We start from the raw sequence: 70515 nt of genomic DNA on the forward strand, positions 1-70515 counted from the left end.
AGAGGACACTGAACAAAATGTTCCTATTTTGGTGTTCAGGGGTGCTAGCTGGCAACTAGCTGAACATGAACCAGCACAGTGCTGAGGTGCCAAGAAGGCCAATGGCATCCTGGCTTGTATCAGAAACGGTGTAGTCAGCAGGACTAGGGAGGTGATAATTCCCCTGTACGTAGTACTGGTGAGGCCACACTTCCAGTGCTGTGTTCAGTTTTGAGCCCCTCACTACACTGAAGCCCTGGAGCATGTCCAGAGAAGAGTAATGAAGCTGTGAAGGGTCTGGAGCATAAGTCCTTTGAGGTGCAGCTGAAGGAACTGGGATTGTTCATCCTGAAGAAGAAGAGGCTCAGGGTGATACCCTGGAGATACATGGCACTTGCATTGCATGAAGTGGATGAGTGTTCAGAGCAGGATGCAGAAAACACGACACTGATAGCCTACTGTCCACTCCTATGCTTTTTTTTAGGTCCATCACCTAAAGAGCAGCTTTGGCATGTAAAAGGTGCATTTCATAGTGGTGTCCTCAGTTGGCCACAGGCTGCTTCTGGAGCCCTCTGCAACAGTGGCAGGGACAAGGGCCTGGGCCTCATCCTACTGCTGCTGAGGCACTGTGCATATAACCAGCACCATCTCTCTCTGAAGAAAGGGACAAGGAGCAAGGAGGACCTGGGGAACTACAGGCTGGTGAGTCTCACCTCTGTGCCTGGGAAGATCATGGAACAGATCATCCTGGACGACATGCTTGATCACATGAGGAATGAGGGTGTGATCCAAGACAGCCAGCATGGCTTCACTGGGGAAGGTCATGCTTGAGCAATCTGGTGGCCTTCTATGATAGAGTGATGGCATTGGTGGACAAGGGAAAGGTGACCGATGTCATTTACCTGGACTTGAGCAAGGCCTCTGACATGGTCCCCCACCACATCCTTATCTCCAAATTGGAGGGATGTGGATTTGATGGGTGGACCACTTGATAGATAAGAAACTGGTTGAAAGGCCACAATCAGAGGGTGGTCATCAATGGTTCTGTGTCCAGGTAGAGGCCGGTAACGAGGGGTCTGTTTTGGGACCTGTGCACTCTTACATCTTTATCAATGACATCGATGACAGAATCGAGTGCACCCTCAGCAAGTTTGCTGACGCCACCAAACTGAGTGGTGCGGTTAACATGGTAGAAGGAAGGGATGCCATTCAGAGGGACCTCGAGAGGCTAGAAAGGTGGGCCCGGGTGAACCTGATGAGGTTCAACATGGCAAAGTGCAGAGTTTTGCAGTTGGGCTGGAGGAATCCCAGGCATCCATACAGGCTGGAAGGAGCGGTCCTTGAGAGCAGCCCTGCAGAGAAGGACCTGGGGGTCCTGATGGATGAAAAACTGAACATGAGCCAGCAGTGTGCCTTCGCAGCTCAAAAAGCAAATGGTATCCTGGGCTCCATCAAAAGAGGGGTGGCCAGCAGGGACAGGGAGGTGATTGTCCCCCTCTATTCTGCTCTTGTGAGGCCCCATCTGGAGTACTGCGTCCAGGTCTGGAGCCCCCAGTACAAAAAAGACAGGGAGCTGTTGGAGAGGGTCAAGAGGAGAGCCAGGAAGATGATCAGAGGACTGGAGCACCTCCCCTATGAGGACAGGCTGAGGGAGCTGGGCTTGTTCAGCCTGGAGAAAAGAAGGCTGCGGGGTGACCTCATTGCAGCCTTTCAGTACCTAAAGGGAGCCTATAAACAAACAGGAGGGAAATCAACTCTTTGAAAGGGTTTGACAACTGCAGGACAAGGGGAAATGGTTTGAAGTTGAGGGAGGGAAGATTTAGGTTGGATGTCAGGGGGAAGTTCTTCAGAGAGTGGTGAGGTGCTGGAACAGGCTGCCCAGAGACGTTATGGATGCCCCATCCGTGAGGTGTTCAAGGCCAGTTTGGATGGTGCCCTGGGCAGCCTGGCCTAGTATTAAACGGGGAGGTTGGTGGCCCTGCGTGTGGCACGGGAATTGCAGATTCATGATCCTTGAGGTCCCTTCCAACCCTGTCCATTCTGTGATTCTTTGATTCCGAAGGGCTCCCTGACACCTTTAACACACTGAGTGCAGGTACCAGCCCAGGTAAATTGTGAGTGTCCAACACAGCCTGTGAATGAGCATAATTGTGTCTAATGCCTGCTGCCCTCCATCGTTTACCCCAGCCAACAGTGGGGCAATTCTGGGGTAATTCTCTCTATAAAAATAGATGTGGGATTCACACACTTTTTTATGTAAAAGCGGAATGGTCTTTATTAATTAAAGAAGTACGAGCAGGATCGTTTCGTAGCCACAAAGACGGCGCGCTGCCACTGAGCACACACTGAGCCGCCAAGCCCCCACCCTCAGCCCCGCCGCCATGTCCGGGGTGGGAGGAGGAGAGGAAAAAATGGGGGAAGGAGGAGGAGGCGGGCCGCTGCTGCCCGGAAGTAGAAGGTAAGCGCCAAGAGTGCGCTTCCGGCGGCGGTTGCCAGGGCAACGAAGGAGGTTAGTGCTGTGGCGCCGTGCCGCGCCTCCTGTCCCAGGATGTTCATCTACCTGTGCAAGAAGGTGCTGCCGGCGGACCGAGGGGCGGCGGGCGGCTCGTTGGAGGGGGATGGGGAGGGGTGGGCGGGCGGAATTGCAGAGAGCGGCGGCTCGGGGGGCCTTGACGGATCGTCGGGGGGTTCGTTCGGCTGTTCTCTCAGCGGCTGTGCCCAGCGCTGAGCAGCCGTGCGGGATTAGATATTAGGCAGAAATTCTGTACTGTGAGGGTGGTGAGACACTGGAATGGGCTGTCCAGTGAGGCTGTGGATGTCCTCTTCCTGCAAGCATTCAAAGCCAGGCTGGATGGGGCTGTGAGCAGCCTGGGCTAGAGGGAGATGTCCCTGCTTATGGCAGGGGTTGGAACTGCGTGATCTCAATGGTCCCTTCCGACCCAAACCGTTCCGTGATTATGCATTAGATGCGCTGTGTTCCCCTTTTTTAAAGTTTTGAGTTGCCGTGTTTTACTTCTGTATATAATTCTGTTTAAATTCTGCGCTACGAGCATTTTGAAGCATTCTTAGAATATTCTGACATTAAAAAAAAAAAAAAAAGGTTGTTTGGTACTATGTACGGATAAAAAAATGTTTTGTTTTCAGATTGCAATTCCTGGCAACGTCCGATTAAGATGTATTTCCTGGAACAAGGAAGAAGGCTTCATAGCCTGTGGTGGAGAGGATGGATTATTGAAAGTTTTAAGATTAGAATCGCAGACAGGTAATTCACACTTAAAAAAGAAAAATCTTTCTTTAAAGAACAGGAAAAGTTCTGAAAGCACAACTCTCTCCAGAAGTTACTTGACAATACTGCGTATGTTTTAAATCTGTTACAGATGGTTATATATTTGCATAAGCATCAGAAGCACTGCCGTTTTCCACTGTTTTCCTTTGGCTTGCCTTACCTGGCATACTTGTTATTTATTGAGCTTTACATTCACTGAACTTCCAGTGCATCTTCTTTCTGGGCATAACGTTCATTTTTGTTATTTTTATATAGACGTTTTTATATAGACATGGCTCTGGGCAGCCTGGTCTGCTGGTTGGCAACCCTGCACATAGCAGGGGTTGATATAGTAGATGATCATTGTGGTCCTTTTCAACCCAGGCCATTCTATGATTCTGTGATTTGTTTGTTTTGAAATGAATTTCATTATTTCTTGTTTATTTTTAAATATTGTTATTCTAGCAAGAAAGTTGCATATTTCCTTGAAGTAAGTTAAACATGTTCAGAGAGAAGTGAAATCTGATGTATTCTCCAGTTCTTTTAAACCTGTTTCTGGTGTGATAGCCATAGATTTTACTTTGTTTTGTTTTGTTTTCCTAGTAGTTGTTCAAGTGTAATGATCAATCTGGATTTGGATGACAAACATGTTGAACTGAGGGGTGGAAAATCCATCCTACAGATATGCCTTTATAATTTAATTTATATAAATGGTCATTAGTGTTGAAGTACTGTTACATACAGTAATAACCTTACTTTGTTAGGTTTATTTTATAGTTATTTTTGTTATTTTTAGATGAAGCAAAAATAAAGGGCCTTGCAGCTCCTAGCAATCTTTCTATGAATCAAACTCTTGAAGGCCATAGCGGTAAGTCTTGGGCATTTCATGTTTTTTTTTTAAATTATAATTAAAAATACAGGATTTGGGGAAATGTATGGAGTATTTTTTGTCAAAGCTTTAATTAAAAGTATAAAATAAAGATATCAGTATTATAATCAGGCATGTGACAGCTTGGCTGCCTACTTCCTGTTGAGGTACCTGATGAAATAAATACCTAAAGTTAATCCTTCATGATCTGTGAATGAATTACTGGGTTGAGAACCAACCTGATCTATCAGCCCTGTTCTTCTGGCTGGTGTGCTGTGCATGATATAGAATGCATGCTGCACAAACCAAGCCTAACTCTAATACTTAAAGTTTGCTTATGAGTTTTTCATGCTTAGGTCTGCGTACTTTGACCTTACAGCCTAATTTTTTATTGCTTCAGTTTTGACTTGTTCTAAATTCCTCAGTCTCTGTTCGTTATTCAGGAAAAGGTGTTTAGATTTATTTTGAAGTGGAGGATGCTGCTTGTTATGGCAGCTTAATGTTTTCTGAAGAAGTCACAGTTAGTTTAGAAAATTCATCTTTCTCTTAAATATCTATCTTCCTTTCACGTTTGTTGACAAATCATAGAGTGTTTGTTGGCTGATAGACAGAGTTCAGAGAGGTTAGAAAACACGTTGCAGGAGGATAGAGTGCTTGAAAGTAAAAACTGAATGCAGGGAAATCAGGGAGGAATTGGAATCTCACATGATAAACAGCCATTATCCATGGACAGTGTGATAAGATGGGGGTGCTGAAATCCTTAGATGAAGAAATGACCTTTTTATGAAGATTTGCATTTGCAGCTTGATAGCAGGTTACATTAGGGGCCTAATTATGATAAAAAGGTTAATTTTGAAGAATTGATTTAGTGGTATTTTAAATGGATATCTTTGATTCTGAAATAGGTTACATTTACCCCATTCAGTATATCTTCGATTGTTGGTAAAGCTTATGACTGAAGTAAAGAGAAATGGAAAGGATAAAGAGGAACTGGATAACCACTGATGAAGTACTGAATTATTGTGATGCTTGAAGTGATCAAATTCATATCCAGTATTAGACTGATATGAACTAATAGTAGAAATTGTTTGAAGGTGTTTCAAATCAAATTAAATGTTTGCAAGAAGGATCCTCTTGAGACTTGAAGGCTTGAAGTAGTGAGGAGAATGTGCTTTTTGGTAAGCAGGAGAGATGTTTGGTTTTAAACCTACAGCACTACTGAGGATCAAACTGTTTCTATGAAGAAGAAAAAGAAAAGAGCACCAAGAAACTTTCTTAGGACAATAAAGTTTTGTCAAATATGTCTGAGACAGTCAGAAACCACCAGAAACTACGATTTGTTGTTGCATACTGAAACAATATTTTGGGTAGAATTTGGAGAAGGAGTTACTGAGGTGGTTGAATTAAAGGTGAGTGAATAAAGGAGCAAAGGGAGGCATTTAGCAGAGTTTTGAAAGAGGAAAGGAATGGTACAGAAAGAATGTCTAAAATGAAATCCAAGTCAGCAGTACAAATTTCTGTTAGCTCCAGGGCAATCAGTTTGTATGTCATGCTTTCCCTTAACTTCTTTAAATGGCATAAACACAAAAGTGTATGATTTTCTAGGTTCGGTGCAGGTGGTGACGTGGAATGAACAGTACCACAAATTAACAACCAGTGATCAAAACGGGCTCATCATTGTGTGGATCATATATAAAGGTACTCTGCAGACAGCTTTGAGACTGGATAATAATCCATACGGTGGGAGATCTTTGCTGGTGATTTTAATAAATCTTTTTCAGGCTTCTGAAAAAGTCAAAATAGGCTTAAAACATTTTTCAAGTTTTTATTGTAATTGTCTGAATTTTTGTAGCACCGCTTATGAAAAGGTGTTTGTCCTGCAGAGTTGTCTAAGGAAAAGATAACAAGTTTTAGCCTTGTGCTTGGTAAACCACTACAAATGTCTTATTTTAAATGTCTTTTTCTTTATTTCCTTGGACAAAAATAGCATACTGAACAATAAAGAAGCACATGAGTGATCTCCTTTAGCTTAACGGCTGTTTACAAGGGTGGATAGCGATAGGACAAGGGGGAATGGTCTTAAACTGAGACAGGGGAGGTTTAGGTTAGATCTTAGGAGGAAGTTTTTCCCCCAGAGGGTGGTGACACACTGGAACAGGTTGCCCAAGTAGGCTGTGGATGCCCCATCCCTGGAGGCATTCAAGGCCAGGCTGGATGTGACTCTGGGCAGCCTGGTCTGCTGGTTGGTGACTCTGAACAGAGCAGGGGGTTGGAACCAGATGATCATTGTGGTCCTTTTCAACCCAGGCCATTCTGTGATTCTATGGTTCTAGTCTGGGAGAAGAATCTGTAAATTACTTAGTACTTATTTTTATCAGTGACAGTTTTTTCTTCTGTTTATTTCCCTGCGTGTTTTGGTCTCTTTTGAAATTATGTAAGCATGGATTTCTTCCTATTGGGCCCCTCCCAAACTTTGGCTTCCCTTTCTTATTTCTTACTTGTTCCTATCTTTTTGGGAATAAGAAAAGCACACCAAAGCACTGGGTTTCACACAGTGGTATAGTCTTTCTGAAGTTCCACAAAAACTTTGGAACAATGTTCTCTTTAATTTCTTTCCAAAACAGGCTATTTCTGCAGCTCTTTATTGCATTTCAGAGTCATTAACTTGTATCCCATCTTTGTTTAAAGCAGACACTTCAAAAGCTTTTCCATTTCATTGAATTTCTACTTTGATTTGTTGGTAATTTTTATAAACTCTCATGTTTCTGTATTATGTTGTATTTGTTTTTAGCAGCTTCTTGAAATTATATTGCTAAGAAATGTGATTAGCATCTCATTGGTATCCTATTTGTATATCTTTTAATCGAGGGTTGTTTTATTCTTTAAATTTGGTGATTAGTCTTGAATCAGCAAGAGGATTATCAAATCAGAAGTAGAACTCAATTTTTTATTCACTGCTAATAGGTGCTTGGTATGAAGAGATGATAAACAACAGAAATAAATCTGTGGTTCGAAGCATGAGCTGGAATGCTGATGGACAGAAGATTTGTATTGTGTATGAAGACGGAGCTGTGATTGTTGGATCTGTAGATGGTAAAAGCTTTGCTAATTTTGTCTTGTTAGATAGCTTTCATTTTCCAGAAGTTGGTTCATAGCAACTCTTTCTCTATTTACATACAATTAATAGTTACTTTAGAAGTTGTTGCTTAAATTCTTTCGCAGCTTTAGTTTTTGTATGGGATTGCATCCTTCCTTTAGTTTGTGGTATGCTTACTAAGGACAGTCAATGCTCTGTTACAGGCAATCGCATTTGGGGTAAAGATTTGAAAGGTACACACCTGTGCCATGTAGCCTGGTCCTCTGATAGCAAAGTCTTGCTCTTTGGAATGGCAAATGGAGAAATCCACATTTATGACAGTAATGGAAACTTCATTGTAAGTCCATGCTTGTTATCATAAATTATTAACTGTAATATGCATAAAAGTGTATTTCCTTTGTAGGTTATTTCATACTTATTTAGTTGGAAGAGGTCAGTTAGGGCAAGGTTTTTTGTGTAACATTTTTATGCAGGATTTATTCAGTTGCAATTTTATAATGAAAGTAACAACCAAAAGTTTTATTTTTTGCAAAGTTCTGTTGTGGTAGTGAGTGCCTTTTGTGCGTATCTGTTTATTTTCTGGGATACTTTTGAAAGAATAAAAATGCCAGAACTGAAATACTTCTTTGTAATTAGAAGATGTGTTCTCATGTCTGATCCAGCATTGAATGAAGAGTTCAATTTAAGAGTTTCAAACTCTTAAATTTTTTTATGCCAGCTTTTTCCTTGGCTCAGGAGAACAGTTTTGCATGTGTATATCTGGTCTCTTGCAAGCTCTTTGTGTAGATATAAATTGTTCCTCTACACAGAGTGTTATACCTGACTTTCAGTACTTAACCATTCTTGTCTAGGTGAAAATGAAGCTGAGCTGTTTGGTGAACTTAACAGGAACTTTCCGCATTGCTGGAATACATTGGTACCATGGTGCAGAAGGCTACGTTGAACCAGATTGTCCTTGTCTTGCTGTCTGTTATGAGAATGGAAGATGCCAGATAATGAGAGATGAGAATGATCACAGTAAGCACAGAATGTGGGATGCTAATTACTGAGCTTTTATTGACCTAAAACTCCTACTAATCTTTAAATTTTCAATATGTATTTCTCCAAACCCAGATCCTGTTCTGATTGATACTGGTATGAATGTAGTGTGTATTCAATGGAACCATTGTGGAAGTGTATTGGCACTGGCAGGCTCCCTAAAAGGAACATCTCCAGATAAAGATGTGAATGTTGTGCAGTTCTACACTCCATTTGGTGAGGTAAAAATATTGAACACACTAATGAAACCTTCATTTTCTTTATTTTAGCATGTTTTTTCTTTTTCCTGTGAGGGTTTCCCAAGGCTCCACCCAACCTGGCCTTGAACGCCTCCAGGGATGGGACATCCCCAGCTTCTCTGTGCAGCTGTGCCAGGGCCTCACCGCTCTCTGAGTAAAGAATTTCTCATCAATTTTGAGAATGCTTAGGCAGCAGTGAAGATGCAAACTTAATGTGCACGTGTGGAATCTGGACTTACTTGTCTTTCTCCACTGTGTCAGACCTAGGGATCTCCAGAACTCTAGAAACGGGTGTTTGAGACTGTATAGCTAGAGTTTAAAGCCAACAGTCAGTCTGGGTTTTAGATTGCTTTTGTGCTGGCTGTGATAGTCAAGTTGTGGGTTAACGTTTTGGAAGATGGTGTCTTCTGTGAATAGGGTGTAACCAGGATTGGATTTACAGTTTGCTGTAGTGTCTGGTCAGACACATGAAGTAGGTACTAAATTATGTAGGCTTATTGGCAGCAGTTCCTTTAGGCATGAAGTCTTACCTTCAGAAGAAGGGCTAGATCTAAGCATGAGTATCAGTGCTCTGCTCCCTAAAGAGGTGTATTTTATTTAAGCTAAGGATTACACTAAGGAGTAGAGGTGTCCTTTATTACATCCATCCATATACTTTGCAACCAAGAAGTTTCCCTCAAACAAATGGTCTGTGGGACAATGGTTATCTTTTTCAGAAACATTGGTTTTTATTTAATTCATTGTTCAACTTAAGGTGCTATAGAAAAGATATTTAAACAAAGGGAAGTTTGTTAGCTCTTAGATTAGAGATTCGTGTCTAAATACTTAGGCTTTTTGGAAGGGGAGGGAGATACAGAGACAAAGAAAATGTCCATTGCCTCACTGCAAATTGTGTACCAGTCAGCTGATTCAGTATATGCCCTTGACATAGCTTAAATGAATAAAAATATCTCCCTAACCTATCAGATGTAGTTAAAGGTCAGCTGACTAATATAATTCATACACTTACTGTCAGTGAAACTTGAGTCATGTCAGTTATCAGCGCCGTTTGGATATGAGGAAAAACTTCTTTACAGAAAGGGTTGTTAAGCACTGGAATGGGCTGCCCAGGGAGGTGGTTGAGTCACCATTCCTGGATGTGTTTAAAAACCATCTGGATGTGGTGCTCAAGGACGTGGTTTGGAGTTAGGGTGGTATGCTTAGGCTGTGGCTGGACTTGACGATCTTTGATGATCATCCAACCTGAGCAATCCTGTCAATAGTAACTGAAATAGTAAAGGTGATTCAGATTACCATACGAAAGAAAAAACAGTTATGCTGTCATTCCCTATTGTTTATTTTTTTCCAATTGTTAAAAATGTGGTATCTAAATGAAATATTTCCCTTTCTGAAGAGGCCAAAAGAAAATTAAAAAAATTGAGGTGTGGTTTATTGTAATACTTATCAAATTGTCAAACCTCATTAGCATGTGCGTGCTAATTTGGGAATTTTTATGGGCTACTCTAGAGAAGATGTACAAGCCTGTATTTCATCAACCAGCAGCACCGTTGTTATGTATTTTAGGGCAGTCTTCTTATGATATTCAGTGTTTTTTTTCTTTTCCTGTTTTGAAACAAGCACTTACGCACGCTGAAAGTTCCTGGCAAGCAGATATCAGCTTTATCTTGGGAGGGAGGTGGACTGAAAATTGCACTAGCTGTTGATTCTTACATATATTTTGCAAACATTCGGCCAGATTACAAGGTAAGTGGTTATGTGGCACTTAATTTGACTAGCACATTTAGTTGAAAGAAGAAGATGCTTAAATAGCGGATAAAAGGATAGTTAGGTGATAAATGGATTTTGAAGCTAATTGGAGAGGAGAATTTATTCATGGAAAGTGGAAAATATGGTAGTTTTTTTTTTATACTGACAATTTTTCTTTTCGTTGGGCAAGGAATAGTTTTTTACATCCTGTAAAAACCGTGAGAGAGAGACCCAAATTATGGTATTATGGACTCTTTTTTATGTACTTACTTGTTTTTGTAACTTTGAGATTAGTTTCTATGGGCTTCACAAACAGAAGCGTTAGTAGAGCACAGGAGCATCCTATTGCAGTCACCAGTTGTGATCTCATTGCTGAGCTCTCTCTTGAATTGCTTAGCAGCTTTCCACAGACAAAGCTTGGATACAGACCTAGGTAATGATGAGAGCATTCTATGAGCAGTACATTTTATTTCCACTGCTAAGCAGTCCAACACTAAAACTGTGAGAGACCAAGGTTTGAAGAGCAGAAGTCTCGTGGTTGTGTCATGGGTTCACTTTCACTCTTTCCTTTTGGAGTTGTTCCTGGCTTGGTTGGGTCAGTGTTTATTGAAGCATACTAAAAATACTTCCTTTGTACCAGCTCAGTGCCATAGTCAGCTATAGAGTCAGTCTTTATTTTCAGTTGTTTGTACAAAACAGAATACCTTCAAATGAAAGATCTGAAAAATGTCAAACTTTGAGGAAAACAACCAAGCAAACCAAACTTGTAATTGTTTGGAATTTGGATTAAGACTCCACCAAAAATTAATGTGGGGTAGTATTGCTCATGCTCTTTTTGCTGTCTGTGATCAGTAACTCGTTCTAGATTTTGGATTTATTCAAATTGATATTTTAAGTGAAATTCCAATACAGAGCTTTCTGACCCAGTCATATCTTGGATGCTTATTTTTTTAAAGCCCAATAAATAAACCGGTGCTTCATTTATGATTTCTGTTTCATCGGTGCTATGACTTGAAGTTTTAGTGACAGGAATGTCTTTGTTGGTGATAGAATGACTTAGCAGTTGTTTTTTTTTAAATAATGAATTTGTGGTTTTATGTCATATCAAGGAAATGTATACTTGTTAATATTAACAGAAGTAGGCACATTCTGAATTTGGCAGTGATTGAGGCTGTCACTTAAGTAAGGCTCCAAGAAGGGCTTCACAGTTTTCATTGTTGTTTGATTGAAGTGGATGAGCAGAGTGTTGAAGTTGAAGTGTTGAAGCAGAGTGAAATTGGGAATTGTTTGAGCCTTTTTCTGTTACTTTGTTGTGGTGATTTAATAGAACCAGGCGAGTTAAATGCTGGAAATGGTGCAACCTGATAGATGCAATTCCTATTCATATTTTCATTTCCCAGTTGCCAGTGCGCTGCGTTTGTAAGCTATTTCTTTTTTTCCTCTCCCTATTAAAGTGAAAAAAGATGTGCTCAAATTATTTCTGTGGCAAATAACCTCTGTCTTGTTAGTCTACTCAGTTTATACTTGTTAGTATACTCAATTTCAACATGAAATATTTTTGTGATGGATGATGTGTGTCATCCTCCAGTGAGCAGCACCTTATCGTCACTATACTTTTATCTGGTTGTATTGATAACTTTATTTTAATAACTGGGTAATCTGAAAGGTAACAGCTGTTAAATGACAGCGATTCAAAGCTGTCATGTATTCCAGCTGGATTGGAATGGACCTGGAGATGAAATGTTAGTATCCTATTACCTGTTTATGCATAATCCAAGTGTTTAGGTGTTGCCATAAGAAGAGAAAGTAGATTCTCAATTGATATAACAGTAGTTTCATTACATGTAAAATGTAAGAACCCTTCTGGGCAGCTCTCTAGCAGGTTTTCTTCATCCCTCTAGAAGTGCTGGTTACTTAGAGTTCTGCTGACTTCTGCACAATGCCATCATCATCCATAAGTGATTCTCTGTGTCTTGTTTGCCTGTCAGCTTCACCTCCCTTTCAGATGTGTTTTCAGTTTCTGGTGTGTTGCAAAGGCTTTTTATTCACTTCTGTAATTTTGTTGAATTTTTGTAATGTTTGAATGTTCTATTTCTCATTTTTCTTTTTTTCCTCCTTATATGAATGTTTCTTCTGGGGGAACAGGAAGGCTTTTCTCATGTTACTAATACAGGAGAAAGGATAGAAGTTACTTCAATGCTCTAACATAATTGCTTATTTAGACTGCTTCAGGAAGTGCACTGTTTGAGGTGTTTATTATCTTCCATTGGGAAGTGAATGTTGTGTTGCCAAATTACTTGTCAAAGCAAGCATTTTCATGGTAAAAGCCGTCATCGCAGCGAGTATTTCTGTGCTCTCTGAACAAGAACAAACGTGGAGTAAAGTTTTTTTTTTTTCTCATTTTGAGAACAGTTCTCCAATTCTGATCAGGTCAGTTTCTGGTGATGGGAAGGCTTCTTTTTCCATGCTACTGGTATGCAAATAACGTATTGCCAGGGCTTTCTTCCCATTCTTTTTATAAACAAGTTCATTGCACGACGGGTAAAGAACATTAAATAGTGATTGTATTATGTACTGATATGAAGTGAACACATTCATGAAAGAACATATGTTGAATTAGTCCCATTTCTTGTAGAATTGCTCAAAGTAATTTCTCTTGGCAGTGGGGTTACTGCTCCAACACGGTGGTTTATGCATACACCCGACCTGACCGTCCTGAGTACTGTGTTGTGTTCTGGGACACAAAGAACAACGAGAAGTATGTGAAATATGTCAAGAGCCTGATTTCCATCACAACCTATGGAGATTTCTGTGTGTTAGCAACCAAGGCAGATGAAGATCAACCTCAGGTAAGGACTTCTTTGTAAATGTCCTTTGAAATACTGTCGTGTATGTGTCAGTGCTTTACAAATGAAATAAGATTAAACATCCTGAATCTTTTTCAGTGTGTGACAGGGTGAGGGGAAATGGCCTTATGTTGCACCAGGGTAAGTTTAGTTTGGGTATCAGGAAAAACTTCTTTACAGAAAGGGTTGTTAAGCACTGGAATAGGCTGCCCAGGGAGGTGGTTGAGTCACCATTCCAGGATGTGTTTAAAAACCATCTGGATGCGGTGCTCAGGGACGTGATTTAGCAGAGGGTTGTTGGAGTTCAGGTAGTATGGTTGGGTTGTGGTTGGACTCGATGATCTTTAAGGTCTTTTCCAGCCTGAGCGATTCTATGATTCTGTGATTAACTGTCATTTGACAGAAGGGCATTGAACATGTTCCGTGTTTACATAAAATGAACCCCATGAAGCTACCAAGTCAAGAACCAAAGTGCTAGCTAAAATGTTCAGAACCTACTAACTGCCTTTACTTACAGCCACTAATAACTTCACAAAAGCCACAGACTTCAGGATTACTATTGCTTTGGACATATTTTTCCACAGCAGAACAAAAAGTAGGAGAAGACCAGAACATTAAGAGTTACTTAATCAGCTGGAAATGGAAAAATGGAATGTAAGAAAGGGACAGTTTTTGGATGGTACAAATGCCTGTTATTACAAAATTCTCTTTTTTTTTAATTTAAGTGATAGTTTATATGATAGACAAATCCTTTGGTTAATATACATTCAGTTAACATTAATATTACTGTCACACAGCTTTTCTTACTGGATTCAGTTCTGAATTGTTTTCTGTATCACTTATGCATCGCTTACAAAGGAGGAGCATGAGATGGAGTCAATTAGTGCAACGGTAAAGATGTCTTAGTGCTGCTTCGTTGGAGTGTGCAATAGATGGTGTGCTATGATATGATCTGAAAATGTGATACGTGTGAACAAAGGCATTTGGTGAAGTTGAGTATGAAGTAATGTGATTTTTGGGTTGCATTTTTAAAATGTGAAGTAAAGAGAGGTGGGATCTAATGTAACTTCCTGGAGTATAAGTAAGAGATTGCATTTATCACCTGAAAATTGCAGAATAGTAAGTTTCTTTCAATTCTTTCTGAATGGCTTCAGTCTAATTATTAATGCTACGTGGGAGGCAGCTTTTAGGAACTGAAGTAAACAAGTTTATCCTTTTGGTAGCAGTTCATTCATTGCTTTCTGAAAAACACACCTATTCTGCAATAGATTTCAGGGGATGGAATTGTGATTTCAAGAGTACAAAATGGATAGCAGTAGCTGATGGGGCAAACAAGATGGATTTTGGCAGGAACTGTTGTACTGTGAGAGGAAGGCGTATTAGTTATGAAGAACTCAGTTTTGATAACCACAGTGAACTTTCTGCTCAATGAAATGGGACAGTTTAATTGTCCTTGGTCCTAACCCCACCACCTGTGTTGCTCGTGCAGTCTGTCTTGGATACTGTCACTCCAGCACTCCTTGGTAGTCTCTGATAGACGGAGAGTCTCAGAAACAAGTAAAAAGGGCGTAAAGGAGAAATCAAATAGAGTGAGTGCTGAAGAAGAATTAATGTAGATATAACAGAAACAAACAGTATGCAGGTAGAAAGGTTAAAAAAGGCTCCTGCAGGGGCCACATAAAGGGGAAAACTGGAAATGCTGGTGGAAAGTTTAACTTAACAAATAAATAAAAGTCATGCTTTTGAGGTGTTTTCTTTGATGACAGCATAAGAAAAAATATAACTCAGTGGGAAGAAATCCTTGTTCATATTGTTGTCTTTGAATGAACATAGTTCAGACAGTAGATGAAGCTCTAAATTCTATGCATTCTGCCATTCTCTTATTATTAAAAGCTATCAATCCATCAGTTCAAAGGAGCAAGCTGTACAGCTGCAGTGGTCTGCTATCTCAATTACATGAATTGGTTGGGAAGTGAAAGAATTAATGAGCAACTAACAGTCTTCCATTTCCTGGGGAATCAGGATGCCAGCTCTTGAGTGATTCAAGTCTAGCAAAACTGTTCTTTGAATCTAAAGAGCCTGCAGTGGAAATCACTAGTTAATTTTCACATTTCTTATTCAAAACATTCTCATTTCCCTGTGTAATCATGATAAAGCTATTTAACCCTTGGTTTACATCTAGAAAACTGCATTGGCACTTGAAGGCAATCAATTAGATGTTGATATCTTTTTTTTGTTGTTTGTTTTAATCTTCCTGATTTATCTGTGCTGATTAAAGCTTTCCGAAGTAGAATTGCAAGAAGGGCAAAACTAACAAAACCAGTCTGTTTTGTGGCATGTTAGAATAGTGTGGAGGAATGGCCTCACTCCCAGTTCTCCCCTGAAGGTAGCCCTCAGGAGGTTCGTGATCAAGTAAGCTTTCCTAAGAGTAGAACAGGAGCCCATACATCTGGGAGTTAGGGGCCTGCTGCAGTTTATCACATTATCCTATGCATGAATAACTAGAGAAGAGTTGAGTTGCTGAGAAAATACTGGTGTGTCTGTCGTGCTGGTAAACAGTCAGAGTGCAGTCAGTGCTCTCCAAAGCTGAGATGAGACTGGCCGTCTCACCAGCATCTTATCTGTGGACCCCACTGGTGGTACATCCTACATCCTGTGTTCTGTCTGATAGATTTGATTATCTGCTTAAAACAGCTGATCACCTTCCTGTTTTGTGCTTGGCTTCATTTACAGTGTTAATTGGCAAATCCCCCATTACAATCATGCTTAAACGTCTTTATATTTTCTGCAGCCATGGTGTTCCTGTTTGCTGTTGCTGTTCAGCGTTAGATTGTGTGAAATGTGGGCTGTGAGATATGCCTTCACTGAAAGCCTTGTGCAGCTTACTAACGTACAGAAAAACGTGATATTAATAACACTTTTGTTTCCCTACAGTATGTGCTGGTTCTCTGCAATTCTATTGGCACTCCTTTGGACCCAAAATACATTGATATTGGTAAGCACCTTGTGGTTGTTTTGTTGTTCAGCCTTTTGATCGTAGTAGGAAATCAGCTGAGTCAAATAACATACTGCAATATTCATGTCCTATATTGCAGATTGTCATTAAAGTGTAGACTGTCCTGCTCTGATAAGTGACTTATTTGTCCTGTGGAATATGAAATATTGTGATACTTTTTAGCCTCATAATTTTTGTTCATCAGTTTGATGCTCTCTTGTCACATGTTGGAATCTTCAGGAATAAAAATGCCCGGGGAATTCAATACACAAATTTTGCAGTGGTTGTAGGGGGAAAAAAAGATAAATGGCTGAGCACTGAAGTCAGATTATGTGGTTTTGTGTAGGGGTTGTTGTCCCTCCCTGCCTCTCCCATCCACCATCAGCTGTCTGCATTACTTACTGTTTACCAGTATCCAGGACTTCACTTAATAGGTGGGACTGGGGTGGAAGGAGAAGGAGTCGGGGACTTATAGGCCACATTTCATCTCATTTCTACAGCCGGCATCTAAAATAAGTTCAGTGAATGATTCCTAGATGGGGCCTATTTGCTCTGCGTTGGCTGCAAAGAAGCCCAGGGCAACCAGCTCAAACGTGCTTGTCTCTGTCAGAGATGTCTGCAATTGGATGAGATGGATCCCGCTCAGACTGTCATAATTAGCTTTGTGTGTACATCTCTAACTCTTCCTTTTAAAGTTTTTCCTTTTCATTTTCTAGTGTTCTGCTCGTAAGCTTTCTAAATCTGTCCATGATTGTTTATAATGTAATTAAAATCAAGGTAGCAGTTCTTGTTTTCCCCCGGTACTGTCTCCCAGAACTGCCTCTACAAAAGAAAAGAATCTTCTCCAGTGACTAAAAGCAGTTAAAGAGAAATGCTGTTTAATTGAAGAGATGATGTTGTTATTGCAGCTGCATTTGAGTTATCCTAAAGAGGTGAAACAATATGTAAGAAACTTCTCTTTTTCCTTCAGTTTAAGTAAGTTTCCCATGATCTGCTTCGTCTCAGTGTTGGCTGATCGATGTGGTGCATAGGCTCACAATCTTCTTTGCAAGTGTGAATTCATGTGTGAAAATCTTAGATTTTTGAGCCTTCATCTTCAAGGAGGCCAAATATTTGAGGTTGGGGTTATTTGCATTCTTGAGTCCTGAAGAATTTTTGTAGTCTCAGTACTTCAAATGTAACAAACCAGTCTTTCATTAGTGTGTGAACACAGCCAAAGATACAACTTCTTTTTTTTAGATGTGACTCCTTTAAGACTCCTTTAAAGTTAGCTGACTTTAAAGATTGCAGGTGAGAGTGAGAACCCAGCCTCTGTAAATGAAACATTTTTGGATTACATTGTGCAGGTTTTATCATATTTGCTTTCCTTTGTTGTAACCTTTGAAGATACAGCTTTATAGAATAACTTGAAATATTTCCTTGCACAAATTGATCTTATACTATATAGATATTCGTATATAGTCAGGGTTTTTATATACAGCATATCATGCTGTTTATCACAGTTGGTGCTTATGGCAGGATGAGGTACAGTTGTTTCAGTTTTACAGGTGCTGAACTTGCCTTGTTGAGGTCAGTAGAGAGGGGAGACCTTGTCAATCTTTAGAGGCTGTAATTTACATCTCTCTAAGTTCTTCTAGGATTCCAGTTGTTCATAATTTCTAATGAAGTAATTATTTTGTTCTGCTTATAAATTAATTAGAATTTATTAATAGTTTAATCATTAATAGTTTAAGAAATAAACACTGTGTGAATAAAATTAACATCTCTTACCCAAGATAATTAGAAGGCTGTTTCTGGGTTGTGAAAAATATATCATCTCTCTATGGAATTCTTGTTTCTTTTCTTTCTAGAACAATTTTTCAGGCTGTTCTTTTTTTAATCAAGCTGTAAAATTGCTTTGTTGAGTTCAAAACAAATAGAATATTTTCTGAAGCTTTATGTCAAACTTTTAATCAGTCCTTCATACAAGGCAGTCACCTTATTTGATATTTCACAAATGCTCATGAAAAATGCCTTCTGATATAATAGGAAGTTCTGCAACAGACCAGCTGCTGTTACTGTGCTCCTGCCTCCTCTTGAGTGCTTTTGACTACCACGAGTCTGAGCTGCATTTTTCCGCGTGACCTTGTCAGTTATTACAGACAGAACAGACAGTAACTCTGCTTTTGCCGGAGTGCCTCTTGCTGGAGTAGCAAACACCTGGAGCCCTACAGAGCATAAACGTTTGTTTCGTGAGTCTTTGGTATCCTGCAGGACTCCTGGGCTGCAGCCTGGCAGGAAATTGGTACTGAAGAAGAAAGATTTCTAATAAGGATGTTAAGTGGTTGACAGAGTGTTTCAATAATGCATCTGAGAATGTGTGTTAAAACACTATTTTTGTGCATTGTTAATTTTTATAACGGTTTATAAGATTGGTTTTACAAAGCAATGCTAATCTTCTAATGACAAAGTAGCTGTGAAATCATGCAACGTTCCTTTCTTCCTCAAGAACTACAAATCTTACGTTGTTTGGCTCTAAACCAGTAGCTTAAGATGAGTTCACAAAAAATACTGATGGTTCCCTTTATTCTGTTGGTTTTCAAATTATGTCATTAATGTCATTAAAGCTAATGTCAAACATTAGCTTTCTAATGTTTGCCTGCAGGCTCTGATGGATGGTTACACCTTAAAGCTCTACCTAATTTTCCTCTTTTATTTTGTCTAATGCATCTTTTTCCTTTGTTTGCTGTGTTTATAGGGTCTTTCAGAGCAGCTAATGTTTGCTAGCCTTTAAATTGATTTTCTCTTTGTTGACTGGCATTATATCCCATCCTACCAAAAAATTAACCAACGTAGGCTTGCAGGCTTTCTGTCAAAGTCCTTTTGTGAGTAGCTAAATATAAATTACAGGTGGTTAAATACCTTCTTTTATAATATCTTTTTAATGGAAACACAACAGATGGTATCTGCTAAGGAAATATCACTCAGACTGGGTTATATCATCTTACATGTGCATAGGAGCACTGACACTGTTACGTTACCACCTTTCACACGTACTAATGCCCAGTGTAATGCACAGAACGGCCTGATCAGCACACAGTGGAGAAGAGGCAGAGAGCTGACAGTCAGGACCGTGTTGTGACAAAGAAGTTCAGTCGGAAGGGACCTTCAGAGATCATCTGGTTCCACTGCCTGACCACCTCAGGGCTGGCCAAAAGTTAAAGTATGTTGTTGAGAGCGTTGTCCAGCTGCCTCACTGCTGGGTGTGGGACATCAGCCATCTGTCTTGCCTCCCTCCTAACTTACCTTAATGGTGGCTGAAACAGCACTTGAGTTGCTTCTAGTTACAGCTGATTGTTTAAAACTGAATTCCTTACTTTGCTGGACTGTAAGCTGTTCCATGTGCAGTTCAGCTGTCCCTGCTGTTGCCTGATGATTTTCTTCTCTTCATGTTTGCTCTTCATGGAGCAAGCACCTCCAGAGACATTTTAATCAAACTCTTAAGTTAGGTAGATGTTATTCTTTGGACTGAATTAGTTATGGTTTCTCTGGATTTTGCAGATGTGAACAGGCTTATGTGAAAACAATTTACTCTTCCGTGTCAGATCGCTTCCTTTTCATCAGATTTAAGTGGGATTATTTGTCTCTTGTGATTCTGTATCCTATTTTAGACACTAAGAAGTGTCTCAGCTTTTTCATGTGGCAAAGTAATACAGTCATGGATCAAGTACCTTTTCTACCTACTATTCTTTCAGAAGATTAGACATGAAAGCAGGTGTTTTCTGTTTCTAAAATACAAAGCTTCTTTCCTTCAGGGAGGAGGTATTATGATGAAACAGTGAAGAGAAGTGAGTGAGGAAGAGAAAGAAGGGCCAGAGCAAACTTAGAGTATCATCCTTTTATATGTTGCTGTTGTTTTAATGGCATAGCATGTTAAATCCTTTTAAGTGTATGATTACTGAAAAGTAAGGCACCTTTCAGAAAGCTTTTCCTACATTTTCAAATTCCAAAAAATCAGGACCTTAATACTGAAATTAGCTGTCTTCAAAGTCAATGGAAAGGGCTACAGAATTGAAGAAGTCTGCCCTTGGAGTGGAAAGCTGCTGTGTGGTAGAAATGCTGAGCAGAGGAGTATCCAATTATCTTGCCTGCTTCTGACTTAAGGTGCTTGCTTTTCTCTCATCTTACAACTAAGAGTGCAAATTCTTTAGAGGGGTCTGATGCCTAAGTTCCAAAGGGTAAGTGCTGTTAAAATGTAATAGGAATAATAGTTCAGAAACTAAGTAGTTAGACTAACTGCCTAGAAAGGGATTCTAGATCTTCCTCAGCATGAGAGAACTGAAATAAGCATCTTTCCCTTCCCATGAAGGACATCCCCTTTTCTTTAGAAGCTGTGCTGTTTTGCAGCCAACATAGAAGTCATGTTAGGAGCAGTGTAGCCCAGTGGTTCAGCCCTGAAGTGGGAAGAGGGAGATCAGTGTTTTTCTTCCTTACTCATAGACGGTTCTGCACGACTTGTTTGTTTGTTGTAGTCTTTGTTCAGTGACTGTCCAGTATAAAATGCTTAATCAATTCTAGAAAACTCCATCCATCCCACTTCTGTCCAGTTTTAGTTATATAGCAATTGTGCAAAAAGGTCAGTTCCTATGTACAGATGCGTGTCTCCCAGATGTTTGTTTGAATCCATCTGATCCTCTTGACTCTCTGTGCTGTGTATAATGTTATCCCTCTCCATGTGTTTTCACATTTGACTTAAACCCAGCTCTAATTGCCCTGCTGTTGCAAAGAAGAGAAGGTCTGTGCCCCTCGTGTTAGCTTCTCATTCCTGCTCTCTTTTATGTTAGCTCCGTCATTTGTGATTCTCTATTTAATCCAACTTAATCTTTTACTTCTTTAACTTTGGGATTAGTTTTCAGTCAGATCAAACAACAAACTGATCCAATTTATTCTGTGGCTAAGCTACTCCTAGAGCTGATTAAAAGTGGCAGGGAAGCGTGAGGGTTTGTTGGGAAGCAGCTCAGTTTTGGTTGTTATGACGGATAGAGCTGCGAGTTAATAAGAGAATTACAGCGAATACGCAGAATTTTTGAATTTGTTTATTGACCCTGAGACTGTATTCTTCAGGTGTGAGCACAAAACTAATCACTGAGCTGTGTCACAGGTAAATGAAATACACCGATTTCACGAAACGTAAACAACTGCTGTATCTGTGCTACTGCTCACACGTTAAGCATTGCCTCTCAGCCTTCTCATCCAGTACTGACATTTATACTAAAAAGCATTAAACAGCTGTTAGGTAGCTTATCAAAATCCTCTTGGTTTCAGAGAAATGAAGTCTGTTCAACCAGTCTTCCCCAGTCTGTCCATTATAGTGCCATTCTACCTTATGGCAGGCCTATAGCACCCCCCAGAGTTCCATCCTCTGCTAATATAAGGAAAAAGTGGAGAGATTCATTGCAAAACAATTAGATTTTGTGCTTACACCATGTTATTTGCAACACACTTCACTAACAGACAGGGCTGTAAAATGGAATTTGCTCAGCTTGTCTGGTGGCATATTGATTGAAGTGTCGAGTTTGAAGACATTGAGGGATTATTTATTGATTTCTGATTTTTTTTCCTATGTATTTTATGTGCTGATTCTTGATTTTTGATTTTCAGAACTCAAAAAAACGTGAAAGAAAAAGCCATGATAGAACCAAGACAGTGTGGTATAAAGAATAATGTGATGCCTTGAGTGCCTGTATCCACCAAACATTGACAGCAGGAATGAGACATTGCCTTTAGCCGTGCATTCTAAATGGTTTTAAGGATGAAGTAAAAAAGAACCTTGGCTTTCCCTCTGCAGTGATGTCTGGATACCTTTCAGTATCTGAAGGGGAGCTACAGGAAAGAATGGATCAGACTCTTTAGCAGATTCTGTGGTGATAGAACAAGGTGAAATGGCTTCAAGGTTAAAAAGGGCAGATTTAGGTTGGACATGAGGAAAAAATCTTTACAGGGAAAGTGATGAGGCACTGAAACAGGTTACCTGTCTTTATGGTGGATGCCCCGTCCCTGGGGACATTCAGGGCAAGGCTGGATAAGGCCCGGGGCTGCCTGATCCTGGGCTGCCTGTGGCGTCTCTGCTCATTGCAGGGGAGTTGGACTCGCATTAAGGAAAAGGAAAACTGCTGGAATAATGGGGAGAAAAATATTAATTATAAAAGCAGTGCCTTGAAAGAACTTCTGGAATTTATTAACTTATTTGCAATTAAGTAAATCTACTCTTTCTTTTTTCTTTTTTTTGGTCTTTTATCCTATGGAGATACAATTTCACACATTTGGAAAAAAAAATCACAAGTTCCTACCTAGTCCAGTACTTGCTGCTCTAAGTTTACAACCTTTTGGATATCATAACAGGGCCGTTGTTTGTCACAATGACCAGAACACACGTGGTAGCAGCTTCCAAAGAAGCGTTTTACATCTGGCAATATCGCATCGCCAAGAAGCTCACAGCAATGGAGATTAATCAGGTGGCACGGACCAGAAAAGAAGGCAGGGAAAGGTTTGTCTCCAGGCTTTTTCACGTTCTTTCTTTTGCATAAATATGATTTTGATAAAAGTGGATTCTCCCATACCTAAAGTATGAACTCCTCATTATTGTTCTCCTACTCAAAATTTCTAAGTGTAGTTTTTCATGACAAATGCACAGCTATTATCCAGATCTCTTAGACTTTTTTTCCAATTAGTTTTCTGCTTACTGTCACTGCTACCTGTGAATGCCTCCTTTACAGAGCTGCATGTCTGATGCATGTGGGTTTTTGTCTTCTCTGTACCCTTAATTTCTCAGCAATTACATTCACTCTGATAACTTTAATCATTACTTCTGTGTCAGTGGCTGTTAGGGCATATTCTGTCCAGCTATTCTCTAAATAGAATTTTGCCCTACTGTGTCTTTGGCCTCTAATCCTGTATGGCCTGTTCTCAAACTAAACAAGCCAAAGTTGTTATCATCTGCCCATCCAAAATAATTACTTCATATAATAACTCTATGCTCATGTTATGTTAACTTAGTTACATTGACTTCCTCTTTCTAATGCTTTTATTTTTTAAGGCAGAAGAGTTCTGATAAAGTTTTGAATATAGCAATATGTAAGTTTTGTGGACGTGATAGTGACATTCTTCCTAAGTAATGGAAAAGAGCATGAGGAAAATATAGTATCTGAAAGGAGACACTGAGATGATTGATCGTTTGCAGGATCTTCTTGTTGCAGAATGAAGGACTGTAGATCATATGGAACTGACATTATGGGCCATCGTGTAGTGAAGGTGAAAGCAAGTACCATGTCTGTATGAACTGAAAGCAGGGTTACTGGGGGAGCACGACTGGAACACAAGAACAGGCTTAGCTTTTATACTTTTTTTTCTGGTTACAGTGGTTCCTTCTCCAAGGTTTGATGATACCTGTATTCTAACAAAAATGACCCTTCTTTCTTCAGAGGCACTTTTTCTCCTTCCTTCTCCACAGGATTTATCATATTGATGACACTCCTTCAGGATCTGGAGATGGACACCTTGATTACAGTAAAGCTTTCGAAGTGAGCCTTGTTTTTAACTTGTTTATTATGGTATCACTGGTGGCTTGAAAGCAGTAGCTGGCATTGCTGTATATATTTGCTTGGGTTTTTGTTAATGGGTCTTTTTATTTTCTTCTACTTTTTGTACAAAAATGTTAGTGTTGCATCTGGTTAGTAAAATGTCCTTGTATCACTATGTATTACTAGAAATGTACATCAAACTGTGTAAAATGCAGTGAAAAAGTGTATTGTGTATTCTGGAGAATTAATGGGCCCCAGAAGGAAACTCTTACTGTTACCATGTTTCCCATACCAAAGGGCACTGATATCATAAACCCTCCATTTATTGTACAGTGATAAAGCTTGATAGCCCCTTTTTGTGTAAACACTTGGCAGCATTCTTGGATATTTAAACATAACTCTTTTTTTTTTTTTCTGTAGAGGTTCACTCCTATTGCAATATTAAACAAGTGTTGGTGTTGTTTGTATGCTTTCAGGGAACGAGAGATCCCATTTGTGCAATAACAGCATCTGATAAGATACTGCTTGTGGTAAGTTGGGGGTTAAAACAACCTCTAGTTGCCACTTGCTCTTGTAGGCGGGACTCTTGTGCAGTTAAGTCACGAGCAGTCATACTTAAAATGTTTTCCCATGCTCCTACTCCAGTGATTTTTTTTTTTTTTTTTGACATCTTTTGAATGAATTGGACAAAAACACTGAGACACAGGAAAGAAAACAGATGGAGAAAGTGTGAAAGTCATTAGTTGATGCAATAATGTGTGTTACAGTGGTCAAACCTTTCTAACTCTTCTAGCCAAATCTGCCTTTCAATTTATAGGGTATACATACATGAAAAGTCAAAGATGTGAAAGGCAAGGAGGATCTTTCCAGGTGAATTGGATGGGGAAAAAAAAAAAAAAAGGACAGGAATGATGTTTGGGCTGCCTTTAAAATGACTGACTATCTTCCAAAGTAAGGCTTTAGCAGCAGGTAAAATAACCTGCCTGGGCTGTTCCACATGACTGTGTTTTAACACCTTATTTAAGCAGATCTTTAACTTGTAGCCTCTTAAGAAATTATTTTCTTGAAATAGCAGAATTAAGAACTCCAGAGTGATGACGTTGCCTCTTCCCAGATTGGTTCAGCCACTCATCCAAGAGCTCTTCAGTCTAGAACAGCACATAAAGAAAACTGTGTTAAGCTGTTTATTCATAGAAAAATTCTTAAAAAATGCTCTTCTCTAGGGAAGGGAATCTGGCACTATTCACAGATACAGCCTTCCTAATGTCGGCTTAATTCAGAAGTATACCCTGAATTGTCGGGCACATCAGCTGTCTTTGAACTGCAACTCTAGGTAAGATACAGGTCTGCTTCTAACAAAGGCAAACACTTTTAAACTAAACTACTGCATTTGGTGAAAACATTGCTAATAATGCACTAATTTTACTTCAATATAAATTACTTAATTTATTGGCTGTTAATGATTTCTTTATTTCTTACTGGTCAGTCTGCTGTAAGAGGCTGAGTTGGTAAAGCTTCGTTGTGTACTGCACTCTTTAAGGTCTGTAAGGAAACATACAAGGGAAAATTTCTGTTAAAAGATAAACCAAACACGAGCTTCTTGAGGTCAGGAATTGATGAAAGTATGTCATAACATGAAACTTCATACCTCTGAGGTTTCTTTTTATTTCTGTCCTCCTAATGCCTAGAAACCTTCTTTGTCCCGTGTTTGTTTTCCACTGTTGCAAACTGTAGTTGGTGGTAAAGCACCTAGCAGGATTTCCTGCTAAAGCTTTTCTAAGTCAATACTGAAGCTGCATTCTACTTGGTAGGCAACCTTTAATGTTTAACAGTGCCTTTGGTTCCCCTTCCCCCGGGAGAATTAGAGGATTGTGACAGAAAAGGCAAAAATACACTAATGAGCGCTCATAAGACAATTTTAATCACTTCAAAAGAACTTTATAATTGCAAACAAAATTCGTAACAAAAGTGTAGATATCTTCATTTATAGACCAAAAATAGATTGATTCACTTAAAAAGCTACCAATGACCGAGCCAGATCTGCATTAGTTTTGTTTTGAACCCAAGCTGTTACCTTCCTAAATGGTTTTGTATTACTGGAAAATACTCAGATTCACAAGGTTTTCCAAGTTAATTGGATTGTTTTTGAAATTATAATGAAGATTAAGGTTGTCAAATGCATTTCAATATTGAAAAATATTAAAAAATGCTTTTAAAACAGCACTGCAGTAAATGACTGACAGTAAATAGAGGCTACTGTCATTCACTGATAATGTATGTAACTGTAAATTTTCAAATGTAACCCTTTAGAAATTGTATTTGACATCATTTAAAATATAGGGAAAAGATTAATTGGATTATATATACTATTATCTAGGAAAAAAAAAAAATAATATCCTTAGTAGTAATAATTAGAAATCCTGTTTCAGGGATGAACACTCTGGATCATTGCACTATATTTTTAATTTAGGAATCCTAGTAAATAATGAAAAGCATATATGTTAAATTCTAGGTTATGCCAAGAAAACAGTGTAGTCAGAAGCTGAACCTGTGTTTTACTAAATTTTTTATCTGAAGTACGAAGCATCTTCAGAGTGCTGGATAAAAAACAGGCGCAGGTCAGTACAGTCCAGAGCCAGATCCAGAAGGAGAAGATGAAGGCCTCTTTTCCATGTTTCTAGTCTCTCTCCGCTGCACAGATCACTGAAAATCACAGGCATCTTGCTGAAACCTTGGAGTTGGTTTAGAGGGAAATTTGGCCTGAGTGTGCCAGTTCAGGAAACTTATTTCAGATGTACAGCTTTGAGTAGTGTTACTTAGCTGTCCTTTTATTACTCCTTTGTTTTGTTTGTTTGTTTTTTTCTCCCCTGTTCTGCAGCCGTGTTGCTATCATAGACCTTTCAGGAGTTTTGACTTTCTTTGACTTGGATGCACGAGTCATAAGCAGTACTGGGCAGCAGGTGATTGGAGAGCAGCTCAAACTGGAACGCAAAGATGTTTGGGATATGAAATGGGCCAAAGATAACCCAGACTTGTTTGCAGTGATGGAGAAAACAAGAATGTATGTCTTCAGAAACTTGGATCCAGAGGTAAATGTAAACAAACGACTCAGTTTACGAGTTCACTCTAAGATAATGGCTCTGTGTTGAATAGAATTATTTTTATGCTTGCAGTTTAATTAAGTATTTTGATATTAATAAACTTCATATAAATCAATAACTGGACATCTTAACATCTCGTCAGTTCTGATGCGAGGGTCTTGTTTAAGATGAAATAAATGTGAAATAAACTATCAGACCTGCAAAGATTAAAAAATAAAAAATGCTTGCTATCCTTTTCTTCCTTACACAAATTATGCTCCTAAAAATAATAATATGCTTCAGAAACAGGAAACCCAATTTTAATAAAGGTTTTTTGTAATGCGTGGTTTGGGCGAGTCCAGATGTTGTTCCTTTATCTTTTCGTCATAATCTGGTTATAAATACCAGGATTTTTAATTATGTCTGTGTATATGAGATTGTCACTAACGCCAATGGTTTTATTTCCTGTTGGAAAAGCAGTCAAATCCGAGTTTGGAAAAGGGGGAAGACTTTTTACATACATTAAAAATTTGTTTAGAATGTAATTAGAATACAGGTTAATTCCCTTTTAACTGTTTTACTTTAAGGAACCTATACAAACTTCTGGATATATTTGCAACTTTGAAGATTTAGAAATCAAATCTGTTCTTCTGGATGAAATACTAAAGGTAAGTATAATGAGTTTTATTTAGTGGGAAGAGTTGGTGTCTAACTGATTTGAACAGTAGATGTCATTGATGGGTGAGAGTAAACGTGACAGAATAAAAATGTTTTTCTTTGTTCATTATGTTAGAATCCTGAACGCCCTAACAAAGATTACATCATCAATTTTGAGATTCGATCATTACGAGACAGTCGAGCACTGATTGAAGAAGTTGGAATTGAGGAATCTTCCCAGTTCATAGAAGATAATCCACATCCCAGACTTTGGTAAAATAAAATAAAGATCTCATAATAAGCCAACTTTCTTTGTTTAAATGTTTTCTTTCCTTTGTAGTCTTCTTTTTCAGACAGATCTAACTATCCACTAAGTGGAAAAAAAAACCCCTCAAATTAAGAGCAGCCAACCAGCATACAATTTAATGAGAATCATTATTTAAAAAAAAATAATAATAATGATAAGTAGTAGCAGTACTCTGCTGCAGTCTGAAGGGCTGCTGTTCTAAAAGGGAATGCTGTTACACTGAAGCTAAATCATCTACCAAGGGGTTTTATAGTGCTGATGTAAGACCTGAAGAGAACCTTGCAGTCCCCCTGCAAGCCTGGCTCCCTGCCTCTTCTGGAATTGGTGTGTTTTCAGGTTGTGTGGTATGTTTTTCTAGAAGGCAAGAAAGAGGTTTTTCCTCCTAAGCGTGCATAACTATACCATGGATCAATTAGGACAGGCTGTAAAGGAATGAAGTGAGAATGGGGAGGGTGCATCAATCATAATTTGTCATATCCTTTCAAAATGAAATAATCTGAGGAAGGTAACTTAGTTAAACAAGTTTAACAAGTTAAACTTGACTATTAAACTGAATTTAAATCCTGCATAGCAAACTTGTAAGAATAAACATGTGAAAACAGTTCTGGAAATCTAGCTAATGTCCCATATCTCAGGGGTTGGAATAATAGAATCATTAAGGTTGGAAGAGACCTCTGACATCACCTTGTCCAACCATAAACCCATCCCCACCATGCCCACTAACCATGTCCCTCAGTGCCACATCTCCGTGGTTCTTGGACGCCCCCAGGGACAGTGACACTTTCCTGAGCAGTCTGTTCCACTGCCTCTCCACTCCTATGGAGAATAAATATTTTCTTATACCCAACCTGAACCTCCTCTGGTGCACCTGGAAGCTGTTATCTCTCATCCTATTGCTGTTACCTGGGAGAAGAGGCTGGCCCCCACCTTGCTCCAACCTCCTGTTAGGCAATTGTAGAGAGTAATAAGGTCTACCCCGAGCCTCCTCTTTTCCAGACTGAACAATCCCAGTTCCCTCAGCTTATTTGATGTATAGCTGCTTTTCTATGTGTCGCATTTGTTTTTCACACAGGCGTCTCCTGGCTGAAGCTGCCCTTCAGAAGCTAGATCTGCAGACTGCTGAACAAGCTTTTGTGCGCTGCAAGGATTATCAAGGTATCAGATTTGTGAAGCGCCTAGGCAACCTGCAGAGCGAGTCAATGAAGCAAGCAGAAGTGGCAGCCTATTTCAGCAGATTTGAAGAAGCTGAAAGAATGTATCTGGATATGGACAGAAGGTAATTGCATGTGGTCATCTCAGCAGCAAATAAAGCAAAAAATGTCTTGGAAAACAAATAGCCATATAAGGAACGACTGGTTTAGCATTGAGGACCAGTTGCTGGAAAGACAGAACAACATCAGATGGGAAGAACTTTGTTATATTAATATGTAAGCAATTCCTTATGTGAACCAGAGCATTCCAAATCATCTGAAAATTCTGAGCTGCTCTAGGTGGTGCTGTTTTTTCTAGATGTTTTTAGAAAATATTTTGTAGATGTTTCATCTGGGAATCCAAAAATACAAAAGTCTTAAAACTAATATTTAATTTATGTATTGTTGCTCTCAGCTAGTTGCCAGGTAGCACTCTTTTGAATTACGTGTACAAACAGTGAAGTTTCTAATTAACGTTAATCTTAGGAGAGACAGAAAGGACTGTGGGCCAGTGGAATTTTTGCTGAGGAATGAAAACAAGAACAAAACTAAATGACAGTATTGCTGAAAAATACAAATTAATGCTGAGTAACAAGGTTGAGCACTGTGTTCCTCATTGTCCTTTTTCTGTAATAGCAGCAGCTGTGTGATGCAGCCTGAAGGTGATGATCAGACATGAAGAGACACGTGAATCACTTAGAGTCATAGAATCACCAAGGTTGGAAAAGGCCCACAGGGTCACCCAGTCCAACCATCCACTGATCACCAATAGTTCTCACTAAACCATGTTCCTCAACACAGTGTCCAAACTTCTGAACAAATGAAATGTTTAAGCTTTGATTAATGAAGTCATGAAAGAAAGGAAAGGGAATGTTGGAGGAAAATGTCATTCTTCTTTTATGATGTAAGAATGAGGAACATCCCTCTTCCCCAGTATGAAATGCAGAAGGAGAAAAAGCAGAAGCGAGAGAAAGGTGCATGTTAGATCCTAGTGATGGAAAAGTTTTCATATAGTGTGCTCATGAGAGTATGTTGTTCTGGAGAGGTGGAATGTCTTGTAAGACCTTCACTTGCCCAGAAATGTTGATTTCCAGAAATGACATATTTCTTAACGTGTGACTGAGGAGATATTTGATTCCTTTAGGAGTGTAGAAGGCAAAGGCAGGCCTTGTTGTTGTTGATTTCTTCAGCAGTAGAATGTCTTATTCTCCAGCTACAAGCATGCAATTCCGTATTGCCCTGTGTGCCTACACACCACTAGAAAATTCTTGATGAAGACCTACCATAGATTTGGCTGAAACATATTTTTCAAATGCATTTGAAATGTTTTTGATAGAAGTTTTTACTTAACAGACTGTACTGACGTGGTATCTCATTATTCAGCTCACTGGTAAATTTAGAGCATTTTAAAATGGGGTTATGTCTCTCTCCCACTTATTTTCTATCCACATGCAGAATTACTGCATTTTCACACAAAACAGTTTCAGTGTTACATGGTAGGAAAAATATGCTAGACAGATACAGAGTGGGTCGCATAAATATGCACGAATAATACAAAGGAAAGATTACTCCCAAGTCTTTTTCCTTCTTTCAGAGTCATCTTGAATTGACTCTCTTAAATGAACCTTGTTAGATGTCATCCTTCATCATTCATATTCCTTCCCCTTGGCCATTCCCCTGCCCTTCTGCTTTTCAACAGTGGAAGGTGAAAGGTATACAGAGCAAGAGGAGACCTGACATTTGGCAATTGAATTGCCAACTGTAATTCAGTGTTCTTCATGCAGTCGTGTGACTGATAGGGAAGTGTATTTGCATGATGTAATCTATGAGCTCTCTTGAGCTCATGTATTTACTTGGAACATAGTTTAAATTGCATGAGGTATCAGGGATCACTGTGATCACCGTGGTATGGATTATGAATGTGAAAATATTTTTGGAGCCTTGCCTCAAGATTTTTTGTTAGCTAATTTGTCTTTTCCTGCTATTTTCTGTTTATGTCAGAGATCTTGCCATTGGACTACGAATAAAACTAGGAGATTGGTTTCGAGTTCTGCAGCTACTGAAAACTGGCTCTGGTGACTCGGATGATGCCCTTCTTGAACAAGCACACAATGCTATTGGAGATTATTTTGCAGACCGTCAGAAGTGGTATGTTCTGTAGGGGAGCTAGTAAGGAGGAAAATACAAAGGAAATGATAAATGACAAGACTTACATCATGAGAAGGGACAGAAATAAGGAAAGTCAGAGTAATACGTTGGATGATTTTATAATGATGAGATTTAACGCCTTTACATTTGAGAGCTGTTGATCAGCTGTCTAAAGAATGAAGGAAAAAACAAATCTCAGTACTGCCAGAAGTCTGGTCACTTCAAAGAAGGGAGGGAGGAAAGGAGGGAGAGAAAACAAAACAAAAACCAAAGCAGAGACAGTGATACTTGCGTGGGTATGGAATATTAAAAAACAAACAAACAGGAAGAAGGTACTAAATAACAGTGAATTTCAAATCCACAGATTTTCTAGAACATCTAAAATTAGGGGCATTTGAGAAGGTCCAGAGATCTGTCTGACATGGATATGTCTCCAGACATTGACAAAACTGAGTACTCCTGAATGTATTAAGAGCTGCATGCAAATGGTATTTCCCCAGAACATGTTTTGCCGTCGGGGACTTACCTGAGAAGTCATGTCTTAGTGGTTAATAAGTGGCAATGAGACCTTCATACACTTTCCTTGTTACTTTTTAAATTTACGTGTATTGTAAGCATCCAGAGCATTCTGCCACAGCTCCACTAATTATTACAGTTATGCAGAATGCACTACTAGAAAGACTTTGTCCCAAATTAGTTAAAAGCTTGTGAGTAGATTCTGTAAGTTTATTTCTAGATAATATCGGCAATTAAGAGGTTGGTGTTGGAGGTCGTAGTGCTCATGTTTTAAAGTACAGAGGTGCTCAACATTCAGATTTGCTCTGAGTTGCTGGTGACTATAGGCATGATCTGTGCAGATGTGGGAATACGATTTTCAGGTTCACTGGCATCTTAACCTTATGCTAGTCAGAAAATGAATCTTACTGCTACTTCAGCGTAGTGATTTCTGAAAAGTAAAACATGTAGTGCATTTTAGAAAAAGAGAAATTTTAGTTACTAAAGATCTTGAGCAAAGTTACCCATTTAAAAGGTCATTTTAAATTTACAGACACAAAAGGCTTACCCAGTTTGAAGTTTGGCTTGTATGTCTGATTGTACCACATTCATGTTTTGTCTTTATTAGGTTGAATGCTGTACAGTATTATGTACAAGGACGGAACCAGGAACGTTTAGCTGAATGCTACTACATGCTAGAGGACTACCAAGGACTAGAGAATCTGGTGAACTCACTTCCAGAGAATAATAAGTTACTCCCTGTAAGCAAGAAGTATTGTCTTATTGTCTCATTGTCTTATGCTTAACTTTTTATTTGAAGTATCCCATCTTGGGAAGGAGCAAAACGAAGAATGCACTAATGACCTATTCAAGCACAATGATTCTACTCTGGTATTGATCTGAAATATTACTGTTTTCATTCTCCATCATTCCATTATTGGCCACTTCCACAGATAGATCTGATTGGTCATCAGGCTCTGTGGTCACACTGCTAAGTTACAGTTTGCTGGCATTTGTCTCTAAGATAGCTATGCTTCTCTAAGAATTTAATCCTTGTGGCTGGATCCTTAAGCTTTCATTTTGTCGTCTAAGATACACTTTTTTTCTCCCAAATTCTTCCTGGTTTAACTTCTCACATGATAACTCTGGTAGGAATGCTAATGTGCAGTGAAGATTGGAGCTACCTTGCTGAAGGGAAGTTCGTGATTTACTGTGCAGTGGCTAATTGAAAACTATAATATGATTGATTATTCCACAGTGCTTGAAAAATGTAAAACACACTAACTTAATGTCATTCAGTAGGTATAATAAAGCAAGATATTGCATTTTCTATTTAATCTATAATAGCAAAGTTTTGTGAAGTGGACAATATGTAGTAAGAACACAGTCCTTCTAGTGTGATTTAATTAGAAAATCTTCAAGCAGTATTTTCTTTAAATACAGAACCAATGTGTAATTCCAGAATGAGTGTGTGAGAGTAGCATGCTGCTTGGAAGACTTACAGCTGCACATGTTGTATTCACAGCATCCGTGCAACAAACAACCTTCTTATCCAAAGTTTGGAATTGAACTAAAAAAACCATACCTGTTGTAGCTTCTATGCAATGTAGGAAAAATATGGAAAATTAATTTAATGTAGTGCTGTTGCTTTTTTCAGGATATAGCTCATATGTTTGTAAGAGTGGGGATGTGTGAACAAGCTGTTTCAGCCTTTCTGAAATGCAATCGACCAAAGGATGCAGTAGATACCTGTGTACATCTTAATCAGGTGGGACAACAGTAGTTGATGTGCTTTAACAATACCAGTTAACCATTCAGAATGTTTCCCTACTGTCCAGTTAAATACAAATCCTTGTTAAGCATCAGATGATTCTTCATGACTTCTGAAAAATTTATACTTTGATTCATAAGCCAGTTATTTGAAATGAGTGCTAGACCATTGAAAGAACAGTGGCATGTACATTTACAGCAGTGCTAAGTACATTTACAGCAATGCTCTGGTAAGCGTGCTCAGCATACAACAGTACGTGGCCTTGTGGCCTTTGTAGGGCTAGGCTCTGCTCAAGTCCGTGCTGCCTCCTGATGCAGTTGGGGGGAAAACTAGGAAGCTTCTGTATCTCCTTTCCTTCCTTCTACAGATACAAATTACTTGTGGCTGCACTAGGATGTAGCTGGAAAAGAGCTGGTCTGAGAAACTGTCAGCGTGTTCACAGATGGAGCTGTTCTCTAGTATGATTTGCTTGCACGTATGCTGTGTCAACACAAATGAGAGAAACTGAGGATGGCAATGAGGGAATCTGTGTGAATGTGAGGGCTGGTTAATGGTGGTGTTATGTGTACAATTTCCTACCTTATGGATAGCTATTGGATATGAGATGGAGCCGGGCTTCTTAGTGCTGCCAACTTTGTGGGCAAACACAGTAGCCAAACTGTTGAAGACAGGAAAATTCATGGACAAAAATGAGGTGTGTAGAAGTTTGCTTTGAGCTCATAGACTGACGTGCTGTTGAGAGTCTGAGTTTCAGTAACATCCAAGTGTTAAAATCCACGTGTCCAACTATGAGCAGCAATGGTTTTGCAAAGCTTTTATCAAAGCAGAAGCAATTGTTTTCTATGTGGTTTTGGACCAAGGTCCAGTATTTGTTTCACAAGTCTCCTGCATCACATGACTGGCAATGATGCTATTTGCTTGAATTCTACTTGAATTGTACAGTAGAGTCATTCTAAATAGTAATGAAGTATTGTGCACAGTTGTGAATTATTCATTAGAAAGCTTGTTCTCAGAGTGCATTGAAAAATGTAGATTCATCTTTGTTTGCTTTCATTTCTAGTGGAATAAAGCTGTGGAGCTGGCTAAAAATCACAATATGAAAGAGATTGGATCCTTGTTAGCAAGATATGCAACTCATTTACTGGAAAAGAATAAAATCCTTGATGCAATAGAACTCTATCGCAAAGCCAATTACTTCTTTGAAGCTGCTAAGCTCATGTTCAAGGTATTGCAGATTTTATTTTTATATCAGGTATCAAAAGCTAGTCCAAAAGCTCAGTTATTTCCATGCTATTTATTTTCTGGGGGGTTATCTTGTTGTTAAAAATGTACAGGAATGTACCATTAAAGAGGAATGGCCAGGATGAATCCATTTCTAAAGTTTAAGATATCTAGGGTAATTCCTTAAGAAATAGATGTTCTCTTTAGCCAGTGATGAAGAGAATTTCAGAACACAAACCACCTGATTTGAGACCATCTCTTCCAAATGAGATGAACTGCACCTCAGGAAAGGTCCTTGTCTACTTGAAGGTATATAGCAAGCCAGCCTGGATGCAATGTCTGCATTGTTTTATGCTGGTTTTCTCTCTTTGTTTTTAAGAATAATGATGTTGTGAAGTACCAGTTAAATTTTGGTGTCTCTTTCTTTGATTGAAAAATGCTTTTGTGCTTCCAAGATGCAGATTTTTCCTACATTTGGTTTACCTGAAGAGACTTGTGTACATGGCTTATAAAGTCTGTAAGAGTGATATGCAATTTTTATAGTGCATACATATTTTTCTGTATGTCTGTTGCTTTCAAAATGCATCCTTCTTATTGAAGGCAATGTATTTCTTAACCTACAGTGTTGAAAAATATTTCTTTATTGTCAGCAGACATAATGGTGACACTGAAATTTTTGAATATCTGGCTTCACGTAGTTGTTAGCTAAACAAATAAAGAATGATGTGCATTCTTCACTGAGACATTCATTTATAGTTCTGTTTGCAGTCTAATTTATTGCACTCAAGTGCAAAATCATTTCTGGCATAAATTCTGATGATTGTGCAATGTGTGGCTGTCCAAGAGAACTGTTATTTTTCTTGTACATGCATACATATATATGTATATATATCTACAATAAATTCCTTCATGTTGGATTTTTCAGATTGCAGATGAAGAGGCAAAGAAAAGAACAAAGCCTTTGCGAGTTAAAAAGCTTTATGTATTATCAGCTTTACTTATGGAGCAATGCCATGAGCAAATGCAGAATGCACAGAGAGGAAAAGTTAAAGGTTCAGAGGTAGGCTTTTCCTTTCTTGAGTTCTACACATTAACTCTTACATGCTCCCTAGTCAGAATAAATAAAACTGCCTTAGGTTGTTTTTTAATAACACCCTTTCTTTCTAGAAGAAAGGTTTTGTTTATTTCTTTAAAGCAAATGTACCACGAAAACAAACCATTTAATATACTGTTTTAAAACATTTAAATAACTTGTACTAATAGACATTTTTCTGCCTGAGGTTAATGTGTGTGTGTGTGTGTGTGTGTGTGTTTTCTTGAGATTTTCACTGCAACAAGAAAAATCATACTAAGAAATGCAGATTTTCTTTTCCTTTGAGAATCTCACTTTACTGATGTTTAGGAATAACTGTCAATCTCACAGTAAGATTTTGTGATTAGTTCAAGTTGGCTATAATGTAGCAGGGAGACTACTCCAGATAGGGGGGAAGCAAATGGATGTGGTTTTTTTTTTTAATGCTTGTACTTTCATCTTTGTGTGCACAAATGAAAGAGTTTAAACAAAGTTTTAGGAGATCTGGTGTTGAAATGCAGTATTAATCCAAAGTACGCACTAGCCTGCAGATGTGCACATAATATATTTATACACATATGCACCATATGTTCTGCTTATGCACTGTCAAAAATGCCTAACAGCGTTCATTTTAGGTCCGTGTATTTATATTTTCTCCAGTTAACACAAACAGTTGGTACAATCACCAAATACAGAAAAGTTCTTTCCATGTATCAGCATTTCCCACTGTATCCGTTTTCTGTATAAAAATGACTTGTGACACTGCTTTGCTTCAGACTGCTTCAGCTCTGGCGGGTTTGCTGGAAGAAGATGTCCTTTCTTCAACGAATCGCTTTGCAGACAATGCTTGGCGAGGAGCAGAAGCTTACCATTTTTTCATACTTGCACAGAGACAGCTCTATAAAGGTTGTGTAGATGCAGCACTTAAAACAGGTAGGATTTCTTCTCTCAGCATGTAAAGAAACGGCTCTAATTTTACAGGCATGCACCGAGCATACTTTCATCTGCAGTTCATACATTTTTCTGTTGTTGCTAGATCCATGGGATTTAAAACAGAGCCATGTAACAAACTGTAGCTGAATCTGGCTGCAGTCAAGATACTTGGAAAGTATGTTTTTGGATACAATGGAAATGTAACTTCCCAAGTATTACCTGGTTAAATTGGACAGTCTCTTTATACCTTCTGTTGACTGTTTTGTTTTTTTTTTTTTAAATTCATGTTGGACATCCTTGTAGACAGCTTTTTAAAGTATCTGTGGGAGGTGGAGAAATAAATAGTGCCCTCTACTTGCTACAAATCTTGGAGGTCCATTTCAAATACTTCTACATGGTTTCTTTTTAAATTAATATTTTTAGTGTGTTTGAGGAAAAAGTGTGTCAACCTCAACAAGGCTCTTTCAGTTGCCGTTCAAATGCACTTGCTTTTCCTTTATTTCTGTTTATTTTTTTAAATATGTTGAATCACGAATGCAGGCTTTATAATGATGTCAGCGAAAAGACTTTGGTTTGTGTTGTCCAGTGGAATTATTTGCAGGACTAACACTAATCTAAATACTAATCCATAGTGACTGTTTTGTACAGAAGCTTGCATTTCCCAGGAGATACGTAATGATGTCCTTTGGATTTTCTTTTTTTCATTTCTTAGCTCTTCATTTGAGAGATTATGAAGACATTATCCCTGCAGTTGAAATCTATTCTCTTTTGGCTGTCTGTGCGTGTGCAAACAGAGCATTTGATACTTGTTCAAAAGCCTTTGTTAAACTAGAATCCTTGGAAACTCTTAGCCAGGAGCAAAGGCAGCAGTATGAAGATCTTGCTCTAGAGATATTCACAAGACATTGTCCAAAGAACAACAAAAAAACTGATCTGGATGATGTTCTCGAGAGGTGAGTTATACATGTATGATGTAAAAATATTAACCTGTTTTTTTTTTTTGTTTTGTTTTTCCTGCTATGGTGTGTAAGCATTTGAGCAGTCTTTGCTCAAACCAAATACTGTGCAAGAATGAGGCAGGTGTTAGCCAGTTCATAGAACATAAAAAAAAATGCTTCATTTGAGAGAATCATAGAATGGCCAGGGTTGGAAGGGACCTCAAGGATCACCAAGCTCCAAGCCCCCCGCCACAAGCAGGGCTGCCAACCTTTAATACCATTTAATACCAGACCAGGCTGCCCAGGGCCCCTTCCAACCTGGCCTTGAACGCCTCCAGGGATGGGGCAGCCACAACCTCTCTGAGCAGCCTGTTCTGTTGTAATTTGGGGAAGGAAAATATGCAGAGGGAACTGAGATCGTTGATGTTCCAGGAACTGGCCAGAAGGATGTAGCATCTTAATTTGAAATATACATGCACAAAGTACCTTTACTAAATATGTTATCATATATTATGTGCCATTAAGGTAATCATGTTACTGTGTTTACATCACCATTGTGGAATGATGCAAGTGTGAACGAGTTTAACCATTATGTGTACAGTATTCTGTGAATTACCTACATTGTGTGGTGAGAGATGAATACTGCAAGTTAAAGAGTCAGGATATGAAAGTCATAAGATGTAATTCTTTGGAGTGACTGTACCCCAAATGCTGTCACTGACATCTGTTTCCTGCTGAAAGCCTGGAATATATGAGTATGGAAATTGCTTGTGAATCCATTTTATTTTCAGTGAGTAACATTTTAACTTTTCAGAATCCTACTAATAACTTTTATGTTGATTCTCCAGAGGAATAAATGCAGTAGTAGCGCAGGTGTTAACTGGACCTTACCTTTATATATCTTTCACTGCTTTTCTCTTAGTCATTGGGTCAGCTGGTCCTAATTTGTTGGCTGTATGGTTCTGCGGGTGTGCATTCCACTGTGTGAAAATTTACATACTTGGCTCTGCTAAGCATACACAGTTATGTGATGTAATAGCTTGTAAGAAGGAAGAAGCACATTCCTGAATAGAGAAGAAGTATTTTGTAGGTGAACAGCACCACTTTTCAAAGTATCTGTAAGCACACAATGAAGACATAGTTAAAGGTATTTATGGTGTTTTACAAATTTATACATGTAGGGTTTTAAAATTTATTTTACTGTTTTAAAACCATGTTTTTTAATCTTTATGACTCTTCTTAAACAGCGGAGATGGGAAGCTTCCTGTATGTGTTGCAACAGGAGACCCTATCCTGGAGTATCGATTCTGGATGTGCAGTGTGTGTAAGCATTGTATGAAAGCCAAAGAAAGAAGCAATTACAACTTCTGTCCTCTGTGCCACTGCTCAGCGTAGTGGAGGACAGGACTGTGTGTCCCCAGTCTGTTGCATCTTAGGAAGGGACCTTCAAAAATCGTTATTTCTGTATGTATGACATTTCAAACCACACTGCCAGTTCTGCACTCTCACAGATAGTGCCACTGCTACAGAAATGATTCAAAATAACAACCTTTCTTCCTCTGTAAGAAAGGCTTAAGGTAACAGCATTCTTTGAGCCTAATTTCTGAATCATGCAAAGTGTTCTATTATATTTGAGCTCCTTTTCATTGTTGCAGTGCCATAGGAAATGATTGCATTTTGTCAAACTGGCCATTTTTCTTGGAGGGCACAATTCTTCAGCTGAAACCATTGTGATGGAATTATACACATTTTTCTACTACCATTTTCCTGAAGCGGCGTTTCTATTTAGCGACAAGCCTGCTGTTTCAAGAGCCGCCTGTCCCGCATCCATCTTACTGCACAACGAACCAACGCGGCTTTATGTGTAGAATGACTTTATTAAATATTTTTCAATTCTGACACGCGAGGCTCTTCTGCGTTCGTGTCGCGGGCCGCACCAGTCACCGCAGAAGCGGGGCGGCTCTCCTCAGGCAGCGCCACGGCGTGCAGCGCGGCCCTCTTTCCCACGCGCGCCCGTCCCCTCCGCCGCCCCGGAAGTCTCCACCATGCAGCCCGCCATGCAGCGTGAGGCGGCGGCGGGAGGCTCGGCCGAGCTGCTGGCGGCGGCGCACGCGCTGTTCGCGGCGCGGAGGTTCGAGGCGGCGGAGGAGCTGTACGGCCGCTTCATCGCTGGGGGAGCGGGGTACGGCGGGGAAGGGAGGGGGTGGGTGCGGGGCACTACGCGCCAAACGGCCCTGACGGCCGCTCTCTCCCCGCGCAGAACCGGCCGCGATCTCGCCACCGCCCTCAATAACCGCGGGCAGATCAAATACCTCCGGGTGGACTTCGACGCCGCTATGGAGGATTACACGGCCGCCATCCAGAGGCAGCCCGCCTTCGAGGTGCCCTACTACAACCGGGGCCTGGTGCTCTACCGGCTGGGTACGGCGCCGCCTCCATGAGTGACCCGGGGCAGTCTGACCCCAGGCGGGCGGAGCGACCCGACCGCGGCCCTCGGTCCCGCTCCGAGCCGGGAGGGGCGGGAGCTCCGTCTGAGCTGGGAGGGGTTGTGATGTCTGACTGACGGCCCGGGCTGGAGAGCTCCGTCTGCGGGAGCCTGGAGACCGACGAGCCGGGGAAAGATACCTGGAACCTGAGTGTGATGGGGCTGCAGCTGGGAACGGGGGTTGTTCAGAATGGAGCAGACCCAGGGGAGACCTTACTGCCCTCTGCAACTCCCTGAAAGGAGGTTGTAGCGAGGTAGGGTTCGGCCTCTTCTCCCAGGTAACGTCAACAGGATGAGAGGGAATGGGCTCAAGTTGCACCAGGGGAGGTTCAGGTCAGATATTAGTAAACATTTCTTCTAACATGCATATTTGGCACAGGCTGCCCAGTGAGCTGGGGGAGTCACCATCCCTGGAGGTGTTCCAGAGCTGTGGAGATGTGGCACTGAAGGATGTGGTTAGTGGGCATATAATCATGGAATCACAGGTTGGAAAGAACATACAAGTTCACCTAGTCCAACCATCCTCCCATTGCCATTGCTACCACAAGCACTAAAAAACCGTATCTCATAGCTTCTCATCCAGATGCCTCTTGAACACTGCTAGGAACGGTGACTTCACCACCTTCTTGGGCAGCCATTCCAGTGCCTGACCACTCTGAGAGAAAAAGTTCTTGCTTATGTCCAACCTAAATCTCCTCTGGTGCAGCTTGTGGCCATTTCCTCGGGTCCTGCTTGTTGCCTGAGAGAAGAGACCAAACCCCTCCTCACCACAACCTCCCTTCAGGAAGTTGTAGAGTGCAATGAGATCTCCTCTGAGCCTCCTCTTCTCCATATTAAACAATCCCAGCTCCCTCAGCTGCTCCTTGTAAGACTTGTGCTCCAGACCCCATAAGTCTGGCATGGTGGGGATGGGTGGGTGGTTGGACAAAGTGATCTTAGAGGTCTTTTCCAGCCTCTCTGATTCTATGATTAGGAGCCCTTCTTCTGCTTTATGACTATGCAGTTAACAGAAAGATTTTTTTTTTTTCTTTTTGGACAGGATGCTTTGATGAGGCCATGAAAGATTTCAGGAAAGTTTTAGAGTTGAACCCTCAGTTTGAGGATGCTGCATTAAGTCTAAAACAGGCTATTCTTGACAAAGAAGAAAAACAAAAGCGAGGTTATTGAAGACGCGGCTAATGGTGTGAACATGTTTTACTGAACACTTAAGTGATTTTTGTCAATGATGGATGAAACAGAATCATTTATTTACGTTCACTATGCTCTACTGAAGAAACGTTTCATTCAACATTCTGGGGTAAATAAGTGAGAAGTGTATTGTAATTTTAAAATAAACTATTTTTGGATATTGTCTGTGTTTTGGAAAAGCATAATTTTAGATCTCTGTGGGTCACTTGTGATTTTGTTCAGGAGCACTTGATATAAAGCTATTGGAAGGTCAGCAGCAGCTATCGAATTATGTTGTTCCCTTATTAAAGCCGTGATTCTGTCTTTTCTCTCATATTGTGTTAAATACCTTCATGGAGAAAAACCCTAGAATGGTTTGGGTTGGAAGGGACCTTTAAAGATCATCCAGTTCCAGTCCCATGGCATGGGCAGGGTTGCTGCCCACTGGGTTAGGTTTCCCGAGGCCTCATCTACCTGACTGAACACTTCCAGGGTTGGGGCCATCCATCCACAACTTTTGTTGGCAACCTCATTTAGTTTGATTAGGTTTAGGTTAGATATTAGGAGGAAGTTTTTCAAGCAGAGGGTGGTGAGGCACTGGAACAGGTTGCCCAAGGAGGCTGTGGATGCCCCATCCCTGCAGGCATTCAAGGCCAGGCTGGATTTGGCTCTGTGCAGCCTGGTCTGCTGGTTGGTGACCCTGCACATAGCAGGGATGTTGAAACCAGGTGATTATTGTGGTCCTTTTCAACCCAGGCCGTTCTATGATTCTATATCATTCTGTGATCTAAAACATTTACATTATTAAGACTGTGATTTGTGAAAAGTACAGTGACAATAATGAAGGTCTTACTGTTTGTCTACATGACAGCAGTTTGAAGCTAAAGGCTTCAGGGTGTTTGTGTATTAAGAAAAACTGCAGACCTTTTCAGGAGACACCAAGTGTACCTTTGATGATGAGTTAAGTCCTTTTTAAGTTCATTTAAGCTCTTTAGAGCTACTTTTACATTACCTGAAAAGATAGCAGAACATTTTTTTGATCTCACTGTAAAAATATCAAACAGTCAGAGATTAATAATGGAATTAATAATGCTTATAAAAGTATAAAGGTTTTAAGAAAGGAAAGAATATTAGTTTGCCCCAGTTGACACTAGGAGAATATATATAAATAAATGGTCCTAATGATGATTCTCCTTCCTCTGACAATGTGGATGATCCTGAAGCCTACACAGTGGTAGAAACATTTGGGTAAGTTATGGGAGCAGATGTTAGTCTCTGAACTTCTTTGCCTTCTTTCTGTGGTTCCTTAGCAGTCATACCAAGAGTGCTTTCGGGTTTGGGATGAGTGACTAACAGCTGCAATGGGCAAATTAAGTAAATGTGATGCGTAATGACAATAATTTAACCATTTACAGTTTGGAATGTGACTCCAGGAGTTAGTGACTAGGTTTTACAGAGATGAATTTTGGACTTTGTGAATATACCAAGCACACGCTCCATTTCCATTGTTGTATCTTGATGCTCTGTGTCCAAAATAGCACATAAGAATTTGTATTTTTCATGCCACCCCAGTCTCCAAAGCTGAGAAATCTTACCAGCTCATTTGATGGTGAGAAGGTGAGCTGAGACTATACTTGTCATCAAAATTGGTAAGGAAATATGAACAGTTGAATATGACCTCTGAAGTTCTACTTTGAGAAATTATTACGTAGTGCTGTGTGGTGGTCTGTCACTCACAACTGTTGAAAACGTATCAAAAAGCTTAAGGACGTGTTTATTAACTTTCCTTGTCCTGCAAGGTTTCCTGTTTATAATCCTTTTTAGAACGAAAAATCTAATGGAGAGCAGTCAAACTCTTTACACAGTGTTCCATATGCAATTCAGACAAATTTCAGCTTGTGAAAGAAGCCCGGACTGTTTACTTTGGATGCACTGCAACACTGAGGTGTGGTGGCTTTATACTTTCATGAGGCTTTAGGGGTTGTCTGTGCTCTCAAACTGCAAAGCTCTGTAGAGCATCTGGGTCAGTCCTGGCTGTCCGCTCCACCATGGCTGCAGTGTGGTACCGTGAAGTCCAACAGGTGGCTGCTGCTAATGTGTGCTGACTGGCTTGTTGCTCTGGCCAGAAATGTTTCAGACATGAATAATTCACAGCTGCTATCCCAAGGTTTCCTACCTATAAACCTACTCTCCAAAAGCCGTTGATTCTTTCCTTCGCGTAGCCTTCACTGGCAGTTCCACGTAGCTGGGATTAATTTGGCAACAAGTAACTGTTCTCACCTGATCATAGAATCAGAATTGCTCAGGTTGGAAAAGATCTTGGAGTCCAACCGCAACCTAACCATACTACCCGAACTCTAACAGCCCTCTGCTAAATCACGTCCCTGAGCACCAAATCCAAATGGTTTTTAAACACATCCAGGGCTGTGATTCATCCTCCTCCCTGGGCAGCCTATTCCAGTGCTTAACAACCCTTTCTGTAAAGAAGTGTTTCCTGATATCCAACCTAAACTTACCCTGGTGCAACTTGAGGCCATTTCCCCTCATCCTTTTCCCAGTGAGAAGAGACCAACCCCGCTCTTGCTGGAAGCACCTTTCAGATATTGGAAGAGAGCCATAAGGTCTCCCCTCATCCTTCTTTTCCCAAGACTAAACAGCCCCAGTTCCTTCAGTCTCTCCTCGCAGGGCGCATTCTCCAAGCCCTTCACAAGCCTTGTTGTCCTTCTTTGGTCCTGCTCCAGTACCTCAATGTCCTTTCTGTACTGAGGTGCCCAAAACTGAGCACAGCACTCGAGGTGAGCCTCACCAATGCCGAGTATAGGGGCAGGATGACTTCCCTAGTCCTGCTCACCACACCATTCCTGATACAAGCCAGGAGGCCATTGGCCTTCTTGGCCACCTGTGCACACTGCATGATACCCTAAGTTTAAAAAAAAATGTCTTGATTTCCCTGTTGCATTACAGAATGTTCCAGGTACTGAAGGAAAACAATCAACAACCTCCAAGATCTTACTTGTTCAGAGGATGTGGCAAGGAATAACATCATCCTGTGCTTTTTCATAGTACCCTGATTTTCCTTCTGCTGAGACACAGGAGGAGTCACAGAGCTTGCCCACTTTGTGTTGCAAAGGCCTTTCCATGCTTTTGCAGCAAGGGAGGATAACAGAAGGGCAGGGTAGCAGGCCAAACCAGGGCATGGAACAGCCTGAGAAATGTTTCATGTATAGTTAGCGTGTGAGGTGCAGCATGAAGAACAAGGAGGATCATTCTGATAGAGAAGTGGTGGCACGTTGAGGGGAAAGGCCTAGGTTATAAGGGGTAAGAATTAATTCCTTTTCAACGTACGGGCAGCAGAGGTAAGCCAACATTAGATAGCTGAAAGTCTGTTAGAAATGAGGGCTGTGCTGTGCACTGTCTCATTTGGTAGGTAACCTTGTTAAAAGTGAAGTAGGAGTGAAAGGTGTGCTGTTCATACAGGGTGGAACGGATGCCTTTGTGCAACCCAGCTCAGCTATGCAGCAGTGCTGGCCCCTGTGGGAAAGACAGAGGTTCAAAAAGGCGAAAACAACGTTCAGAACTTGAAACTACTGATAGAAGGAGGATGCGTTTTGTGTGTTAGTGCATTAGTGTAGGTCTGAGGTAGAGGCTGGATCTGTAGCTTTCACGTGTGCTGGAAGGGCTGGGTGCTTGACTAAAGCACAGTGTTGGAAGGATGCACTCAAGTCTAAACTGAGTGCATAAACCCAACATGCTTATGATTGAGCATTAAAAAGTTTGTATGCCAAGAAGAGCAACCAGACTAGGAAGAGGCAAGCAAAGTATGGAATTCCTCTGTTGGATCTCTGTAAATGTGGGAACCTGAAATGCTTGTGGAAAAAGAAATGCAGGTGCATCTCACCTCCTGCTGTCCCCTCCCAGCCTGCCAGGGAGGGAATTATCTCCCTGCTGGCCAGGTGCTTGCTGCACAAGTAGGGAGCAATGCTGGACTGCTTCCTGGCTTCCCAGGGCAAAAGGGTTATGTGGGTTATTCCACTTGCTGCAGAGGAGTTTTCCTGAGATGCATAGGGAGCAAACAGCAAACCTCAGGGGACCTGATGCTCTGGGCAGCCTGGTCTAGTGGTTGGCAACCCTGCATATAGCAGGGGGTTGAAACTAGATGATCTTTGAGGTCCTTTTCAACCCAGGCCAGGCTATGATCCTATTCTACGATTCTATGATTCACATCTGCATGGAACCAGATGGTGTCCCTTGTGGGTGGGGAAAAGGAGAGCTCGTGTTTACTCATCGGTATTTAACTTTCAGCCCTGGTTTACATATTTCAAAGTGCTTTTTAGGTGAAGATAAAATGATGAGCTTGCTACTGCGAGCACCAAAAATGGGGACTGCGTTGCCTTGAAGAACGTGTGGTAGACCAGCTGGGCTGTGCAGTGCTAGCTCCGGACAGCAGAGTGCAGTGCGTGTACAGCAGAGAGGAATGCATCTGCCGGGCTGCTGCGGGAGGGAAGCATCCACGTCTGTGCACTGATCAGACTGCATGAGCTGTACAAACCCAGAGGACACTACTCATGTGTGTGTTGTTAGTCTGAATTGGCATTGGTGCAGTTGCCACATCTCTGCTGCTGTTGAACACCGAATCATGTTGCAGTCTACCTTCAGTTAGTGTAGGCACGACCTGAGAATGAGTTAGAGGTGATTACGTATCTGTTCTGTCCTTGATCTCTGGAAAATAACCCTTCTTATTTTTTTATTCTCTTAAAAAATGTTTTCTGTGCTCAAAGAAAATAAATAGTCAAATGAGTTGTTCATTTCCCTGATGTTGGAGCATCTGTTCTCCCTCATTGGAGTTAGGAGAGACAAAAGCAGGGAACTAACAAGCTTCCAAGAAGCTAAGATCAATGCAGTATTATAATCAAAAAACAACTGTTATGACACCGTATTGCATGTGGAAGAAGCCCTAAGTTGCAGGTTGCCTGACTCTTTGGAGCCAGTGGTAGTACACCGGACGGTTGCTGTTGCAAACTAGCAAAGAGATGTTCTGTGCTTACATTAGTTTGTATGTATTTTTATTTGACTTTTCAGATTTTCACTTTACATTCACATGGAGGAATTGGCAGTTACTTCAAGAAGCAGCCATAATCAGGATTGGAATAAATTTAGTTATCTGCAAATCCATATTTCAACAGCTGGAAGAATAATTTTCGTGATCTGCAAGTCCATATTTCAACAGCTGGAAGAAGCAAGAAGTGTTATTTTGAAGCTTGGGGTTACTTTCTGGTAAGTTTTCTTTTGTAGTCACTTCAGAGAGACAACAGGTTACATTTGCTAATCCTGTTGGCAGACCTTAGCACTTTCCAGTGTTGTAGAACTGTCCTGAGTCCCACAGTCTGAACTTTTCACTTCAAGCAAGATAGTTTTGTAATCACTGAGAGGTAGCTTCAGTGTCTGGATGCATGTTGAGAGAGTAGCCGGCATAGCAGAGCCTTTGAATGCTGTTGGAGACACACAGCAAAGTGATGAGTGAAGCTGGAGCACTCGGTGAATAGCTCTGGTCCTCTAAAGACAGACAAAGCTATGGGGTGTGCCCTAACATTTTGGGGGGATTTGGATGCAATGATGTTTTGTTACTCTCTGTATTTAATATTTTGAATCCGTTTTCTTTCAGTTCAATCCCGATGACTGCTGAAGGCAGTCCAGTTGAAAACCTGCTGAAATAGCATCTTCCAGGTTTCCAAAACTGCCTTCTACAGCTTGACTCCAGCATACCATGTTTTACTGCTGGCATCTTCTCTAGAGCTGTACCACCTGTGTTTTGCTTGGCAGGTAGCTCTCCTTTCCTTTCTTATTGGTTCAAGCGTAAACCAGGAGACCACATACCCTGCTTGTTCCCAAGTTCTTATCCCAAATGCTTTTGAAAAGGTAGCAGAACCAAGCTGGAGACAGTGTCCCAGAAAGGTCTTATAAGACAAGGTATGTATCAAGTGACTCAAAACAAGGTGACATAAGTGAGGGCACAGGGCCAAGCGTTCTTACCAAATTCAGTTTATGTGCTTCATCTTAGGTCTGATTCAACAATCCAGACTGGTCCAGCAAGTACATAACCATGGAGGTGGGCTGAATTGTGACCTGGAAAGGCTGAGAATGACACGTATTTGTGTATCTTTTCAAGAACATATAAATGCTGTTCTTCAGTGCTAATGTATTAAACTATGAGCTCAAGGTAACATTACAGACTCCATATTGAAGACATTTCAGATACCAAAATCAAGAGTCCTAAATCCCTTGAAATCATCAGGCCAGGAGTGCTTTGCTAAGGATCTTTTTCTCCTGAGCACTTACCGTTCCTCTCTGTGCTTGGGCTGCATTGTCCTCTGCAAGGAATGCCAGGCAGTGTGTTAGCAGCAGAGCAGACTGCCACTGAACAGTGCACATACACCTGAGAAGAAGCAGAACCATTTGATCCACATGAGATCTCTCTTGCAGAGCACTGTTATGCCTTTTGTTCTCCTTTTGCAGAAGTTACAGCTGATTAGACTCAGGTTTGTCTGAACACTTGCATATGACACCTTCTAGCTGAACCTGCTTTGAATTTCAAATTTGGTGTCAAAGAAGCCCTCAGGCAGTTTGGTAACTGAGAGGCTGAGATGAGAGAAGTGAAAACCTCATGAGCCTCGGAGAGGCTGAGTGTTAAAGCTAGACAGAAACTCAATCTTGCGCTAGATGCAGCTGCCCGTTTAGGAAGTAGCACATGCCAGAATTGCATCATGTTCATTTCTAGCAAGTTCACAAGTTGAACAACTCAAAAAAGGCCAAGTAAAAAAATCATGTGCTTAAGCTGCCTAGACAGTGGTGCTGCCATGACTTGAGCTAGAATCAACTCAACTGGGTACCCGAGGTACAATGCACTCCCAGTTAACTGTCCTGGGTTTTCTTTGCTCTTCTTACAATGTTGAAGGAAAACAGATTCTCCAAAATGTAAGGCCAGACACACATTCCTCTGCTTCCCTGCCTACTGGGCTGGCTTCTGAGCAGATGTCTGACTGGCAGGTGAGAGATGACAGGGTCAAATTCCTGTTGCATGTTATGGTGTAAAAGTTGAGTTTTCTGTTCTAGACATGTTCAGTTGAAGTGCTGTGAATATGTCCCTACAAAATCTCAAGAACACCATATAAAAATCATATTTACATACCAAATTTCATTGTTTACTCCAGACTGTCCAATTTCAAGTCACTGGAATCATGTTACAGAGGGGATTTGAGAAGAGAACTAAATTAAATCTACACTCCAGTCAGGCTACTTGGGCTGGACGCTGGATAGGTTTTAACTCTGTGAGGTATTTAAATTGGCTGGGTTTTTAATTGATCTTAAGAAGTACTCCAGATGGGGTCCATGAATGGTAGATGAGCCTTTTACTTAACCTTACCTGTTTCAGTCGATGTGTCAGGGTCCTTACTGCCAGCCTTTTGAAATGAGAAGGGTGTCTCACTCTAGAGCTAGCAGCTACTGAGCAGAACTCTGCAACATACTCACTGCCATTAATCTCACACCTATTTGAGAGAACAGATCAAAAGATCTAGAAGAAATCATAGTTCCTCTGATGAACACATTGGTCATTCAGTTACTACTTGCCCATCCACAGTGATGTTCCACCTTGGGGTGCTGTTGAAATCTAGAGACCCTGTCACCCAACAGTTATCCAGGTGTAACTCAGCATCAGGGCTCTCATCTTTCAGCTCCACCTCGAGAAACACAGGCTCTGTGGGTCGCTTGAGTATCGCCACATCGGGCTCGTAGAAATCCACAAAAGATTCACCTTGAGAAAACATCAGGGGATTTTGTTGTAGGTTAAAATTTTAAGATCAAAGCACATGTGGAGTTTTTCTGATTTTTTTTTGAAGACTTACTTTTGGACACTCTTGAAACTACATTCAGAGCTTGTCTTATCCTTCTGTGTACTGCAGATAAGGAAATGTTGGTGATGTTCTTTAGTAGAAAGCAGATTACAAGTGAAAAAGTCACAGAAGTTCCAAATTGTAGGAAGATAATAGAATCATAGAATGTCTTGGGTTGGAAGATACCCCAAGGATCATCAATTCCAACCCCCCTGCCACAGGCAGGGCCACCAACCTCCAGATCTGGTACTAGACCAGGCTGCCCAGGGCCTGACCATCCAACCTGGAATGGGGCATCCACAGCCTTTCTGGGCAGCCTATTCCAACACCTCACCACTCTCTCTGTGAAGAACTTCCCCCTGACATCTAATCTAAACCTTCCCTCCTTGAGCTTAAAACTATTCCCCCTTGTCCTATCTCTCTCTACCCGAGTAAAAAGCTAATTAAAAGAAAAAAGACAATTGCCTACCTGCAGAATTTGACCTTGGCACTATTGTACCAGAGCCAGAGGGATGTGATGCAGAAGGCTTGCTAATGAAGGCACCTAGCATCACTGTCTCTTTTGCTCGATAGTAGCACAAGACTGTTAAACTATAATAGGAAAAACAGTAATGTATGTGTTCTCTTTCCACCACCAAAGTGTGTTGTCATTGAGCAGTTGCTGCTCCTACCTGTAGTCTGGATCTCTTGTGATTGTTGGCTGGCTTTGTCCTGGAAGAATCTCTTTCTCATAAGAGATTTCATTTTCATAAACAATGTGATCACCTTCAAACTGTGCATATAGGAAGCTCATTAAAAACCAGATTTTCTCGGGTTCTGGGGCAAGGCAACAAAAGAGAAAATGCAGAAGAGACAGAGACTTGCAGCAGATGTATTTGTTCTGGTCACAGACTTACCCTTACTGAAGTGCCACAGGTGGTGACATGGAATTTGAAGAAGGCATGTTCTTTGTTATACTCTTTAGGCTTGCATGAGCTATCCCTTAGTTGGGTTCTACTCATATCAATGCCAGGAACTGTCTTCATTTGGGCTGATAGAATTACAGTACCATCTGGGTAGCATACTGAGAAAATCAGAGTTGGTTGTAAACTCAAGGGAAGAAGTACAGACCTCTTTGTTGATTGACCATTTTTACAACTTACATATAAATGCTGGGGAATTAAAATTGCAGCTAACAGAGAATGTCTGCAAGGTCTCCATGGTTCTCACTTTCCTTAGGGCAACATCAAACCTTGCTTTAATTTTCTGGAAGGACACTTCCTGTGAAGGAGGGGATGGAAGAGATCTCCTGTTAAGGCCAAAATTCTGCTCTTTAGTTTGTGCCATTTGAATACCAAAAAGTCATGAGAGTTATGTCAGTGTGACAACTCAAGCCTGATGCAGGATGGAGGCAGGAGTTTTCTGTTATGAATTAATTTGTCACTGTCAAAGAGAGATAAATTTTGTCTGATTATTGTAAAATGCTCCAGATATTTACTACCACATCAATTTTAACATTTCTACAAGACGTTCCTTTAAAAGGAGCATCAAAGTTATGTTGAAATACAGTTTTTGGCTTTGCGCAGAAGGGACATTTTGCCTCTTCTTACTATTAACACTGAGGAGTCTGTTTTGATCACTTGGTGCACATCTTTTAGCATTAGCACTGCAGATCATGTAACACATGGCATTACCAGAGGAGTCTGCGTTGGTAACTCTTGTCCTCCTTGCACCGGTTTAGAGTCATCCCCTCTACAGGTTTTCCAATACCCGTTATACTGTGGCACTGTGGCAGTGTAACTGTATCTGTGTGGACAAACAGCCCTAAATGCTTTAAAGAAGGCTGTTAACACAGTTCACATACCTCATAGATGACTCCCACAGCAAACAGAGGTATTTGCAGGATCAGATGAGTAGCATTGGTAGCTGTCAGGTACCCATTTGTATGTGCAGTGTGCCTGTTCAGAAGCTTGGTGCCAAGGTACAGGTTCCAGTACTGGTGCAGGCCAAAACCAGGAATGATCAGGTAGAGGTTTTCTTCGTCACAGTAACCAACTGCTTCTGGTATTTCTGTGGGAGGAGGTGGGATAAAGAGTTAGCAGTGAATGAGGGTTTGCCTCAGGCACAGATCTGTATCTGTCAATTTTGCACTGGCACTGCAGCAGTGCACACATGTATTGGCATCACCTATGGTTGTTGGCTGAGCTGTGGACAGCTCACAGTCAGCAGGATCTGGAATCCTCATACTTTAGCCCTGGCCTGCCAGCTTGCTGACAGGATTGCTCCCTGTTTAGTAATGCAAGATGGACTACGTATGTAAATTGATTTTTTTGGTCAGTATTCTTTAGGCTGAGCTCAGATCAACTTTGAAGATGGAACAGGACAGTGAAGAGACTGTCACCTTTGGGACATCCAAAATCTAAGAAGTTTGAAAAAATACCAACTGGACCTCCTGGTTGTTTCAATAAGCTGCTAAATTCAGCTCGTAGCATATGATTTTCTCTTTATAGAAATGTTCTCTTTGGAGTTCACAGCAATTTATTTGCATTTTGTCCTGGACACAGAGGCAGAATTGCATTTGAGGACAAACTGAAATTCGTAGCAATGTCTGAAAGTTTTGCCAGTAGATGTATGTTCAAGTTATGAGGCATCTTGTTCGCTGAGTTTGCTAGCCAACTACTTTTACACACTGGTTTTTATAGCTCTCAGTGTCTCGAGGGCAGATTGTCTTGCCAGTATGCAGAAGAGCTGCCATCAGAAAAGCAGCAAGTTGGCCTGGTTACCAATAATGAGCTATTGAAGGGTGGGGTTTTCCCAAAAGCTCTCATCCTCGGCCTAACTCCCCTGTGAATTCAATGAAAATCATCCATGCTGTTGATGCAAACCATTCAATACTGTGGCAAAACTTACCAATATCTGCAATCACACATTCCACCTCTGCAGAATGATAATAGGGTATCATCTCTGGACCCACGCTTATGGTGTAGTTAACAAGAAGGGTATATTTTGTTTCATTTCTATTCACATACTGAAAGAGAGAGAAGTATAAGGCTGTGGTAGCAATGGCTTCCAGCGCAGACAGAGATGCATACCCTGAGCAGCACTAAATAATCATTCTAGCACTCTCCTCTCCCTAACAAACAGCTTTTCTCCAAAAACATTGCTTCAGTTGGCCTAAAACTATTCAGAAATCTGGACTGGATTCAACAGCTCTGTTGGCCAAACATAAATATGGAGAATATAGTGCTGCTCAGAAAATGGAGGCAGAAGCCTGCTAGCGAAAGAGCACAAAGAGGGAGGTCTGGGTCCAAATCCTTATCTTTACTGTGGTCTGAATGCAGGAGAATGATTAATTGGTAAGGTAGAAGATATGAGGAGGTGCTATGAGAAATTTCTCAACATTCTCATTTATTTCAGTAAAAGTGCCCCTGAAGCTAAACCTGCTGTTCAACCTGAAAGAAGTATGAAACGAAATGTTGTGGCTTCCTTTGCTCCTTAATGCAATTTAACTGTGGTTTGACTGCAGTCTGAAATTATCTGTGCAAGTCCAGATCCCGTGCATTCACAGTGTTGTTCCTTGTAACAGAAAATAGCACTGCAGCTCTGCGTGATTTGGTCAGAAAGGTGGCAGAGGTGCAGCTCAGCATCCTCCCACTAAAATGAGAGGCTGAATTCCCTCTGCAAGTTTATACTTTTTAGAAATATTTAGATTACAAACGGTCTGAAGCTGAACAGAATTACATATAGAATAACCCAAGTCAGCCTGTACCTATCCGTGTGGTGCTTGCCCTGTGCCAACAGGCAAATGGCTCTGCATAAAAGCAGGTTTGGGAGTCACTGGATGTTGGTAATGGCTGGTTTGCAGGATTGTAGTAATTGATTTATTTTTCCAAGGGACTCCTGTTTCAAGGGGCAGCATTTAACAGAGATTTGACAAACTTCTTCCTGCTCAGCATTGTGCTTGGAAATTAACTGTGCTGACAGACACTAAAGGAAGTCATATTTCATGCTATCTAGCTGCACTTGATGCTGCAGAGGTCTAGGGAGAGCAACATGCAACAGGCAAATCTCTAATCTTAATTCAGATGAGTTCAGAATCACTGACACCTTTAATAAAGGAATAATAAAGGAATAATAAAGGAATGATAAAAGAATGGTTGTTGATTAATAAGAGACAGGCAATTGTTCAGCAAAAGGACTGCCCTACTTCCTCCACACAGCAGAGATCTACTGTATCTTACCTCCTTTAGAACGTATGGATCATCAAAGGAGACTTCCAAGATAAATTCTTTCGTTCCATTAGAAAAAGGAGTTTCATAGATCTTATACCCATGCTGCTGTGCTTCTCTGAGGGTAAATGGCACATTTCCTATTGTTATTGCCACCAGAGAGACATCAGGAAGAAAGTGTCCAAATGCAACATTAAATATCTTTTCCTCTGGCAGAGTATCTGTAGGGAGAGAACACCAAAGAATTGCTGATGTGGATCAAGTAACTAAGACAGTTGGGGTGGCCTCCCATTCATGTTCCAGGAAACTTAGCCAACAGCCATCTCTTTAATGGCCCTGATTAATGACTGTTTGTATTCTAGTCAGATCTGAAATACTCTGAGTACATGGGAATTGCTTCAAGCTGCGAGAGATTAACAACAAATATATACATATATACAACCTCACAGAAAGCGGGTTCGGTAACTTTCTAGAGGTGCACTATGACATGCAATGACTTTTCAGCCATGGAATCTAGAATCCACTTCAGCTGCATAAAATAGGGGAAAACTATGATAATAAATGCTAAGGGGCTCTTCTAAAATTTATTTTCTTTTAAGTATCAGTTATCCAAATATCTCTGAAAGATGTCTAGTGCCTTAGTGCATTGGAAAATATCATTTAAAAAAACACAAACATTTCTGCACCACTGTTTTACATGATGATTTCAGTATTTTTCAGGTAACAAATGCAAGCTGGTTTGAGGAGAAAATGCCATTCGTGGACACTGGCCTCAGACAGTTCTTCCCCTCAGTGTGATTATTGCATAATGCAACATCTTTACTCTAGATCTTTATTCTTGGAAAAAAATCTGGTGGTTGGAGTGACAGAAATGTTCTTATCAGCAACTTAAAATTGTCGTTTCATCTCATAAAGACAGGGGATAAATGGTACACTTATGCGTGCTAAAGGTTCATTTTGTTTTTTTAATGCCTCGAATCTTGTCTTTGGCTAGCAAATTGGAAGTGGGAGTTGAGAACATTCTGGCGAATATCAATGTGTAGCAAAGGTCGAATGGAGCAACACATATTGCAGCAGAAGGATGACAGTGGGAAAGTCAAAGGGAAGAATGACTTACTGTTGATAACAGTTGGTATTTGTGGCATGAAAGGTGTAGTGATGGATTTGATGACAGTATACTTAGTGATTTGCCAGTCTGCATCTGTCCAGGTGTGCTCCAAGAACAAGTCAATGCTGTAAATGATTCCATATACACTGCCAGATACAGAACTCTAGGAGGTAAAATCTGTGATTAGGCCTCCATAGTCAAAGCCTCAATGAAGGAATGATGGAATAAGGTTTAAATTCTTACACTAGAAAGGAAAAATAGTGTTGTAGGGAAGTTTGGGATGGATTTTGCTATGTTAGGATCTTGTTTCTTTGCCTGGCCCATTTGTCAGGTCCATGTCTTCCTCACATGCTGCTGAGATCCTTAGTAAGGTAGTATTGGGTCTGGGACATCCTCAGTAAATTTAGTAAATAAGTTTAGTATTTGCATGTATTTTCTTTTTTAGCTGTCACTGGGCAATCAGTTGTGTCTCTCATTCTGTCCCATTTTGCTTGGAAAAATTTTCAGCGCTTCAGCAGCTCTTCAGACTAAGTGTGTTTGGTGCTATTGTGCCCATGGTGATGTAAGTATCCACTGATACACCAAAAAGTTAACTGCTGAGGAGGATAAGTCAAAGTCACACCACTGTCACCTTCATAACTTAACTAGTCAAGAATCTTGTGAGAATACTGCCAGCTCCATTTTTACTTTTAACATTTCTTTGGTCTCTGCCTCTGTGCCTGTAACTATAGATTGACACAGATTACACTATGTCCAAAACAAGTGGCTGGGCCCAAATTATGTTCTGGCAGTGAACCCTGTTTCGTGTTCACTCATGGTGACTGCATGGAAGTTGTCTGGGAAACTGCTCATTGACCTGGCCAGAAATATTCCAGGACCAGATCTTAATGTAATAATGTAGATGATTGAACTGCAGTGCCCAGGAATTCCTTATAATTTATTAGCATAGACGTTATCAGGAAAATACAGTCTTTTGCATCTACCATGTTTTCTAATCAGAGATACTTTTGAGAAAGTTCTTTTGAGACACAGAGAGGGAGTGTCTAGTCTTCTGGTATTGCTTGTATCTGAGAATTTTAAACAGCAATCACTTTTTGGAACATGGCTTGGAAATGTTCTCCGTGGTGCATCATCCATCTAAAACGTATTAGTCTGTGACAGGTTCATACTAACCTTTAGTTTTCCTCCTTCTGCTCCAATGGGAATAGTTACTCCAATATGTGTCTTGTTGTGCTCCAGTAAGTAGTTGTTCTTGTCTGGGTTTACTATATATTGGCCGTCGACTCCCATTAGAATGGTTTTAGACAAAAAGGTGGATTCTTGAAGCACTAATGTGGGGATAATACTTGGTACAGTCCATGTCAGCGTAGTATCAGTGAAGCTGGTACCATCTGTTGAGTTAGATAGACAGTCCTAGAAGGCCGGGCAGTTGGAGTTACTAGTGAGCCTTGCCTCTGCAGTGGTTGTTTTCCCTGACTCCTTTTCACTAGAACACTTCCACAGCTTTCACTAATGAAACACCTTGTAGAAAAGCCTGGATGGCTTTTCTGCCATACGAGACTTCAATTACCAGTTTCAAATGAGCAATTAATTTATTAATTACTGACAGTCATGCTCCCACTTATCTGCTCTGTTGTCTTTTTTGTCCCAGAATTTTGCTTTACTGGCAAAGGAATAGGACACAGAGCCACTTGCTTGGATTTTTTTCCTAAAAATACTGGCTTAACGGTTGTGACAATTTACAATATCCTTTTTCCTCACTGATTGATCAAATTATGTTCAGACTGAGCTGAGAGACAGAAGGTGCAGCTACCTCTGTTCTGCAAAAAGCCAGACTAACTCTACATCTCTACAGAAGAGGTCTAGGTGAGTCCCAAGGACAGGGCTTCATCCATGGATGGAGTTGTGTTGACAGTGAAGAACCAAAGGTGCTGAGGTTAGAACAGGGAATGCTCCCTGCCATTCTGCAGCAATTTTATTTGTCTCCAGCTCTAATGCGGGAGTCTGAGAGACTAGACTAGGGGCCAAAAGTGCACCAGGAACACAAGTAATGTCATAGCAGGGAACAAACATGTTTGTTCAGGACTAAGGCCATGGACTCTTAGCTCATGCTGCTCAGAGAGAAGCTTGCAAACCTCTTCTCTTAAAGAGTAGGTCACAGGGAAACAGGGAGACTGTGTTTCTTACTAGCTACTTAGGTAGTAATTTTTGGTAAGCATGGAAGAAAACCTTACCAAGAGGACAGGAGACTGTCATGTCAATCAGCAAAAGTAACCACCGCTGCCTATACATAGAAGTGGAAGTGATCATGTTCATGTCTACACCACCGACCTGTTGGGATACAGGAAAAAAGACAAACTGATGTGCTAGGGAGGCAGTGGAAGAACTCAGTTTTGTTTCCAAGTGAGAGCAGCAACTCACCACACTGATTTCAGATTCATTGCTGTGGTAGGGAGCACGGAGGTACACTCGGGAAAGTGTATTGTTGAAGCTGTAGCCCAGTTTTGCTGCATCGCTTACCAGTATTCTCTTTCTCCCTGATGGAGAAACAAACATCAGTTGCCATACCTGGTATGCAACATTCTGAGTCTGCAAGAGAGAGATGAGCTGCATCAGATCAAAGTCTATCTTATAAATAGTTGTGATGTTGTAGTATCTGTTTTATCACTAGGACACTACTGGTCCACCCAGACAAGAAACATGCTTGATATATGAAAAACTAAGGAATTTTCTATAGAGATAGTCCCATACCAACTCTATCAGAAACTCTCATTGTTGCCCTTGATCAAATCCCCTTGGAAAAAATGCCTGCACAGTTAATAAGATGATTGCCTTTGTGTCTGTCAAATATTGGAACAGTGGAGTAGTCATGTGACAGAATACCTTTTATCAAAAGTGGCCATGCTGTGTCAAAGATAAGATGAGATGAATGTCTGTTGTGGTCTAGAAGGGTATCCATGTGTGTGTGAGGGGGTGGGGGTGTGGGAGGTAACCGAAAGGAAAAATGGCCACATGAAGAAAGTGAAACGTAAGAAAAATAGAACAAGCATATAGATTTGCCTCCTTATACTTTCCAGCCTCAAATTATTTTCAGCTCAGAGACTCTTGAGCTTTCTGTCGCTTCTTTGTATGTCCTATTGGATTTCACCTATATGAACGTTTCCAGGCTACTCTTGACACCAAGCAAGATTTTAGCAGCCACATCTTTTGGCAGGATATTTGACAGATTCTCTACCCATTGCATGAAGAACTGCCTACCTTTGTCTGTTTTGTACTCAGTTTCCACAAACATAAGAAGCGAATGGCTCTGGTCTCCCTCCTAAGTGTTTTTTTGCAATCTAGATCTCTAAGAAAACTTGAGAGCGTTTTTGAGTACTTGGTGACATCTTTGTTGTATCCCTTTTTTTGACAGAGATGGGAGTTGTGCCCTGAGCATTACTCATGAGGTTACCAAGAAGAAGCAGGCTAGAAGCTGCTAGAAAAGACTCCTTCATACCTCTGGCAGTGCTGACATCCATGCTACGGTGTAGTCATTTGAAACTGCAGGGACATCAGTCTTCACTGACACCTGGGAACACAGAAGTTATTATTTGGAAACAAGCAAATCTTCAGCATTATTATAGGCATAGGAGGCAGGTAGAGGATTTTCAAATTTCTTTTCCACTGTCTGTATGGATTTAGCAAGTTGCATTCTCTGCAGGTGATTAAAATGTGTCCTGAAGAGTTCTGCACTCTTTTAAGTTCTGTGACTTTAAACTGGAGGTCAAAACCATTGCATTTTTAGTGTTTCATGTACAAAAGGAGGAGTACTTTTGTGTATAACCAGGTAAATCAAAGGTCCTGTTTCATAACTGGCAAGCCGAAGACTAAATCATTCTGTAGAGACTACCAGAGGCATCTGGTTCTCTTCACTGAAGGTACAGGGAAACAGGCAACTTGTTATGACAGAACTGGTTCCCCCTTCCCATGCAGGCTGTGTACCCAGGAATGCTGATAGAAGGTTGAACAGCCAAAACTAGAAATAGGCAGGCTCTAGCTCACAAGGGGTGTCCTCTGAGTTGCATGATGCAATGGTTTCCAGGTTTTAATATTTCATATAGAAGAATAACATCCTTGTTTGTGCTGCAGCACTCTATAACATGAAATTATTGCCATGAATAGGTCAGGCTGCATCACTGCTGATTTTCTTATAGAGTCAAGCTTACAGCATCTGTATACTTCTCTGAATTTTCACTGCATGTAAATACCTGTGGTAGGTAAATATTTTATTGATAAGCATCCACAGCTGCAGCCTATGCTGAATAGCAGCGTGCATCCCAACCTATGTCTGATGGGAGGTTGTGGAGGTTGCTGTGCTTGGAGAGAGCTTGGATGTGGCTTTGCCTGTAGTGGTAAAACTTTTACCTCCATGTAGTTTTCTTCACACACAATTTCTCTCGAGGCCCAGGAAGAGTAGGAGCAGTACATAGGGTAGGTGTAGGTCACAGCTGCCCTCATGCTTGCAAATGAGGAGACCTTAATGTTCACAGTCAGTGAAAACAGCTCATCTGCCTGAGGGAAAATGGAGGTAAAGCACTCTTGACTAGCTCCATTACAAGGTCTTCTTGATCCTTCAGTCCTGCAGGAGCTGAACGTGAAGCCATGGGCTATGCTTCTATCTGACATGGAAGTGTATTTATCTACAGAAACACAAACAAAGGCAAAACCCTCCCGAAAAAAAATTAAGTCTTAAAATCTTGGTCATTGCACAACACAGTGTACACCCCCTGTTCACGTTAACATAAGATTTCCCCATACATTTTTACCTTATTTTCTCTGTGGGGCTTTCAGGACAAGCCAGAAAATATGCGGGCAAGATAAGAAGGTTTTTCTCTGGTATGTTCTGTTTCTAGGTTTATTTAGTTTTGACTAACATTAGAAATTAGAAATCCAGGCTAAACTTTATACATATTTTAGGAAGGAGTGAATCACCTTCCGGAGATGCCTGATTCTCTCCATTGACTATTGTGGAAGCATAAACAACTAGTTTAGACCAGACGTTATCTTTCAGATGGCTAAAGTTACACCAGGCAAATTTGGATCTAATAGATGTGTGTGATCTACGTCCCTAGGCATGTGTTAACAGGCACATTACCACACAAATTAAGCCAGAAAATGATCTGCCAGAATCACACTGCAAATGTTGCTTTTTCAAGCAGATGCCTACTTCTTTCCAGAGAGGTTTTCAAGAAAGTCTCTGGCAAAACAGCAGTAACGAGGATATGCTTGGAGGCTGGCAGCTTATCAGCAGCACTACACTGTCATTTCTTGGGGAGAGGAAATCCCATGTCAGTCACACTGAACAAACATCATACTGAAGAGCCATTGCCTATTCGTTCCTACACACCATCAACACTAGTTCAAGTTCAATACTTCTTGGGTTCTCCAAACATGCTGTTGGAATGCTATATAATGTCCCAGTCTTGCCTTGCTGGAGAAGATGTACCATCTGAAGTGGCTTTAGGCCCATCTGTAGGTCTTACCTCATTGGCCACATGACAGCTGAGCACTGAGGCGCGGAAGACGGGGTTGCCCCACACATCTTCTGACAGGACATAGCCACAGAGAGATGCTAGTTTGTCATCCAGCAGGACGGGGCCAGCATAAGGATCTACAGAAAAGGGCATTGGGAAATGACATGTGGATTGGAAAGCTGAAAGCAGTGGGTTGAGCAGAACTGAGTCCTCCTCACGTTGCTCTCTTCAGAAAAGAAGTCCAGCTGGGCTGGGTGTGCTCCAACAACATGTGTTGTTAAGAAGCTGGCAAAGCTCTGCTGGTGTGTGTTAGAGAGCATGTGATAGTCTGGCATGTCTCATGCTCACCCACATTACATGCATACACTTCAGTGCCCATTGTGCTGTGTCCAGAAGCTTGTGCCACAGCCCTCTTGAAGCGCTGTTACCGAGTTCCACCAAGATATCACATGTGTTCCTCCTTTCCTGATTTTACTCTCAAAAAAAGAGTTACAGGCCATACATTTCTAAAAATCCTCAAGATGCATTTTGGACAGGCAGTTCTACGAGTGGGTCAGGTTTGCTCATCTTGGCAGGATGCTGTGTGCTGTTACGCCTATGGGAGAGCCAAGTAATAGGCACATTGGGAGCTGGCTGTGCTCAGCTCTTGATGCTGGTAGAATTAACGACATCATATTCTGTTAATTATCTGCTTTTCTGATTAAGGAGCTATTTTGGTCTTGGGTTAGACACAAGAATCTGTACAAATAGATAGGGTTTAATTAGCTGTCATTGTAATTTCAAGATTTATCTGTCATCTTTATATGTCGAACAGTACTAATAACTGCTGTTTCAGTAGATGTATTCTTGCAGCCAGGATAGACTAAGCAGATAAGTGAGAGGAATTTTGGAAGAGGAGAAAATAGCTTTCATGAGACCAACTGATAGAGCTGGAAGAAACAAACAACCTTTATGTGCCTGAAGGCTTGTATGTTTTTTCCAGCAATATCAGTTGCTCTCATAAAAGCTATCACTTCTCTCCACACCCTTGCTGTACTTGACTTTTTCAGTTCTGCCTCCAAATCAATCAAAAAAAGCTCACAACCCAGGAAAAAGTGGACTGATCTCAACAGAAAGAAATCTGTTTTGGGGTCAAATTGCATACTTTGTTCAATTCAATGCTAACATTTTCTGGTTTTCATCTTGGTTAAGTAGATTTTTGTTTTCCTCAGCAAAATGGAGACCATTTGTTCGATTTGATGTAGGACAGTTTGCTAATATCGTGATGCTGAATTAAAAAAAAAAAAAAGAAAAAAAATCCTTTATTTGCTGAAGTTCTTGCTCAGCTCTCACTGAGAGTGTTTTCTAAGTATTACCCAGGCAATACTGCCATAGTCATTTATGCTGTCTAGGATGTATCCAAGTTGCAATTTCATCTTAGTTTCCCTCGTTAGATGTGAAAAGTCTCAGCAGAGAAAAACATGACATCCAAATGTCAGTCCTTCCTCATTGGACCATCCTTCCATCTTTCCTCTGGCAAGCTACACGTAAGGGGCAAAGGGGCTGTGACTGCAGATACAAGCTTTGCTCACCAGTAGGACTGCTGGCCAGACTGAAGTGTGAGAGGCTAGGTGTAGGTAGGTTGTTTTGGGATAAATGAGCAGCTAATTGCGACACAGATGGCAGCGGAATCCAGATCACATGCATGGTGATGGTGCAGGTGATTCCCCGCCCATCACGGTGCTCAGGGCAGCCCCTTATGACTCACCGTTGATTTCCAGCTGGAAAAATTTCTCCTGGAGCAAAAGTTTATTCAGTTTCATCCAGAAAATTCTGGAGCGGCAACTGCTCTGTACCAAACCTGGTGAGGGCACATGGAGAGCAGATTAGCCAGTGGGACTGAAGGACAAGAGGCATTACTTCCTACAAGTGAAATGACCATCCTCGCTTCTCCCACTATCCTTTCACCAACCTGGGGGAGCCATCTGCCTCTCTTGTCCCACACAGAACAGCAAGAAAAGCATCCAGATCCTGCAGTGTAAACATATGTGCAAACAATGGGGTGAGCAATAAAAAAACAAAAGATCAAGATGGAAAATGAAGGAACCAGCAACCAAAGCCTCAGTACCTGCATAACGAGTAACCCACAGCTTCCATCAGTCCACAGAGACCTGTGCATGGGCAGCGAAGTCCTCCTGACTGTGAAGGAAACTAATCCAGCTGTGGAGCTTAATCAGACGCAGGGGGAAAGGTAAATCTGACCTTTTACAACAGAGGTTGCGCCGTCTCCTCCAGCCCCTGAATGCTGCAGTGCCCTCCCATGTTATCTGAACTGTTGGCAGCAGGAGGCAGCGTCCCTCTTGCTCAGCCCCTGGGAGGGCAGAGCACCCTCCTGCCAGGAGTCCCAAGGTCAGGGGCTGCTGCTGAGCCCAGCTTTAGTGAGTGCAGCAGGGGGTGCTCACGGCTTTCCTTCAGGCCCTTCAAAGCAACCTCATTCCTGGTAAGCCAGTGGAGTAGCTTTGGCTTCAGGTCTCAAGTGCACATGAAACATGTCTCCGGAGATATTTTAATTGGGTCTATACAGGAAATACATTTTTGTTTCTGTGAAATGTCCCAATGACCCAGCCATGCCAGAGATAACAGCAGTTCTTTGGCAGCCACACTCTTCACTTTTGTGGATCCAGTTAGCTCGCCCTTTGATTTGTTTGATTATTGGACAGTGTTTTGTTGCAAACATCTTGTGCTCTGCTATCACTGGATCAGTCAGACCATGTACAGGTCTGTAAACGGCCAAACTTACTGCCTGGGAAGAGAAAGTCCGTGCTCCCGGTGGGAGCTGTGGCAGATGGGAGCATGCCAGGGGAGCAGGAAGGCTGAGGCAGAAATACAGCTTGTGTGGCATGGATGTGGTAAGGGGAGGTGGGGAATACAGGGCATTCAGAGTTCAATTACCTTTTTGTCTCCATTTTGGTGTTACCCAACCAATCTTAATTTACTGTTCTAATGTGTAAGCAGAGCTGTGCTAAGGAAATGGGACTGTTTTTATGGAGTGCTTCACACTGCTTTGGGGTCAACAAAAGCCAGCAAGAATGTCCACTCTCAGACCAGAGCCATTTTCCCATTAGTCCCCCTAGCTCAGTGGACCTCGGCAGTAACGGCAGAACCATACAGCCACCCTGCAAGATACATACACTCACTTTATACAGCGGGAAGTAGAATAGGAGTGCTCTGGAGCAGAGCCCTGGGGCTTCAGCAGTCCTGTAATGAATGCCCGTTGGCCGTAAGACTCTTTCCCGTTCAGCAGGACCTGAAGTCCGACTTCTGCAGCGAACTTCTCGTGAGCTCGCATCGAACGCGCCGTGTGATCCCGGCCTGCGGTAACACCGTGTCCTCAGACTCAGAGTGACTCTTCATTGAATCCAGCTGCGGCTGAATTCGGCTGGAAGTGGCAGTGCTCAGATACCACAGTGATGAGTGTGGTGTAACAATGAGATTTTGATTTTTGAGTGAAAACTTCAGTATATTTGGATAGCAAACCGTTCCAATTCTGATAAGCCACTTCCAAGAGCCATGTAGCATCTCTCTGAGATACTGGGAGTCAAGGTCTGAGGGAGCCATGTTTGAAAGAGCATGCTTGCAATTTATTAATGAACAGCCAGCCATCAGGGTAGGTACACAACTGCAATTAGCTGCCTTCTTTGCACAAGCGGTGGGGAGATGAATTTCTGCGTCTTTGGACAACTCAGAGCACCACGATTACTTTGCTTCTGGCAATACTTGTGGTCCTAAATATGGCAGGCATAGCTTTGGATGTGACATAGTAATTGTGGTCAGCGTGCGATAGCCAGCTGTTGGCCTCGTTGTCAACCAAGCAAAGCAAAGCAAGTCCAGGTCAAATGGTTTTGGCTTCCAAGGATCACTTAACTGCTGCAGAAAGCATTGTTAGCATTGGGAGGCTGCTTGTGGTCCCTAAAGTCTCTCTGGTACTCATTATTAAGGTAGGGAGGATAAGCTTGTGCATTCCAGGTTATTATATTTTGTCTACTCAGTTTTCCTTGCTGTTCTGGCTGAATAAGAGCACCCATCCTCATGTTCTTTTAGGATAATAAACAGCTGCTGTGTTTCGACACTGAGATGATGGCATTCTGTGGTGGATAAGATGATTCATGTCTTGGGTTCTTTTGAGTGAAAGGTACTGTTTGAATGTAATGTTTTGGTTTCTCTCTTGTTTTTGTCTCTTTTTTTCTTTCTTTCCTGTATGGGTTTGGAACTTCTGCATTATATAATGTGATTGAAAGTTTAAAAACGGCCACTTGGAGCAGCATACATATAGCACCTCTCCCAGATAAGCTTGCTTTTGATGGTGAAAAAAGGCTCTGACCCATTGAGTCACAGGGTTTTTCTGTTGTTCTGTGGCACTGGAATCCCTAAGAATTTTCCATTTTTCTATCACAAGTCTTTTAATTAAAACTTTATTCCCAACTTGTTGGGATGTAAGAAATATTCCCCCCCCCCCCCCAGTAGATCCCATATGATGCTTTTAGGTAAGTTTAGTAGTCTGATACTTGAGTGTAGAATGGAATTAAATGGCATTTATTGCTGGACAAAAAGAAAATGTTGAACATAAATGGGGAAAGAAGGGTGTGAAGTCTGGTTTTTACAGAACTGTATGTGTTGGAAGATCTGGAGATCGAGTCCAGCCTCCTGCTAAAGCAGGTTCCCTAAAACCTGTGTTTTTTCCGACTTGTACCAGACTGTACCAGGTTTTAATGTACCAGAATCTTTTCTACATTGAGATGGGAGAACCCAAGATAAGAAATCTTTCTCCTGTCCTCTTGAAGCTTTAAGACTGGTATATCTGAAATAAAGATAGAATTGTTACTACTTCAGTGTTTCTGAACGGAGAAATAGCTGCCCTCTTGGTAACCCAAAGCATGATAACCAAATAGAGAGACATGGGGGAAATCTTTTGAAGGAGATCTTTCTGAATGGAATACCTTGCGGTAAGCTAAGAATTCGATATCTAGATCAGAAATTCAGTGAATGAGGAATGGGACTGATGCTCAGCTTTATGTCTGGGACATGTTTTCGGTGAGATGCAGGGAGGTGCAAGCAACCTTCAGCTGCAGGAAAGCATTTTTCTCTGGGGAGTCTCAATCACCTGAGCAGGAGTGTGTGCCTGAGCTCTGCCCTGCATGCTCTTTGTGGAGCAGTCAAAGAGCTTTTAAGGAGAAAAACAGCATATAAGTGCAGTAGTCATTTAACTTGATATAGAACCTTAAGGTAACCTTGTTGATGCAGCTAAAGTACTCTGCCTATATTCGTGTGCACACAGTGCTTCAGAGGGCTAAGGCCTTACTCTGATGTGCATCCCCTGTAAGGAACAATTGCAGAATAAGCTGAAGGAGGTAATTTCTTCCTTTCCCCATGAGCTGGTAGCTGGGTTATACCCTGGCCTATGAGGGTTTGCATTCTCCATTTGTTATAATAAAACTATTATTCATATTATTGTCTGTATAATGTGTGTTTAGAAAGTGCCCTTGTGTTTAAGCCATTTTTATTTTCAAAATATACCACACTCAAATTCTTATGAGCTCCAGAAAGCAACACTTGCTGTCATTGCATGCCACTAAATTGTTAAAGTGGTGGAAAAAACACTTATAAGCAGATTGTACAATGATGGACTTTTAATTTTTTTTTAACGTGCTGTTGGTGTTAATTTCTGTGCGCCTGTAATGTTTGCGTTCACTGTAACTGAACAATAGAACTTTGTTTTTGTTCTTTGTGTAAATTAAAAACATCTGTTCTCTTTATACAAAAAGTTGTTTTTTAAAAGAAGCTGGTCTGATCTAACTAAATACCAATGCTGTGTCCACAATGAGTTACTATTAATATTTGGGAAAGGCAACCATCCAAAGCAAGTGTAATGTCAAATCACTGGCGGGAGTGCATATTTATTGCTAGAAGTGACAGATAAAAATGCAGAGGTTACAAAAACAAAATTCTTGTGGATGACTAATGATGCATATATATGCCCCCAATGCCCCATCACCACATTTACAATTGGCTGGGTGTTCTCCGCGGCCTCTGCTCCCCAGGATTAATTGACAAGAAGCAAGTAGCTGGCACCCTCCCTGGGGGAATGGCTCTGCTCCACCTTCCCTCCGGCAGACCCTGAATGGAGTGACCCTCAGAGCCTACTGGAATCTGGTCCATCTATTTAAGTTGTCTGACTTTTCCCCCACCTCCCTCTGGTATTTGATTGCATGGGACTCTTTTCCAGTGAAGGCGTGTGACTTTTTGTGCAGGTGGAGGAGGTGGAGCACCCCATCCATATTCTGACTGCGCCTGCGATGCCGGCACGGTGGTTGTCTTTGGAGCTGGCTGCAAAGTCTCAATATGAAGGAGCTGGCAGCCTAAGGCTGGAGCTTGTCATCCTCCTCCCGAGGAGCGCTCAGCAGTGGCACACTGGATTAGCTAGAGATTATTTCAGGGAAATACATATATTACCTGTGGCAGAACTGGGGTCTTAGAGGTGGAAAGCTCTGTCTGCCTAAGTGGATAGGTTGTGCTTTCACTGAAGTGTTTGAGTACCTTGGAGACTAAGAAATTATCCTCACAGACAGACATCTCGGGAAGGAAATATATATAATTAACATTTCTTGAGATCTTTCGGACAACTCTACTTAGCACAGTTTTTGCTTAAATCTCATTTATCTCAATAAGATATCACTGTATGAGCAAACACTGTCCAGAACCTGGATCTGCTTCTTCCCTTCTGCTACCTCTGGTGCTCTGTGCCAGGAGCGTGCAACCTCACACCAGCAAGAACCAAGAAGAAAAAGTGATTATTTCATTGATGTTATTCATCTCTATCTCTTTCTACAATGTCTTTCCTCTTACTGCAGTGTCCCTCTCTCCCTTACCTTCCCACCCACACCTGCTCCTGCTGCAGCTCACAGGGCTCGGGAAGCCACGTCCTATGGAGACCAGCTATCATCAGCCCTTGGTTGTATTTCCCCTCTGTATCAGGCACCACTGGCTATCTCCAAGATCCAGCTGAGTTCAGAACTTGCTGAGTCACATTTTTACCACAAAACACTCATGTGCTTCCCGAGAGTCACAGTGCTCTAGGCACGGCTTGGCCAGAGAGGAGCAGACAGCTCTCACCCTGAAGCTCATCCAGGAATGCTGGCAAGGAGTTGCTTTTTATTTCCTATCTTGAGTTACCGCAACACGGTTAAGACTACAAAAGCCTGAAATCCCTGGCAAGCTAACATTGTACATCTGTCTAAGATGACGGCCAGCATGGACAACTGTGGGCTTCGGCCCATGACCAGGATGAAGCACTTTGCTTCTTGCTGAGCAGCTGTCATTAACAGTGATCTGTGAGGTTTCTTCCTGACTTCACCTCGTGATTTGCATGGCTGCTTTCCTCTCTTGCAGGATCTTCACACTTGTCTCTTTGGCTGCAGAGGGAATCCACCGCCCCGAGCCACGTGTTTGTTGTTCTCATCACTGCAATGCAAGAAAGACATCAAGGCCCTGGAGCGTGTCCAGAAAAGGGCAACAAAGCTGTGCAGGGTCTGGAACACAAGTCTGATGGGAAACGGGATTGTTCAGTATGCAGGAGGCTCAAAGATCTTACTGCTCTCCATGGCTCCCTGAAAGGAGGTTGTGGTGAGGTGGGGCTCAGCCGCTTCTCACAGATGACAGCAATAAGACTGGAGGGAATGGCCTCAAATTTCACCAGGGGAGGTTCAGATTGGATGTTAGGAAAAATTTCTTCTTAGAAAGAGTGATGAGGCATTGGCACAGGCTGCCCAAAGAAGTGGTGGGGTCACTGTTCCTGGAGTGTTTAAGGAAATGATAGTTCTAGTACTGAGTGATGTGGTTTAGTGGGCAGTATTGGAGCTATGTGGATAGTTAGACTAGATCTTGGAGGTCTTTTCCCAATCTTAATCACCCTATGATTCTATGATCGTTTTGCTGTTGGCAGGGTGTGTGCTGTGTCTGTCTGCTTGATGAACCACAACCTCCTTAATCTCCTCAGGTGGATGAGGACAGAGGGGCAATCTCAGTTCTTTCATCTGTCCAATGGGGACAGTGCTTGCTCCCCAACGTGGTTGTTGTGGATTAGCAGGTAGTACTTAAAGAGTTGCTTCAGAAAACTAATTCACCAGGCTGTCCCCTGGTGAGTGGAGGTCTGACAGGAGAAGATCTGTGGATTCATTGTCTCAAATCGTTGGCAGTTTATGTGGCTTCCCTAATGGTGGAAATTGGTAAGCGAATATTCAACACCACACCGGAGCAATGGGGTCTTCCTCTGTGTTCCATGGAAGAACTGTCAGACTCATCCCTTTGTGCCTGGCTTGTAAGAAGCTGCCCAAGGTGCAGTGTCACCCTCCTGACCCACTGGAGGGAAACCTTCATGTCTTTGCTTTTTTCATCTCTGCTTTCCTGTCCCTTAGTGCACTTTTGCTTAGGTGCTTTTTTTGCCTGTTCCCATTAGGTGTCTCCCTTTTCCTCTTTTTGAACCAGCTGATTCTGTGCACGTTCTGAAGGACGATCAGTTTTTACAGCACTGATCCAACCTGGGGCACCCAGAGCAGTGCTGGGGTCAGAGACCCTCTGCCAGGACATCCCCCTGTGTTACAACTGCATGAGAAAAACAAATGCCAGAGGGATCCAGGTAGTAAGCTATGAACAAAGGAATGTGCCCCTTCCCCAGATCTTAATGTGATGTGATGGCAGTGATATTCCTGAACCTACGCGTGTGGGAAGAAAGCCCCTTTCAGGCACTTGTGCCAATGGGATAAAGAATTCTGCCCGAGCCGATATCAAGACCTGTTAATGTTGCTTTGCTGTGAGTCTTTTAACTATCCCTTCTGTAGCTGATTTCAGAATCTAGCTCTGCTTTTATCAGCTAGATCCTTGTGTAGCCCCTGTGACATATTGTAGAGCTGTCTATAACTAGTCAGGTGCTGTACATCTCTTGACACTGGGCGCACATTCCCACTGATCCAATTTAATGCAGGCTGGGAAGGCAATAGCAAGCGCAGCACTCTCCATGCTCTGTCATTCAGTGGCATGCTCCTAGGGCATCCAGAAAGCATCTTGCTCATGGATTTTGTATGTCACTAAACCCTTTAAAGCTGATTGCGTTATTTCATTCTTATCCACATTCAATGCTGAACCCATTGCTGCCAGTCTTATAGTGTATACACCTAGGGTATCTTACTGTCATGTTGTAGAGGTGGGAATATAAGCTTGAGACTAAGACAATATTCTATGACTTGGGTCCTGGAGCGGGACTTTCTTTTGGTGGTTTTTTCTTGGTTCTGGAACTGGGCTCCTGTAGCTGGCAGTGGTGTTAGTTCAGCTGTCCCACAAACAGGGGGTTGTGCCAGATGCAGCTGCATCTATAATCTTTGGAGTAGACTGACATGTAAAGATCATGTTGCATCTGGTCTCTGTGGCTTGGGTAACTTACCAAAGGTTGCACAGCTGAGGCTGGGAAGCAATCCAGCTCTCCTGCCTCTGATTTCTGAGATCCAACTTTTACAACTACTTCCTCTACCACAGAGTGGCATTGATGAGGTAAGTCATTAATGTCAAGAGAGGTAACATAGAGGTAGCCAGGTTGGCAAGATGTGGAATACAAGGTGGTTGGAAAACTGGACCGATGTGCTCAAAAGTGAATGCTAATGAGTGGAAATGTGGCTGATGGTCAGTGCTGAGTCGCATTCCTTGGTTGTTGGCACTGGAGTGGATCAACCCCTTCATCACTGTGCTGGGGGATGGGATGGCAAGCATCTTGGTGACCCATAGACGATAACGACTGAGAGGGATAGTGAGTGCACTGAAGCCTTGGCTGCTGTGCAGAGTGACATGACAAGCTGAAAGATCATAGAATGGCATGGAAGGGACCTTAAACATCATCTAGTTTCAACCTCCTCTTATAGGCAGGGTTGCCAACTAGTAGGGCATTATCCAACCTGGCCTTGAATGCCCCCAAGGATGGTGTATCTGCAACTTCTTTAAGCAAATAAATGGGCTTAAAGGAACCTCAGGAAGCTCAACAAACCACATGTGTTCAGCCAAGGACACTGGGCTGCAGTACGTGGTGTACAACGTGAGGTTAAGAGAGCTAGGTTTGCTCAACTTAGAGAACAGGGGCTCAATGGAGGGTTGGCTGTTGTGTTTAACTGCTCAAAATAGGATTGCAGAGGAGGGAGAACCAGGCTTTTCTCGGGTGTTCATTGCAAGAGGACAGGAGGCAATAGTCACAATATGCAGCAAGTGCAATTCTGACTGAATATAAGGAAAAAAAATCATAATCAGTGGTTAGAGATCAGCATAAGTGCCCTGCCTAGACAGGCTGTACGCTGTCCATCTCTGAACATTTTCAAAACATGACTGAACAAAAGCCCTGGGCAACCTGATTTACCTTTGAAGCTCTGAGCCCAAGTTCTGACCAGACGACTTTCAGAGGTGCCATTCAGCCCCATTCATTCCATAACTCTACAACAGCTGGATACCTACAGTATAATTCCTGTTGTATTTCCCCAGTGAACTGATATGAATCCTTCATCACTACTGTTTTCACAGGCACACCTTTTGTAACCACCACATATATCACAAAAGAGAGAAAAAATCCAACATGAGGAAAAATTGAGGCGAAGTAGTACAAGAGAGCTACACAGAACCTCCAGTGTTTCA

The 70515-nt window shown here is 41.3% G+C and overlaps 3 protein-coding genes across 4 annotated transcripts; 2 read left to right on the forward strand and 1 right to left on the reverse strand.

Annotated features, from left to right (window-relative positions):
* The first annotated feature begins 2470 nt into the window (after positions 1-2470).
* On the forward strand, positions 2471-39343 carry WDR35 (WD repeat domain 35). Its single transcript, XM_042887233.1, has 27 exons — positions 2471-2551; positions 3124-3241; positions 4041-4112; positions 5718-5810; positions 7077-7205; positions 7413-7546; positions 8061-8226; positions 8323-8468; positions 10104-10229; positions 12896-13081; positions 16013-16073; positions 22455-22599; positions 23563-23632; positions 24109-24162; positions 24856-24965; positions 26511-26721; positions 27300-27380; positions 27506-27642; positions 28749-28952; positions 30868-31014; positions 32138-32270; positions 33167-33277; positions 34341-34505; positions 35427-35561; positions 36350-36506; positions 37219-37459; positions 38692-39343. The coding sequence occupies exons 1-27, from the start codon at positions 2528-2530 to the stop codon at positions 38837-38839; spliced, it is 3504 nt and encodes a 1167-aa protein (XP_042743167.1). The 5' UTR covers positions 2471-2527; the 3' UTR covers positions 38840-39343.
* A 154-nt stretch (positions 39344-39497) lies between these two features.
* Positions 39498-41280, forward strand: TTC32 (tetratricopeptide repeat domain 32). The gene is made up of 3 exons (XM_042887246.1): positions 39498-39626; positions 39705-39865; positions 40969-41280. Exons 1-3 carry the CDS (start codon positions 39502-39504, stop codon positions 41094-41096), a joined length of 414 nt encoding a protein of 137 aa, XP_042743180.1. The 5' UTR covers positions 39498-39501; the 3' UTR covers positions 41097-41280.
* A 4862-nt stretch (positions 41281-46142) lies between these two features.
* Positions 46143-62288, reverse strand: LOC122194253. Of its 2 annotated transcripts, none has more exons than XM_042895192.1 (23): positions 61922-62288; positions 61766-61824; positions 61562-61654; positions 59824-59951; positions 58706-58852; positions 57798-57869; positions 56723-56890; positions 56536-56632; positions 55475-55692; positions 54311-54464; positions 53206-53414; positions 51875-51992; positions 50829-51034; positions 50128-50245; positions 49882-50048; positions 49657-49757; positions 49455-49576; positions 48998-49048; positions 48744-48906; positions 48517-48640; positions 47433-47529; positions 47127-47228; positions 46143-46585 (listed from the first exon to the last, which is right to left on the reverse strand). In XM_042895192.1, the coding sequence occupies exons 1-22, from the start codon at positions 61948-61950 to the stop codon at positions 47146-47148; spliced, it is 2724 nt and encodes a 907-aa protein (XP_042751126.1). In that variant the 5' UTR covers positions 61951-62288; the 3' UTR covers positions 46143-46585; positions 47127-47145. The 2 variants fall into 2 exon arrangements, with proteins under 2 accessions (XP_042751126.1, XP_042751125.1); XM_042895191.1 differs by having other exon boundaries at positions 48723-48906; positions 61922-62286.
* Between the last annotated feature and the right edge of the window lie 8227 nt (positions 62289-70515).

Source organism: Lagopus leucura, unplaced genomic scaffold (assembly GCF_019238085.1).
Source record: "Lagopus leucura isolate 7727_CA_CO unplaced genomic scaffold, USGS_WTPT01 Super-Scaffold_73, whole genome shotgun sequence".
Classification (NCBI taxonomy): domain Eukaryota; kingdom Metazoa; phylum Chordata; class Aves; order Galliformes; family Phasianidae; genus Lagopus; species Lagopus leucura.

Coding starts and splice junctions, on each gene's coding strand:
- TTC32 (XM_042887246.1), top strand. CDS start 39,502: ATGCAGCGTGAGGCGGCGGCGGGAGGCTCGGCCGAGCTGCTGGCGGCG. Junction 39,627..39,704: donor TTCATCGCTGGGGGAGCGGG/GTACGGCGGGGA, acceptor CTCCCCGCGCAG/AACCGGCCGCGATCTCGCCA. Junction 39,866..40,968: donor CCTGGTGCTCTACCGGCTGG/GTACGGCGCCGC, acceptor CTTTTTGGACAG/GATGCTTTGATGAGGCCATG.
- LOC122194253 (XM_042895191.1), bottom strand. CDS start 61,950: ATGGAAGCTGTGGGTTACTCGTTATGCAG. Junction 56,891..57,797: donor GGATGTCAGCACTGCCAGAG/GTATGAAGGAGT, acceptor TCTCTCTTGCAG/ACTCAGAATGTTGCATACCA. Junction 56,633..56,722: donor ATGAATCTGAAATCAGTGTG/GTGAGTTGCTGC, acceptor GTATCCCAACAG/GTCGGTGGTGTAGACATGAA.
- WDR35 (XM_042887233.1), top strand. CDS start 2,528: ATGTTCATCTACCTGTGCAAGAAG. Junction 27,381..27,505: donor TTCTGGATGAAATACTAAAG/GTAAGTATAATG, acceptor TCATTATGTTAG/AATCCTGAACGCCCTAACAA. Junction 28,953..30,867: donor TATCTGGATATGGACAGAAG/GTAATTGCATGT, acceptor TGTTTATGTCAG/AGATCTTGCCATTGGACTAC.